Genomic DNA, 68777 nt, shown 5'->3' on the forward strand with positions numbered 1-68777 from the left:
TAAAAGAAGGATTATATTGTTATTGGTTCATAAGACCATTAAACAGAAAATGCATAGTAATAATTCTTGGATTGCAGCACTTCATTTTTTTTACTGTAGTATAATCAATGACTTATGGATGAGCCGTCTGTGATGTGACCGGCAGGTTTCCTAAACAGTGGCTCTCAAGCTCAGTGTGCTGGCTCCGGTCGTTACCATCTTGGCAGCGTCTGACTCCAGTTATTCCAACAATAGGCAAAAAGGTGCCGCATGAGTGGAGCTGAGGTGATTCATGCAAGCATTTCTGGGTTGTGGACTGTCTTGTGATGGTACTCACCTGTTAACTATGCTCTTAATTTTGCGTAACTTGAAGCTTCAGCGCAATTTAAATAGATGGCATATTCAAAAATTCACTCCCAACTTCAGTGTCTCTAATAGGGAATCTAGCTAAAGAATAAACCCATTTTTTGTACCATATGTACAATATGTCTGCTTCTGCTCTAAAATTAGGCATTTTAACAAAGAGGTCTGTGGGGACTGACTTGATTTTAGAACTGACCTTAAATCGACATTAGAGGAACTGCATTTTTTTGCACTTTCATAGTAGCCTAATTGTTTGACCAGTTAAGTGGCACTTTTAAACAGAAACAGCAGGATACCCAGAAGGCAACACAACAGAAATTAGGGTAAAGTTAGAACAAGAAGACAATTGCAAAATGCAATAAGTCAATATTAGTCACATGCAGGCCATATGGATCATTCAAGAATTGAAGGATATTTTATTATCCTACCAATCAAATTTTAAATAATCTATGCACAAGATACTAAATCATACCATTTTTGTATAAATTTATTTGTCCTGAAACCAAATCTTCAAAAAAATTTGGAGAAAAGAATGTTTGCACATATTTTTAAAAAGACCAAATAAGTTTCGAGTTCCCTCTAAAATGCCACTTTTCTCTTGTCCCGCCCACCTGATGACCAAATTGAATCTCAGACAAAACAGTTAAAATGAAACCTAAACCTCCTTTTTTTGGTATTATTATTTTTATTGTTGTCTCTTGTAATTATGGGAACATTTTTTAATCAACATAATATTTTAAATAACAATTATTATGCATGGAACATTTGTCCCCCAACAACCTTGTTAGCATAACCTTTTTAGCTGGTAGTAGAAGAAGAAAACAGTGAATCATACGATATCCTGGAATCAGCATCATCAAACAGTTTTCCTAAACAATAGGTGGAGCAAAGCTAGGTCCTCTCTTCTATTTTTCATATTTTCATAATATTCTCATCCTTGATTGAGTGTCTCACTCTACCTCATGCAACCCTGTAATGTACACTATCAAGATAAGACAAATCCTTTTTACTTTTTTCTTTACTTTTTTCCATCAGTCAGTTTGTCCTCTTGATCAGCAGTAACTGCTATATAAATATCCAGCTTTTATGCCTGAGAAAAAGCTAACATTAGCATGGATTAGCAACCCTGTTACTGTGATTAGAGCAGGGTTAGCAAACAACTAATAAAACATGGAATAAAAATGGTACCATTGATGTGTAAGCTGAGCTAATCAAGCCTTTGATAGATGAATATGTAGAATGTTGCAAAAGAAATGGGTAAATTTTCAAAAATTCTGAAGCCAAATGTCCCCCTATTCTGGAATGATCCACATAGCAGATTGAAAGCAACGTCTGTTGTGCCAAAATGCTTATTACACATAATAGAAATTAACCTGACTGACTGTTAAGATTAACAATGTACAATGTTATATACTCAAACAAATGACCAGATTAATTAATAAAATACAAGTTCAGACCCTACAATTGTATGCAATGAAAACCTAATTAATCCAAAGATCCCCCATTATTATGCTTATTGAAAACATGAACTCTAATGAGATTGTTTAAAATTCAATAAAGAACGAGTCAAAGGAGTCAAATGTATATATTGTTCTTTCACTCACAAAACTTTATGAAGGTTTATTGGAGAACATACACTGTGAAAAATAGTATGGGAAACTCATTACCATGACATGTCAGTCAGTGCCTTTGCCATTGTTTTTCCAACACACGAATGAAGAATTTCAAACAGAGGTGATTACAGTTATGCATGCTGTGGGATAAAGCCGTCTCTTCTTCAACCATTTGTGAAGTCATACAAGTGCTACATGTAATTCACATATAATTACACACTCCAACCTATCACAGCAACACAGACAGTTTCATGCAATTCGTCAAAATGATCAGAGTTTATCTACCGCATCAAACCAGATACTTAGCAGTAAGAGTGAAGCAGACCCAGGCAGATTCATTTCTCCAGGGCATGAGAAGACATTTTAGTTAGCATAACCGTAATAATTATTAAGTTATTTGCTATTTTGATTCCTCGTCTTCCTACGGAGGATTTTTTCCCTCTTTCCTCAACACTGGTATTAATTTCAGCTCCAATTCCCTGTTGTTTCCATGCACCCTTCAAAGTGGTCCAATAACCTGAGTCCTGTCCACAGAGGCTCCTCTGGGTTTCATTTCATTTGCACATGATTTAGGTGTCAATCATACTGCAAAAACTTCCTGACATGCAAAGAGCGTCTTGCCTGTGAGGATGAAGACTGGCTGACATTAAAGCTTCTGAACAGTCACTTTCTAATTTAACAGCTCTGATTCTATATGCAGCTATACCGTCCTGCACCACGGGAGACATTAAAGTGAAGGTGAAGATGAAGTCCTTCAAGATGCTATGATCCTGCAAGATGCTCTGATGCTTCATTGTAATGAAACCCACTGTGTGTGCCGGATAAACAGGGTTGGAGAGAGAAGGAAAACATCTTCACACAGCCACCAGTGTCTTTATTGAAGGGTAATTGTGTTCTGGATTCTATAATTCAACAAATAACTAAAGATGTTTATGTCCTTAGCATCTACTGCACAGATTTTTGTCAATAATTCTCACATTTTTTGATGATATTCTCTAATTAAAGTTTGCCAAATCAATGCTGAGCTAGCTATTTTTTTTTAAACCCCACCGGCAAACAACTTATCATATATTGATTTGATCTGTAGGTGAAAGTTCGGCGGCTGTGCTCGACATTTTACTAAAATGAATCTGTAAAAGACTAAACCCTGACTAACCTGTGAAACCCCTGTGCTCCCACAAGACACACACACACACAAAATCCACAATGAATAATACAAAAGAGGGAACTCTTCTGCTACTTTATCGTCCGTGTTCTCCCGTAATTCCATCTGGATGTGGCTCTAGAGATGAAGTTTCAACTCTGCGACAGACAAAGTTAAGCCACAGTGTGTGACAGTGACATTGACTGCAGGCTTACTCTTCCATAAAGTCGATAGATATGAACGTAAGAAAAGCAGCGCTACAGCTGAGACAGCAAAGTAAGAAGAAATCCAATGAGGATGTCTCTATACGAAGCATATTGATGTCTTGGAGTTAATCTCTGGCAGCTTGCCAGGAGGAAGTACCGGCTCTGAAACTAATGCACACCTGTGGGAATAAATCAATGTTGGCGATGACAGACGCTCATTTTTTCTGAGATTAAAATGAAGGAAAATAATACCATGACCGCTGAATCCCTAGTTACATCTCATTAGGCGCTGTCTCCTTTCAGATTTCTTTAAGCTGGGCCCTAAATGATTCAACAAACCTCCCAGTTGTTCTGTTTCAGCACAGACACACTCAGCTGGCTTATTGTTGCTAAATGATTCAGTCCTCAGTCCATACCAATTGCTTTGATTTACACTTTTAAACTAGCAGCATCATGCTTAGACAGGAAAGGGCAACACACGAAACAAGCAATCAGCAAAAACTGATAAGCTAGCTGTCTGTGCTGCTCTTCGGGTGAGACATGTCTCACATACATGAAAAGCCTTCTAATAAAAAGCCAAATAAATAAGATTTAATAAATCCCTCTAGTATGGTGAGTGGATGCTTAATATGATTTGTGTCCATGGCTGTTTTTGTTCATTAACTTCCCTGTGTTCTCTGTGGCAGAATGCTCATCTTATCACCTGCTGTATATCTTGCTGTGCCACTAACCTGATGTGAAGCCATTTATCACCTGACCGGGGCAACAACAGGTGAGGGTGCTAATAAAAAAAAGCACACCGGCAATGCATTTTGTGGATTAGAAGGCCAACATCGAATGACAGCAGAGGAGTTATGAAATCGTGTTATTGCTTCGGACAGTTAGATTAATATTTGTCCATCTATATTCCGGAGGGAAACATCAGAGACTGGAGATCGAGTAAGTGATGCAACGAAGGTGAAATATCTGGAGTTGCCCGGAGAGATGAATCATGACAGAGCAAACTGTTATTTTCTGAGAATGAAGATAAACTGAGCTTCATCGTTGATAGTGAGCCCCTAAAAGATGAATCTTTTTATTAGGACAGAATCATTACTCTGTTCACTTAAATATCTCGCTCACACTTGGTTCCAGTCACAGCTCTGATGTGTAGGATTAGGAAGAACATGTAGCAATGTGATTAGATTAAACTTATAATGTCGTCAACAATGCTTTAAAGTGAGGGAAAAAAATATCAGTACTGCCTTCATTCACATGCTCACTCATAAAAACTGTTACATTATTCATTTCTACAGTGAATAAAAGATACTGGGAGTTTTTCCTAATGGTCACAACATTTACTTAAAGCAAAGAGGCAACCATCTCAATTATAAGTAAAAATAGCTGTCTATGTGCTTTAGCATTGGCATCAGGATGAGTTTAGTTCTTTGCATTCCCAGATCAGACCTCCCTGGCACCCTAAGCAAAATTTTGCTTCGGGGCAGACTTAAAGAATATTTTCTAAGGAGTCTTAAGAGAAATTAATATTAACGCTGACATAAATATAAAATATAAACTGTTGAAAATAATAAAACATGACACCTCTGCTGCTAGTTCAATCCTCACAATATTATACAAGAGGTGGAACTAAACCTTGTGGGACGAGATAATCGCTGTTGTTTTAAATTGATCTGCACCTATGAGGACTGTCATCACAGCCACATACTGTCTGGAGCGGGTCCCCACAGAGGCGCTTCATTTCATGTCGTGCATATAAATGTGCGTTAGCTGCAGTTCATAAACATATTAATCAAGTGCAATCTCTCTTTTTGCAGGTAGAAAGTCACAGGAGCGCCCTGGAAGTGGCTTCAAGCAAACGAGACGCCGGCAGACCAAGAGATGCATGTTCAGAGACAGACAGCCTGGAGATGCACAGTGAGCCAACATATCAGCTCAACCTCACTGCTGTTTGCCCTCTGCAGCTTACGTACTGAGATGCATAGCTGTGCAAAAACCCCTGATGCTTCTACCTCCTGTAGTTTAGACTCGCTACTGACAGGGAAAAGCAGGTAAGTTTAAATAAGGCCAAGAGTGAATGAAACAGAGCCACATTTAAAACCTGTGACCGAACACAGATCTAATTTGTACTCGGTCCTGTTTATCACCTTATAATCAGATTCAAACCAGCATTCGTCTGCTCTTGTCTGTGTAACACCTGCTCTTCACACGTATCTCCTAAAAACTCTTGTCTTGTGCAGCCGGTTGTGATAAGAAGCCAGATAAACACTCTGATTCCTCCTGCTGGGCTGGTCTGGGGGTTTATTGACATGGACTTGGGGACAGGCTTTCAGAGCATTAGAACTGTCAGTCTGAACAACTCTGAAGCACTTATGACTTTAATGAACACCAGCACTCACTTGGACATCTCCATAATGACAATCATGATGTTGAAATGGCATTTAAAAATGGTTGCCTTTCCTCTCAGGCATTTACACAGGAGAGCTCGGACCTACTGCGGTGTCATGTATTGCTATGTTAAGTGACTGCTGTGTTTATGTATTCCCTGTTTTCCTCGTATTTCTACAAGGCTTTCAGCTAGCAAACTAATCATCACTTTATTTGCACCACTTAGCATACTTTAACAAAATAGCAGACAGCTTTATTTTTCAGTTGCTTATTAAAAATCAGAGGATGACAGCGATTCAACTCCTCCCCAAGGGCAAGGCTTCATTCTAGTCGTTTTTGCAGGTTAACTCTAAGAGCTTTCCTGACAATTGAGTGCCTCTCCCTATCAGTGTAAGCAGACAGCATCACTTCATATGTACAAGTTCAACCCTCAAGGTACGCAGGATGCACAAAAGGAAGAAATAACAATGTTTCCCTCTGATTTATATGGAAATCAACACGAAACCTGGACTTTGCAACATGAAATGAAAATGGAACTTTGTTGCTGATAGGAGGTTTCAATTACTTTTGTTTTGGTTAGGTGAGGCTGAATCGCACTTGGAAACCTTCCCTTTTCTTGTAACAAGGAGAAGAAAATGATGAAAGCTGGAAACATCCCCCACCTTGTTGCTTTATTTCTTCAGCTGTGTAGCTGTGTTCTCTGCGGAAGTTCCTAATAGAGCACCATGCCACTTCTCAAATGGGCGCTTCTTTTTCCATTTTCATGCAAAATGTCTTCAAAGGATGCACTTTCTAAAAAGAAGAAAGAAAAGAATAAACATCTTTTTTCTTATTTTCATCGAGTGAGCTTCTTAAATGGCACTTGGCATCCAGAACCAAATGTGTCTAGAAGATTAATGGCATTCAGCTAAACTTGGCTATTGTGACTTCAGAACAGACTTGTTTATTTAATCTTCAGAGCAAAAGATAATAAAGTAAGAGTCAACTGAATCATCTCCTGCAACCTTGGAGCTGTACTTTCAAGGCCAGCATAAACTTTGATGTGCCCTTTGAGATGTAATGCTTCATTCCCGAAAGGCTCCGCGCATTAGATCATTAGGGGATTTTGATAAATGCTTTCAGAAAGCAAATTTATAAGATATTATAAATATTAGCTTGTGTTACAGCAAAGGTCATGAACCAGACGTCCTTTCATCTTACTCGTAAATACACCGATCAGCAGCATTAAAACCTCCAATAAGACCCAAGCTTTCCCAGCAGAATGTTGCATTACCCTGAGAGGATCAATAATATTTACTTCATCTTACTTTCATGTGGATGTTGAACTGAAATGTACCACTCACCTAAAAATTCACCAAACGTCCTGATGGCTGTAGTCTCTTCCAGCAGGACAATTCGGCCTGCCACACTGCAAAAACCGCTCAGGAATAGCTTGAGGAACATGACAAAGAGTCAAAGACATTGACTCGACCTCCAAAATGATGTTTCACGCAGACATTGAAGATTTACACTGTGCAGGATGACATTTAGACAGAGCATGGCTGTTGCAATCATGCATCGATGTACTAAGCAGAATTGGATGCAGTGTTTAAAGATAGCACCTGATGCTTTCCCATTACAGTGGCTTACAGGTGCAGACCTGAAAAAACATTTGTCATGTTTCAGTGGACTTGCTTACACTTACACAATTGTTGGGCCCACAGAGGATGCATTTCAGCATCCTTTACCTGTCGAGATAGCTGACTTACTGTTGACGCTCTAAATTACATAATCACTTGTCTCTCCAAACTTCCACCTTCAAACTCAGATTATAAAGAGGGATTTTGCAATGTTTATGATGCTCCTTTTTTCAGTGATTGTGTGCTAAGATGTGTCATGTAATGAAATTTGCAGTAATTATTTGGTCAAAATGCCAAAACTGTAATTCAACACATTCTTGGCTGCTTACAATCTTTTAACCATTATGTATACCCCTGGTAATTATCCAGTAATAGTCACAGATTGTATGCAGGAAATGTATCTAGCTGGTTTAAGCGGCGGCCAGTGTACAAGGGTTGGTCCCCAACACAGTGGCCTTGGTTCAATTCCTCCATGGCCCTTTGCTGTATGTCTTGCCTCCTTTCCTGTCTGTCTCCATTGCACCTATCTAACAAAGGCCAAAAAGCTACTTTAAAAGAAAAAAAAAAGTTCCTTAAACCTGCATTCTTCCTAACAGCCAGCAGGGGGCGACTCCTCTGACTGCAAAAGGAACTCTGATTGTATCAAAGTCTAAGAGAAAATGATCCTGTTTTCTGCTTGATTGTTACCTCAGGAAATATTTTTCTCTCGGGTTTAAGCCCCCATTCGTTGTTTTAATAATGCATGTTTTTTATTCTGTAAATTAGAGTAGCATGTAGAGTACAATAGTTCACAAAGCAATGTATGTTGTAGAGCTGTCTTGTGATTGACATGTTGCTGCCAGATTGTAATTTCGTAATATTCTTCAGTTCTCAGTCAAATCCACCCCTCATGTGTTGAATCTGGTTTTAAAAGACAGACAGTTCCGAGACATCAAAACAGTAGTCGGTAACCAAATGGGTGACATCATGTTTACCGTGTCCATCTTTAATATGCAGTCTGTGGAAATAGCTTAGCTACTGTAGCTAGATGCATCAGGCTTCTTGAACTTTGAATTGTTCCCCCTTGCCAGTTAAGTATAAAGAATGAACAGAATCATGTATTTCTCTGCCCTAATATATGGTGCAGGCATTACTATGTCTGGCTAACGACTACCTACATCAGCAAACTACACATTACCATTTTAAAGGAACCCATTATTTTATGGGATTACAGGTTACAGTTTATTGGAGATGTGTAAAAGTGTTAATTAGACAGTCAGACAGTAAGCGCATCCATTGTTTAGTATTTATGGAAAGCCAGTCCTTCAGAGAGAGTTTCGATTGACGCTTGAAACGTCGTTTTTTTTTTTATTGGATCTGAGTAAGTTTACACTCCAGCACCACAGCCAAACGATTAAACTGTAACAAATCCATTATTCCTTATTCTAATTATGTACGCTAGCATCCAAAAGTGATTCTACTGGAATTAAGAAAAACTTCTAAGTTTGTACTTCAATTATAATGGCAGGTCTACTTAGGTTACCCAATTGCTGGTGAGATCCTGACTCCACCTTGGACATACAGCTGAACCTGCTATCATTGGAACAATGTATTAGCCATTTAGAGGACTTTCACCTTAAAAAAAAAAAAGAATTGCACAAAACTAAATTATTCATTTTGACAGGTGACTTTAGCAACACTATCACTGTAAAACGATGCATAATGCAGTACACAATGTAATTTGTTCTTAATGATACCTGATTGGAAACCAGTACAAATGATTAGGATGTATGACATTGCTGTCTGTATTGGTAATCTTTTTACACATGCCACTCTAAGCATGTGTGAATATAACTATACCTAACAACGTATAATTGTCTTACATTTGTGAAAATTTACAGTGCAGCTGGAGCGCTTTAAATCAGTTTAAATCAGACTGTTTTTTGGCCCATGATAAACAAGAATAACCCAACATCCTGTGAAAAACACTTCCAGGGAATCAATCTGATAATAGCTGGGGGGTTACAAGCAAAGCGATATGACAATTTCATCTGTTCTTCCATTCAACCTCGCAACCCGATAGAGAGCATTGTTGCTTCATCACACCAGACATGTCACGGGATGCCATGATAAGCAGCACAACTTATACTCGGGTGACATGGTAATTATCTACTAGGGCACCCCACAATTTTGTGAGGTCATTACTTCTATGGTGGGCAATTTTACAGCCTTTTTCAGGGTTGTGAAACACTCACAGAGTGAGAAATAGAGTGAAGGGACAATGAGAAAAGCAATGAGAGAAAGCAATCCAAAAGACAAAAATTAGCATTTGATTTTGACCATTCAGTGGCAGCAAAACACTCACTTCACTTCACTGAAGGGGCTGTGAAAGTCTCTCATAAAATGTATATTACATTAGGGCTTTGGGGAGATGAGAGGTGGGATTCCACAATACAATTAGAATTTATCGAAGAAAGTTTAGTGTCATCTGTTGATGTGTCAGCTAAGATAGGAGCCACATTTTGATACATGAACGTAAACAAGGTCTGGCAGCCGTTTCCTGTCACTTTTCCTTGACTTCAAGGAAATTACAGTCTCACAAAACTGCAGCACACACTCAGTTTAACTTCTGAGCTTCTACGGGAATTGACATCTATCACAGTGCCCTGAGCAATCAAATCTGGGCAGGTGACACAGAAATCAAATAATACAAAAATAAAAACAAAAAACGAAGCCTCAGAGTGGGTTAGGGTGAATTTAAACAGGGATTTCATGGTGGAAGTTTCAAGGCACCCTGGTTTTTAGACCTAATCCAGGATGAGGTAAATTTGAATTCAATTACAAGCACAATGGGAATATTGACAGATACAACCTAGTCATTACAGCGGGTCAACAGAATGACTTTTCTTGGGACTTTCCATTAATTTAGCTGAAATAGAACAGTGTGCAGCAGCCCGCCAACACCACATCTGGATCAATGGAAATGAAAAACAGAAAAGTGTTGATCGATCCTCTGATAAAATAAACTGCAAGGCCATGTTATGGTACAGAATGCATTCATTTAGGATTCCATGAACACTAATGCACCTTACATTTCTGGAAAATATTAAACCACGCCGTTTACTTGTGAGAGCATATGGAAATATAGAATCTTCCCAGAAACTACCAATTATGCAGATTTGCAAAGCCTTTTAACACAACTCTCAAGTAAACTACCAAACATACACTTAAATTCTACAACTTAATGGTCATTGACTTTGATTATACACCACTTAAATCATGTCAAGAAAGTAAATCAGAGACACAGATTGAGATTACTGATGATTACACAGCTTGCATATACAATGCTGTGACTGTCCTCCCTCCATATTCAAGTGAAGCAGACATTTAGCAGTCAGCAGAGGGAGGAGTTTGGGATGGTCAGAGTCAACAAATTCCTGTTCTTTGGTGTGGGAGATCACTGTTTGTTTCCTTATAACTCTTAATAATGGGTTTGTTTTCAACCAATCACTGAATTCCCAAACCTTAATCAAGTGAGTGGTATTGGAACCATGTCAACAACTGTACCCAAAATGTAACAAAGTAGTACTATCGAGCACTTCTTCAGCGAAAATCAATTTTTTTTGTAGATTCTTTATGTGTCCGTGTATTATTTTTCACATTATAGAAAACATATCACGTTTAAAAATAAGCAGTTAACACCATGGTTCAACCTTTCCTCAATGAAACCGTCATGTATTGGTGACAATCTCAAAAATATGAATTTGGACTTTGCAGGTTTATATGTAACAATCCTATCAGCTTGCAGGGCGAGGCTTGTTGAATCCATATTCTTCTTCAGTATCTGCTTCTGGCTTAAACATGTGTGGCTGAATTGCTCCAATATTGCAACTTGCCATTGTGTAGTGCAAATTTTACAGTGTTTACACAGAGTTGTACAGGACTGATGTGCTGGAGCTGCAGCAAGTGGGAAGGAGTGGGTGGGAATTGACTGATCTGCACATTGAAAAAAAGCATTTTTTTTTATCATGGAAAAATGTCTAAATATGCAACTCTGATTTAAAAAAGGATGAGTTTTTCAGGTTTTAATTGATGGTTAAAGACAGAGACACTTGGTTTAACACTAACCAAGCTGGAACCAGGTTGGAAGATTTTTTTTTTGTCCTTTTATGCTTGTTGTTGTGGTTAGTTGTTGCTATACTTGATATTACATGTTGTACTCTTTGCTTTTGTCATATTCAAGGACAGCGTCCCTTCTCTGCTTAAATGTGTTCGCCTTAGTGGTCCCAGTTCTAACATGACAATCCAATTATTTTGGGCTGTGGTTAAAAGTAGTCGTTGACATAGGTGAAGACCTTGGGTTTCCTTAGACAAACTCCTACTTTTACTAGAGTCTATTTTCCAGTAAAACAAATTAAATGTACAATTTGATCATTTGTTTTGCGGAAATCCATTTTTAATTTACTGAGAAATGACAAAAAAACTTAGCCTAGCCGTGCTAGACAACCCACGGCAACGAATTTAATTCTCTGCCAGGGTGGGTCTAGTTACCCTCCATAAGGCTCGAGGCTGGATTCTCCTAAAACTGGCCGGACCAATCACCATGAAGTGTAGAGTCAGAAGGCGGGCGTAACTAAGTGATGACAGAGGCGCGACGATTCTGACAGAAACAACCGGTGCACAATAAACAGTTTTCTTTCGACTCGGCTTTGGCCACAGCCCTTAAAGATTTGAAGCTAAAATTCAACTTGAAAGATAAACAAAGGACGGCACTGAAGTGTTTCATTGAGAAGAAAGACGTATTTGGACTTATGCCGACGGGATATGGCAAATCCTTAATATACCAATTGGCTCCGCTGGTTGGGAAGCTAATGGGACTTAGCCACAATCCGGCGCTCTTAAGAACTACGTCAGCCTATTCGTTGCACTGATTGGTTGTATACCTACCCAATTGCTGCAGAGTGATTTGAAATACAACCTTTTAGCCCGCCTCCCTCCCTTTCCAGCGTTCCTAGAACCTTGTGTCTTAAGAGCTGGGTCTAGCGCGGCTAGGCTAAAAAAAAATATCAATTTGAACAAGAAAGAAATAAATTTTAAAAAGAAGAAGGAAAAACATTAAAACATAACGTTTTCTATCTTGGTCTGCTTTCCATTTGGCACCTCTGCTCTGACCGTAGAAGAATCCAAAACACAGAACAGATCAGTCCAAAAGTCTGAAGCCAACGCAGAGCTGTTCTGAAATAGTCTGATATAACAACCGCTGGGGCACATCCAGTCTGTACTGTGTATCCTGTGACGGCCACTGAACACAGATAAAGATGCGTGTGGTCAAACATTCAAACATAAATACTGTGATCGGATGCTTCCATCTCTGTGAATAAGCGACCAGTTACCCAAACAGCCATGTGCTGTGTACAGCAAGGAAGAGCAGGAAGATCAAGGTTAACTGAGCTCTCTGCATGAGTGATTTTTGATTCAGTTAATACACGCTGATGGGAGGTTTTGATCTTTTTTGTTGGTGCTGTTGACATTGGTCAACTAATGTTTCTATACAGCTAAACTTTGCATTTCTTTCCATGAGAAGTATAACTGTGATGAAGTAGGAGACACCTCCAGTTTGATAGAATCACAAAAGAGCTTCACATAGACTTGGGTATTCATTTTATTGTTTGGTCAGGTTTAGGGAACAAAACTGCTTGGTTTGGTTCAGGAAAATATCATGGCTTCAATTAAAATGATTAAAGCATCTCCTCTATTTTCTTAATTACCAGGGTGACAAGGCCCTTTCTATATAGTATGCGATCGGTGGGCTGAAAAGGAGCTGCTGGAAAGCAATAAAATAAATGGCAAAGATATTTTGATTAGATGCTTATTTGTTATTTATCACAAACAAACGTAATACAAGAAAAAAGAAGGACACAGAGGACTGAATTGGAAGAGTTGGAAATACAGTGGGGATACATGTGCTTTCTCTGGGTGGCACTTGTAGCCTTCATCTCTTGGTTGGGAATCAACAAATCAGAAAAGGCAATAGTGAGGGCTCGTAAAACCCCAATCACATAGTCATTTTATATAGCTAAATCCGTAGATTAAAAGTGATAGCGAATCACATATATCTTTACTCTCCATTGGCAGTGGTTTTATGATGCTCTCGTGTCTCACAATTCAGCTTAAATGGATAAACTGCTTCATTTTCAAGCCAAAAAAGCAAATTGCAAAGCTGTATATTTCTAGAGGGTACGACCACGGTGATGCATTGCCCTCATTTTCTCGACATCGTTTTGAATCTCTTTTGTAATTAGTTAACTTACTGCTCTTATAGTGCAAATCAAAAGCTGTTGCAGGCTGTGTCAGAGGCCAGTCAGTGATGTTGCCATTCCCTGTGGCTGCTGATGGAGAATAATGAAATTAACAGATCACAGTTCACCTCCTAGTGTGTTTGTTTATGAGTGTGCATACAAATCCATGCTGCCTCAGATATGCTTCATTGTATGTGCACGGAGACTGGACTGAGTGTTTATCCATAAAAACGATCTCACATGAGTCCACCATCACGGACCATATTCCAAACATATTCCCTGTTATTGAAGGTAGAGAAACGATGGTGAGGAGATGGATATTATAGTGAACAGTATGAATCATCCCAGAGACTCAGTTCCTCTTTATTTAGATTGAAATACCAAAAAAAATAGTCTAAAGCTATCTAAGAGTCTCATGTTGAGAGCATAGATTTTCTTTTCTCCTTTTCACAGAGATACTGTTACCATATGTTTTCATCTTTGTCTTTTTTATGTTAGTTATTTAAAGCATGAACTATGGTTACAACCTCTAATAATTACTTTCATTGGAGGGGCAAGACATTATCACTGCTAACTCATCACATACAGATACTGTCAAGAGTCAGGCTCTCTTCTTTTTAATGCACTTGCTAGTTTCCAGGGTGCAGGACACTCACAACATCTCAGGTAGTAAGGTAGTACACTGATCAGCCCTAACTTTTATATCACTTGCCTAGTATTGTGCCAATCCCATTTGTGCCAGTCTGACCTAATACAGGCAGGACCTTTGGGAATGTCCTGTGGTGTCTGGTACTAGGATGATTTTAGTGAATTCTTTGGGTCTTGCTGGGTTGCAGGGTCAGGTGTCTGTGGGGTTTGCTCTGGCACATCCACTGGATACTCAATCAAATGGGTTTATCAGGTCAATGCCTTGGGCGTTTTGTTGTGTTCTTGAGTACAATTTGCGGTGTGATGGGTTGCTTTTGTCCTGCTGGAGAAGGTCAGTCAGGTTGGGTGGGATTTAAGTATACCCTTTCACAACATTAACCATGTTCAAGGGCAAACATCTCCCACCTGCAATGAGGAACTCCATCATTTTCTTGGTTACCACAGTGGACAAACCCTCGAAAATATGTTTCGATGCCTGAAAAGCAGTAGCAGACAACATTTTGCTCAGGTCTGTTCTTAGACGTTGAGGGAGTTCTAACAACTGAACCACCACAAACTAGAGGAGCCTTCAGTAGAGGGCAGAACCACACCCTCTACTGGCGAAAACCCTGTCCTGCCTTTTTCAAATGATGCAATATGTATCAATTTTGATCATCGTACGTATCTCCCTTCCTACTTGATCTGCTGACCTGTAACTCCACAACTGAGCAGGGGACCTTAGACTGATCTTCAGTGCCAAGTTTGATTATCCTGACTTCAGCACTTGCATAGATATTGGAACGGACATAGCCACATACATACATACATACATACATACATACTTACCCAGCCAGATACCGCACCGAATGCAGTAACCCCACTGACATTCGTCAGGCGTGGTTAATTATGGAGTAGAGGTACCAAGTGCACTGAAAGGTGACACCAAATGGTCCTGAAAAAGTGTCCATATGTGACCAATTACAAGTAAGACGACCCTAGACGTAGCATCTACAAGAAGAAGAGGCTACAGGTGTCTTTATTCTTTGAGCTTTTGGAAAATGAATTATGTGGGATCATTACCTGTCTCATTTTAAGAAGAATAATGTGATCAACTCTGCTTTTTACTACAGAAAGATGGAAGGACATTCTAGATCAATGGCCTCAATAACATACAACAGCAGATTTATACTGTTCTGGTTTTGTTGCTGCCAGAGAAGCAATGAAGCAATCTGAAACATCACAGCTTATCTGCATGCCAACAGTGAACAGTGTCCCTTCCTTTGCTACCAATTTGGATTACTTCTTCAAGTGTATGTATATGTACTTTTATTTTTAAGGCTTCATTATATAGGACAATGGAGAGAGAGACAGGAAGCATGGAGAGAAGAATGGGGGAAGGACCTGCAGCAAAGGACCATGAGCCGGATTCAAACCCATGACCCATGCGTCAAGGAATAGAGCCCCTGTTTATGGGTCGCTACTGGGGCACCCGAGTGTACATATGCTTTTATATCCACTTCTCGTTGAAGATGTATGTTAGAGTGTAACAGTTTTTGTTCTCATATGACCTATTTTCCAGAAAGCCCTAAGAGAAATAAAGACATCCTGCATATAACATGCTGCTAACTTTTGCAGAATTCGCACTCAGTGAAAGTAATAATCGGACGTTGTGTTGGCAATTCATACAAGTTATCATGGGGCTAGAAAGAACCAAAACAAGACAGATAATATTCAGAGGGAGAGTCACAGTTTCATGGTTGGAATAATAATAAATAGGCTGAGGTCACTGAATGGCCCAGGGAGCTGCTTCTTCATCAGATCATAAGAGATGTTCATTTTACCAGTCAAAACCATTTTAATGAAATGTACAATATTTAATTTTAATGAAAATGCACAGATATCCTCCTATGGGTTTCTTTTATAAAAAATACAAATGTTCTTCTTTCACAGAGACATACGTAACAGCAATATTTTACAGGGCCATCTTTAAAAGAATGGCTGCTATACTTTATAACCAGCTAACTTTACAGGGTAGCAAATATGCAATAGGCTGCTTTAAAGGTTTAAATACTTTTAAATAGGTTTTTAAATAGACAAAAAGCAAACACTGTAAGTAAGTCACAGATTTGCAACAAAACACAGCCATATATTATAGCAAATCACTGCAGACAAAATGTTGACATTCATGCAAAAGCTATCGAGAGTTTTCAGTTGGCAGACCCAATACTTAGCAAATAAGGCATACCAGTCTGATCAGCAGCAATGGAAAAGTGTAAAAAATGTATAGTATGTTTTCCAGTAAAGTATTAAGTCATTGGTGCCCATGCTCAATTCAGCCAAGAATCCAGCGCCACAAATTAGAAAAGTTCAAGTAATGGCAAGTAAAGATCCATTTCTGACAAAAGAAAACATGGTTAATTAGGAGGTCCTTGTATCACAAATGATGGTGCTTTAGTTGTGGTTGGTAAAGTTTCACGTTTAGGAGTCATCTTCAGTTTTGATGACATGAAACAGGGTGACATTAAATATTACCTGGTGTCCATTATTCCAGGCGTACAGTGCTCTCTCTCTGGCATTGTAGTCAAGCATGGAGATGTGAAAGTACTGGTTGTGGAAAGGAATGTCTATGTATTCGTAAGATGAAGTCTTGGTAGAGTAAGCGTAGTAAACCTTTGCTCCAGACAGGTGAGAGTTGGTGATGTAGAGCGTCCCACAGATCATGAAAGATTCGCCTGCATTCCTTTTGGAGTATTCGGTGGTCCAAGTCTTCAGGACCTGCAGGGTGTCGGGGTCGATCTGAGAGATGACGACATTTCCGGCGTTTTGATTGGTCGCGTACACAACCCACATTCCCAGTTCGTCAGCCATGACATCAATGTCAGAGTATCCCCCCCATGTATAGGGGTACATGTTGTGGAAGCCGGCAAACTCCAAAGCTCGCTGCGCCAGCACGCTGCCCGTCTCGAAGCTGTACTTGACAATAATGTTGCTCTGGTACTTGTTGTAGTAAAGCGATCCGTTGTAGACAATGTGATTGGTTCCCTCCCATTTAAATGGGAGGCTGTAGGTTCGAGAGACCACTCCTGCCACGAAGTCTTCCATCGTCTTGTACTCACGCACAATCTTGCTGTTGGTGTAACTGTCCATATACCAAACCTGTATCAGCGAGAAGGAAGAGAATCAACAGTTAGAATACAGTCTGCCAAACATATCAATCAACAAAATTTCTACTTAACTGTTTCAAAATGACCACATTTAATCACATTGTACAAGAATTTCATTCAGTATTAATAAAGTTCCATCTTATCTTCTCATCTTATCGTATCTTATCTATAAATTATCTAAAAATAGATCATTCTTGATATTATTGTATGTAAAAGCTGCAGTTTAAAGTTTGAAATCTGTCACATGTCAAATTGCTAAGATTAAAACCCACTCCATGAAAGTCAGTGCTTTCTTCAGTGGTTGTGATATTCTACCATCTCTGCGAACACAGATACAGCACACACTGCACAACCCTTGGAAAACAGCCCCCTGCTCTCATAACTCACCCTGTTGTTTCTGGTTGATGCTAGAGGATCAGTCATCCATGCCCCAAACCGGGTTCCAGATGTCTTTATTGTAACAGGTCCAGTGATTTTCATTAATTTCCCACACGCTGTTAATAAAGAAATGCAGCGATAAGATATGCTGTGGTGGTTTTTGTCTCTAACTAGATTTCTCAAGCCAATTTCATGCCTGTGCCACCAGAGAGTGTGCCCTGTGTGCATACTAAGATAGCACCAGCAGTGAACTGTTTTATTTAACTTGAAGCATAATGGTGCAAATGCTGTATGTAACCAAAGGCAACTCAGCTATCTCATGTCTACTATGTTATTTTCTTTAGGGCACTCGAAAGACAAAAAATATAAAAAGCTCTTTGTACATGCAGACCTCCTGTATCATAAAGAAAATCTTTAACTTCATGCTAATTGTATTGGCAAACTACAACAGATTTGCATTTAGCACAATTACCAAATGAAAATCAGTCCTAAAACAGAGAAAAAGCGTTAAAGTATGTTAATGTATTTTGGGGTTTTTCACTTTGTTGGCACAAAAAAAAAAGATCTGAGTGAAAGTCACAGTGTAATTGGAAACCTGGCCAGCTGACTAATTAATATCCTAACGACTACCCTGGAGAACTAGTGCTGTGATTTTAGATATTAAGGCCACAAGCAGCTTCCTTTCCAGCCTAGTATGAAGCAATTAGATACGGCATGTTACTCTCAGCTCCCATCTTTTAATGATTCTCAAACAATTTACTGTCAAAGGCAGTCAATACACTGCACAGCTGACAAGAGCAAAAACAACCGTGCTTCTTTTTTGTTTCTCTGGCATGAAATCTAGAGAAATCACATTGCCATTAACCACATTTTTTTTAAGGAAGCAAATGTTAGTGTGGGATGTAATGGCAAAAAAGCAAAAAAAGAAACCAAACAAACAAGAAAAAACATTAAGACATTTGAAGTAGACATCCAAAAGTAGCCTGGCAGGTTCCTTGAAATAAAGAAAAAGGACATTTTTTGCAGTCTAGCACACAAGACTGCTGAGCAATGCAGTGTACTTTTTTATTTACATTTCCCCACTGGTTACTTTACCCAGCAGTACAGTATGAGGGTAAAAACACTGTTACTATGACAACAATATGGCTTTGACAGTTTCTGGCACCATGCAAATATTATTCTTTTGCTATTTGCGCTAGTATTTATGTACTAGTAGTACTGCCAGTGCTATCTCTGATAAGACTGCAGCCAACACTCCACACTTACACATGCAGTTTCTATTAGCTTACTTGAGATAATATTAAAACGAATTGTGACTTATCCTTTCGTCTAGCTACTTGTACTGTGCACCACTCACTCAATTTGCCCATACAGCTGCGGAGTCTGCTGTCTAATCGCAGGACTCGCTGATAAAGCTCGTCGTAGTCATAGGCCCCGAGTTCTTCCTGGATGCCTGTCAGCACGGCAGACAGGTTCCTGATCTCCTCCTTGAACTGGGAGATGAGTGCAGCATCCATCTTGTACTGCTCCAGCACGGGGATCAACGGCTTCAGCTCGTCCATCTTGTCCTTAAGCTCCTGCACAAGCGAGAGCAGCAGCAGCAGCAGCAGAAATGGGGAACAGAGAGTGAAGTGGAAGAATGTGGACAGGTGTGACGGTCAGGAAAAGACAAAAATACAGATTGTTTGACTGAGTTTGACAAAGGACCAAACGATGCTTCAGTACACGTTAAATAGTTGTTCTAAAAAGAATGCACCCATGTATCTAGGAGACAGAAGGAAAGGGAACTGATTGGAAAATGTCCCTGAAATCCATTTTTGCTACAGTGTCTCATGGCACCACATTGGCACAAACAGCTTCAAATGACAGAAATCACTAACGCTGTTATAAGAAAAAGGTCTAGTCTTACTAAACACAAGAAAACAGACTATGTATGTACTCTTGTACAATATTCACAAGATATTCAAATTCATTGGTGGTCCACCATGGCTTTATTTCTGATCTTCTTTCTAAGTCGGTGGTTATTCAACACTCTTATTTTTCCATCTCATTCAGTGTCTGGCAACCTGCCACAACAGAGATATTCCTACTCCCATACCAGCTGTCCAGTGCAATCCACACAGGGAAGCTACGGCAGCAAAACAACCTCTGAAAGAATCAAAGAAGAAGGTGCTTTCTGAATTAGTTTCTGGATATTTTGCAGTGAATATGTTATATATTTCTATACATATAGTGAAATGTCAAAGAAGACTGTGGTGCACAGTTATTAGCAGAGGCCACTAATTTAGACCTCAAACAACAGAGATTTGAAGAGAAAATGCCATAATTAAATGTTTGCAGCTGAGGTAGACATGACAGAAAGACTGAGCTGCATAACACTTGAAAGTATGTTTATTATTTAAATAGCACTTATGAAGTCAGTGTCGCATTAAACAATAAAGATAAAACCTAAATGTGGTTGATGCCTTGAGCATTTGATTGCACCAGGTTCTTATTAAATAATGCTACAAAATACCTGGAAATTTCTGGCCATGACGGATTTCCTGTCATCCTCAATCTGTCTGAACTTGGTCCTCAGGCCCTTCATCTGGTTCTCCATCTTCATGACATACTGGAAATCCCTCTGAGTCCGTAGATTCAGCACCTCAATGGACTGAGACATGTTTTGCACCTAGAGTAAAACATACATAATCATGTGAAATGGAGTCCTCTGCACAAATTGGCCTTTTAGTACTATAGCATAGCATGGTATGGTTAATGCTGCAAGTGAACAGATGATGGCTTCCCTTCGCTCTTTCATTCCTTTCACGGCAACTAATTGAAAGGCACTTTGATGGGTTTTCCCCGGTGAGGCTGCCTGCGTGCCTGAATGTCTAACAGGCTGTTATTGAAAAAAAAAATGGCAAAGCCTAGCTTCAGCGTACCTGTGATGAATGCACATCCTCAAACAGCTAATATTAAGAGGAGGATTACACTCCTCATAAAAACAAAAATAAAACTTGTACAGACGCCATCAACATTCCTATCCTTTACCAAACAGTGTGTGTGCTTATGCATACTGCATGAGGGTGGTAAAACCCCCCTTTACATGTGCGTACCTTCTCTAGTAGCTGGCGGAGCTGTCTGCTCTTGGCATCTCTGGAACAGAGGCTCTGTTCTGGTGCCACCACTGTGCAGATGCAGCGCCCATCAGCATCCTGGGCTGAGCTGTACACCTGCCAGCCCTCCTTTGGGCCGATAGTCTACAAGTGCAAACACACACACACACACACACACACACACACACACACACACACACACACACACACACTAAAGTTAGACCCACATATTACATTATGTAAAGCGCTGCAGTCACGGATTTCATACTCATTAGTAATTCTACATACAGCGACAAAGAAACGCTGCCGCGAATACCCACTATGAAATAACCTTGACAGTGCTACTATTAGCACAGCTACACATCTTGGTCAAACAGGAATGAACTATTTTAACTTTGATATAATGATACAGTTTATAAATTGAACATGCTATACAGCGTGTAAAAGTGTGAGAGAAAATCTGTACCCCATGGCTAAATGTGGTTTTCATTTACTGTCTACAGTAATGAGGTTGCAATGAAACATAAATTCATCCGAGACAAATTCTGAAATGGCAATTTAACTATCCAAAATGCTTTTGTTTTTGATGTTGAATGTTTTTAAGCCCAACGCTAATAAACATGCAGCTTTTCTCTGTGACTAAACACACTAATTAGTTCCATCCCCAAATGAGTACGTACTTTATTGCCAACATTTAGGCATCTGGGCGGCTGGCAGTTTCTCCTTCTAAGTACATAGGATTACAGCTAAGAAAAAGTTGAAGGGGAAACTAAAGTTATACAGAAGGAATACTTTTGGAAAGAAGTTCAGAGAGTCAAGGCATCTCTCTGGTATGGATTATGAACAGAATTTATGGGCATATGGCTATCTTCTCTCGAAAATGCCTGGAGGGTGTCTGTCCCTCAGCTTTCAGATTCATAATAAATGATAGCTAACGTATTCAATAATACAAAAGGGAGCTCAGTTTCGTAGAATTTTCTGATGCTTAAAGGGAAAACAAGTCATTATCCATACTGTCTTACTAACTACACCCATTCATTTGCAGCTCACAACTGATCATGTTGGGTTGAATTCAGGACAAGCCATGTGGTTGCTATAGCAACTTTCAAGTCATTCTCACATCATGTATGTATCATAACTGCAGGAGACTTTCCATTTGAATTTCGTATATGGAGTCTTTGATTTCAGACAGAAACAGACACAATCAGGCTAATTTGTAGTTGCCAACTGTTGGCTGTCAGATTTTATCAACCAAGGTTAGGCAACTAATTCAGGTCTACCTGAAGCCCAGACCGCAGCTGATATTTCAATCTTGAACCGTTTAACAAAAAGAAGCCTGTTAAACCAAACCACTTGATGGCTTCATATGATGTCATGTTTAAAGACTGCAGTAGATTACATGAAAATAAGAATTCAAAATGTTATAGGCATGTGAGAGATTTTTATTTGATAAACAGTGGACAAATTGGTGGAAAAATACTACATAGTACTGCAATGTCAGGGTTGCCAACATCCCAGATCCAGGTCCCAGGGGGCTGGTTTGGTGGTAGCTGACTTAATAAACAGCCTACTACCAGAGCTTAGTTAATTGGCACTGTTAGTAATTTTGGCCAACTGACCATTTAATCCTTTGAAACCTGAATTTACAATTAAATAAAAAAACGTTTTATCTGCATTTTTGCTTTCCAAATGATGCTAAAATAAGTGGAGATTGTTAATTTATCTATTGTACATAGATACATAGATATATCATAATGATAATAACAGACATATAATAATTATGTCCCATTCCAACCGGTCCTATGAGAAACGAGTGCTTGCAAAAGGTTTCGAGGTACATATTGAATATGCACAAACCAGCATTGAGGGAATGGATACGCTAGCTTGGCTGCAGTCTGAATGAAAGCGGTATATTGCAAATTTGCTCCAATAGGATGACACAGCCTATGTGAGCAGGAAAAGTTCACTTCCATAAAGCTTTATGTACCACAACACAGTAGACCACAAATGCTCAGTTACTAATAACAAACCCTAATCTCCTGTCTATGTTGCTGACAAAGTCTTATTTTGTTCTTTGTGTAATAGTTATTTATCTGTCTACAGCTACAAGAATACATATTTTCATTAATACTAGGCTACCTGTTGCCATATTTTTGACGGTTACTTTGATGGTTAGAGAGGCCACACGCCATACATGGAAGCCTCAATGTGCATGATACAACAATCACTCCTGCAAATACTGTGGGACTCTGAATTTAAGCAGGAAAGTGGAAAAATCCACAATATTTTTTTTCCCTGTCTAGAGAAAACTAGATGTTAGAGTCTTACTGGCATGACAATAAAAAATATTTCCCAACAGCTGCGATGGAGCTCAACAGTCAACATGAGGACAGCACTGTGTAATAAATGGTTAACTGCAGCTTAAAAACTGTGACCCTGTGTGTGACAGCTCACCTGTCTGAAGTAAGGAAAAGTACAGATTGTGTTTTTTCAGTTTGACCCTGACCAATCCTGTCTGGCAACGAATATGAGTAATTAAAGAAGCTACTGCTGTTGTGTCCTGTTTTTTTAAGACTCTGAAGCTGTATGAAAGCTGCACATATTTAATGAGCTCAGAGGAGACACACTTACAAACGGCTGGAGGCAACAAACTAAACATCATCTCCTAAATTCTACAAAACGTAGATCAGATTTATTACTGGTGGGTCTCATTAAACCAACCTGTTACAGCCTTTTTCTTCAGCACGTCAAGTGGCACTCTTATAGGCACTTTAACTCAAAACAGTTGTGGAGGAGAAACTTAACACACAAAACATGGTTTGTCATTTTGAAGAGGTCTTCGTGCATGCAGCTAAAGCCACTCAAACTGCGCCTTTTCAGCTTTCTGTGATGTCTGTGGATCACAATAGATGCTGAAACGTGGGATAAGCCTGTGCAGAGAGAGCCGGTTCATCCTATAAAAAAGTTCTTTACATAAAGAAAGGGCTTTAGCATGAGACAAAACCTGAATGCAGGCAACCCTGTAACATTTTACTGTGAACCAAGTTTGTTTTTTACCTTTCTAACCCCACTGAGAATTTCTCTTTGGCTCTACAAGTAACACTAACGCTGCATTGAGCTGATACTGTAAGCAGCAAGCTAGTAAACACAACATGCTGACATATGCAGCTCACATTTCGAGCCAACATACTTACTGTGTAATCCATTCCTCACTCTTGTGCTCTTTATTGGTTTTGCTAAGGTCAAGATTCTCTCCAAGCTCCTTGTGTATAAAGAATCGCTCTTAATACAGCCTGTGCACACTCCAGCGCTGCTATAAGACTACGTTAGAAGTGTGTGCTTCTTTCAAAATAATGCACAACGTCTTGTCAATGAGAGAAGACTGTCCATTCTAATAACACAGTGCACTGAGAAGTAATTTCGGTAAAACTGTGAAAAAAATTTTCTCAGTCTTTAATAGGGCCTTGAACGTGCACTCTCTAGCAAAAGAGATACTTAGCTGACTCTTCAATGAACAAAACAAACACAAACAAGCAAGTCTGAAGATGCCTTTGTATGAATATGAATATTTATGGAGGGGTAAATCGTGTCTTCCATTAAAGTCAAAGTGACATATCAGAGGAGAAAGAGGTACATTTGGAGGAGAGGAGGGCTGTGCATAGACGAAAGTGTTGAAGAGGTGGTTATGAAGGTAAACAATAGCTGATGAAACAAAGGAAATAGGACAATGCTGACGACGAAGTACAGAGAAACACAAAGAGTGTGAGCATAAGACGATGAGTTGAGCGGTAAACAGGCAGGGCTCCAGCATGTACTGAGGAGAAAATGAAGAAAAACAGACAGAGAGTAAATAAAATAGGGCAGTACAATCCGTCTCACTGATGCTTTACTATTGATTATGAAATATTGATTGACTAAAAGTAATCGACTAAAGCATGAGAGCACAGACATAAAGGCATATAACCTGCTCTAAAGAGTAACTGTCAATGAATTTTAATATGCCATTGCAAAATCATACATAAACAAACAAGGTCCTTATTCAGCTTAACAATGTTACACTTCCCTTATGAAACTGTGCTGTTGATGAGACAAAAACGAATTTTTCAATATTTTCTGTCTCTCAGTGTGATAGATAGTGGAAGATCGTGCTCCAAGGCTACAATGGTTTCACAGAGCTGCACGCCAAAGTCTAGTCGTTAATCATCCTTACAAAACAGCATCCAGCAGCTCAAAGCTCTCCCCAGTCGCCCAGCAGAGTTTTGCTCTCTGCACAGGCATCACACACAGAACTGCATGAGTGGTCGCATACCGCATGGGCTGCACACACAAACATATAACCGGCTGCTAAGACGCATTTGTATTTCCTCTGTTGTTCTTCTTCTTCATCTCCCAGTCTTTCGGTTGCCAGGGATTGACTCATGGCTTTTTAAAGGCTGACATACAGTAGTCATCATATTTTTTTGAAGTAAAGCTGCCAACAGACAGTATTTTCTGCCAGTATTCCATATGTCGACTGTAGAAACCAGGAAACAACTTCAGGGTGTATCATTTGCCTATGAATGAAAACAAAAACTAATGTTCTGAGGCTTTATTAAAAAAGTGTATCGGAGATATTACCTAAGCTAAAGTAGACACAGCTGATCCTGTGACTATCCCCATATGACTCTGCAAGGAGAGAGGATTTGCAATAATCTCTCAGCTCTTAAACAATACACTTCACTACAAAATAAAACTCTCCAAAACCTCCCACTCTCAGACTGAATGCATTAAACCACAGAAAATATGCACACAGTGAAATGTTGAATGCACAATAAAACCAAGAGGTATAAAATTTACTTTAAGGTAAATAAAAGGTAAATCCTGTAGTAATGAAAGAACATTAATTTTAATCTAGAGTTTCAGAATTAGATTGCTTACAACAGATCTCACTTCCTGAGAGATTCAGACATATCTTTATGAAAGCAATGTACAGAGAACGGGTGTTTCAAACACATGCTACTGTATCAAACTAAGACGGGGTTTTGTGTCAAATCTAATAATGCCACTGAAATTGATTTCCACACATTTACCTGCCTTACTCTGGCTTCTTTCTGTGTCCCAAACCAGTCCCTCTCTGTTTATTATATTTCTTTCTGTATTGTTTTCACAGTAAGGATCTAAAACAAATACATACCGTTCTTTGGAATCATCTTGTGCTCTAAAATCTAGTAGCAAAGAAATAACACAATAATACTAACGCCTGTATTTCTACCTCATACATGTGTGTCATAAAATACACACACAGTCCTGAGAAAGGTCAGATTTTCTAGAATATAAGTGCTCATGTCTCCCAAGAGGGTTATAATATTGGTCTGTCACTTAAAAAACATTTCTTTTTAGATGATCTAAAGTGACTTACTGACTGCAGCCTCTAATATTAAATGATCATTGCTTCATTACTTTTATTGCTCCACACAAGTTCAGTCCCTCCTCTAGTCCTTGCTATTGCAGGACTTCTATCAGGTGACCAGACTGAACTCAAAGCTTTTCTGCCACAGTGAAGCCTAGCGAGTGACATTTATAGTATTGTGCTTTACAACTGTATCAGCCTTCAGGCCAACAAGAAATGACCAGATGACAGGAAAAGAAGCAGAGATATTATTAATATAATATGATTTGACATGGGCTGCACAGTAGCGTAGTGGTTAACACTTTCGCCTTGCAGCAAGAAGATCCCCCGGCCTGGGATCTTTCTGCATGGAGTTTGCATGTTCTCCCTGTGCATGCGTGGGTTTTCTCCAGGTACTCCGGCTTCCTCCCACAGTCCAAAAATATGCTGAGGTTAACTGATAACTCTAAATTGCCCGTAGGTGTGAATGTGAATGTGATTGTTTGTCTGTATATGTAGCCCTGTGACAGACTGGCGACCTGTCCAGGGTGTCTCCTGCCTTCGCCCGAGTCAGCTGGGATAGACTCCAGCACCCCCCGTGACCCTAGTGAGGATAAAGCGGTGTATGGAGAATGGACGGTGGATGGATGATTTGACATACTCATTTTTTTGCATTATCATGTAGCTTGCGTAAGGTTGGTTGTTTTCACTGCAGGACCAGTTTTAATGTAAGTGCTTGAATTAGCCTAATAAGTTACAAGGTAAAAAGGCTGAGATTTTTATTAAATGGTTTAAAAAACTTAGTTTTCTGGACAGCAGTTTGGATGATAGTGACTTAACAGTTTCAGGACAAAATATCTCATGGATGATGGATGGATGGATGGAGCAGATATCCATGGTGCACACTACGTGAATTCATCGTACTTTGGTGATGTTTTGACCTTTTCCCATCATGATGTTGACATCTGTGGTTTTGAGGGAAAAAACACTGCAATGAAATTCTGTGTTGATATTTACACCATTCTATAGATGATCTCTTAAGCTTTCCTTTAATGCATTTTTGTCTCTAGAACTGAGCATCTGAGGCTGCAGAATGTTTTATGAATTGCATTGGATCTAAAAAAACCCCAAACTATATCCCTGAATCTATCCATGTGTCATTAGGATTATTAAAATCGATGAAAATAATACGACATTGCAAATGAATTTTGGGCTAGTTCTGGGATATAGGAAGCGTTTTCAATAAAAAAAAAAAAAAGGATAACAGCAACACGGTGCAAGTAAGTCTTGAGGAGGTGGATGAAGACTTATTTCTTTTTGCTGTTGTGCCACTGCTTCATCTTCAAGCTCGGGTTGGTGCAGAAGTGGGCACTTTAACTAGTCAGCTACTCCAAAGTTGCCACTTCTCAAACATTTTTTTTTACAAGGCACAGTTAACATGGTTTGTCACAGTTCCAATTTGTCACAGTCTAAAAGTGCCCTTATAACACAACAGAAGCAGAAGCTATGAGACCAGGGTTGGTCAGTCTTCAGACCTGGATAAACCACTGGCAACATGCAGTCTAACATATGACAGCTTCATCAACATTGAAGCTCTTTCTTGTTTTTCTTTGGATTTTACTCCTATGAATAAAAATAACAAGGCTGAATGAGAACTAAGACTGCACTCATTTTGGTTTCTTTGATTTCCCTTCGAGAAAATCAGCCTACACACCTGTCTAAAAACCTTCTGGTGATCAGAGTCACTCAAATGTTTCATGATTTTTACTCTGAATTAAACTGAAAATGGTGATGTTATTGGGTGGAAATCTAAAGAATTCTGAGCTGGGGAAACCCCCTCAATGTTTGAAGATCTGACAATGTCTTTGATCGTGTTTAGAATCATTTCCCAGTTTTTATGTAGTGAACTAAACTTAATGTCCACTATTTTAAGGGCAGTTATGTATATGTAACCTCTTTAATATTCACTTTAAAAATTCCCCAAGGGAAAAATCAAGTCATGCTCATAGATTCTCATTTATTCAGGCCTTGGTAATCCAAAGACTTTCAGTAGAAGAAAAGTAGACTTGGTCAATGACACCACTTATCAGGTACTTAAGATTGAGATTCCTCCCCATAAAGTTTCACCACCATCAACACCCTGAGTCATCCATCACCTGGCACTTTCACAACCATCCACACCTCTGGATATGTGATTTTTGGGTCATAAACAGGCCATTAACCATGTGATTTGCAGTTTAAAATAAACACTTGTGTCTCTCCAGCAGTCAGAACTTAAGACTAAAGAAACCTCTTGGATGAAAGGCGAAATATCTTCAGCAGCCAAAAATGATGAAGTCCAGTCGCCCTCTGTTGAAGCTGTTATGATCACTTTCTTCTAAAAATGCAATGCAACATTTAACATATGTCAAAAAGTTACCATTGTACAAGTCAACAGATGAAGCGATAACGCAAAAATAATGATGATGAATTTACTGCTAAATATTGAGTGTTCACTATATGGGAAAAAGTGCATGACGGAAAAAGGGGTTGATTTCAGACAAACCTTAAGTCTTTGTTTTCCAAATTACTTTAACACTTAAATTAGCTTCTACAACTATTTGAACTGAAGGTCAGACAGAGTTGCTTGTCTCCTGCCTGTTTCGTTGACTCCACCGGTTTCATTAAGTGCAATTGCTGAATTTAAAACAGCACATCTATGTATTTTACTGGTCCTGGTAATACATATTTTAGATGATTAAAGATGTGCTCTTCTCTGTTGTCAATAAAATTATACAGTTCCATTAGAGTCACCGCTGCAGTTGCCTGTGTTATTCTCATCTCTGCTTTGTTTGCTCATAGCAGGCATCATGCTGTACAAATGTAGACCTGCCTTTCCTAATCATGGGTCACTCGGTAAAAACATGCAAAGTCAACAGTGCACCTACAGAGCGTAAACAGTAATGATAATGAATACCTGCCTGAGGATGATATGATTCATGTTCTTCTCAGCAGACAGCGATCTTGCCAATTACACACCTAACTGAACCTCTTTTCTGTTTGTTATTCTGCAATCAACATGTGTTTTACTTTTCCTGCACACTTAGTATTAACTGTGTCCTCATTAACCTTTCTGTTTGACTGAGGGAAAGACACAGGGGGCTGATGAGGGAGTGAAAGGGAATGGATAGGTTAATATAGGTAATATGGTGAGATTGAGTTAGTAGATGATGTCTGGGAGAGTTGGCCACAGTCATTAGATTCGAATCACTTCCTTTGTCCTCAGCCATAGCCATGAGCAATTTATGATTACAGTTCTGAAAACACTTCTGAAAGGGGAGGAATATTAGGCTGCTTGGCTTCATGCAATTCTTATATATTGGTTCCAATTAAAAGAATCTTTTCTTATCTTTTCTTATTTTCCATTAGATTTGAAATGACTTGCTTTTAATATAAATATTTCCCATGCCAGTATTTTTTCCCATATTTGCAGAACATTTCTGTGAAATCAAAGCACTTCTAATTTGATAAAAGATATTTTGCTCTCTTTTTTTATTGCTTTCCTGAATGCAAAACCCAGTTGGACTCTGGCAGAGGAATGATTCTGTTTGGTGCTAAGTAGATCTGTTTCAGCTGGCGCCAAGATTCCCAGCAAGTCCATATACTATAGCTGACTGTCTGCACTAAACGAATCTCCACCCCGCTGTGTATAGCCTTGGTCTCTTGATATAATTTCTTTAGCTGTTTTCATGATGGCTGATTCAATTTGCTATGCTGCAGCAGTCTGAGTCTGGCCTCCTCAGAGGACTACCACAGGTGAGATACTGGAGCTAAAAAATTAAAAGATTGTCGGCGGCGGGGGCAGAAATCAATCTGTTATAAACACAGCTTAGATAAATAGCATGAGTGGTACCCAACTCCCTCAGCAGTATCAGCTGGAGCTGCAGGGAGGCCACAAATAGTCTAATACTGATAAGCTGTCATTACTGTTTTGTCACTTTAGCGTAAAATATGGAGCTGTGACGGAAGTTCGGTCTCAGATGGCAGTTTCTCAAGTGTCTCCTGCATCTCCACAGCGCTACATGCTCACAGAACAATGGTGATAGCTTGGAAACAGCTCTCCCGGTCACATGCTTTTGCTTTAGTCTTTGTCATTACTGTATTAAATTGTCAGTTCTATCAGAGTTGGTAATCAAGTCCCCTTGTCCTCAACATTAGCAGGTTAACATTGGCATTTTGTGACATTAAAACTCTAATAAAAGCCTCCTTAACTCATTTAGAAACGAATCTAGGTAGCAGTGATGCCAATAAAGCCAACTTTCATATCACAATAATGCTGCCGTCCCTCCTGCCACTAGACAGAGACCGAAACAGATGCTATCTCTCCAGTCATCTATCAACCTGTCCAAACAAAAAGCCACCAGGGTATTGGCGGCAAGTGAAGTGGAATGCGCATGTCGGTACTGTAAGTGATGATCATACCGCTTAAATGAGTTAACATTTTAGCTCTAATGGCAGGGGAAGATGAACCTGCATGTGCAGCCAGCTCCGTAACCAGACTGATGCAGACGTCTAAGACGGCGGTGACAAATGGCAACACCCCTAAACACAGGAGCAAGAGCAGCACCGGCAGCAATAATCCTGAGACCAGAAAGGTCCCCGAAAGCCAGTGACAAAGAGGTGCTGCATACTATAGAGGGAAGGAGGGAGAGGGAGAAAAGACGGAGCCAAAAAAGAAAAGCCATCGTTTCTCTCAGATGTGACTCTGGTGAAAGGCATGCAGGGAGATTAATTTCCTAGAGGCGTGCCACATTCTTGCCTTTCCTGACCCCAGCGAAGAGGAGATTGAATAGATAATTCTGCAGGAGCTGGGCACATTCTGCCCTAGACAGTCTGTGAATGTCTCTGAATGAGCTACAGCATTATCTTGTTCACACCCTTGTGCTTCTTCTCCGGGGTGTGCCTTAATGAGTCTTCTGACTGAACAAGATGGCATGTCAGTCATAAGCACCACGGAGGATGATAATGAAACAGTCATCAAACATTATCGGTAAAGTAAAGCCAGTGGACAGCTCTGGGCCACACCGAATGGTACATGCAAGCACAAGCGGAATACTAAGCAGCTGTGACAGAGCTCAAACGTGAAGTTATTTCGAGGTACGCTGAGATAAAGCGAGGTCGGAGAAAGCCACGATGGGAATCTTCTATTTCAGGAGAAGTACGTCCACATTCAACAGTTCTGCTGCAGTAAATTAGTTGAATTAGCGTCGCCCAAATTAAAAAAACAGCACGATAAGAACGCGCATTTCATAAAATCTGAAGCACCCATTTGTTGAGTATTACTTTTACATGAGGAGGTCCTGTAATTGGAATCGTGTGAGTAATTCTCGTGCAGCAGTCTGCCAAAATAAGATGAAAAAATCAAATGTGTGTCATCAGCATGCACATGTGTTGGCAGCTTCCCAGTGAAAAGTGAGAGCATACTCATTAGTATTGCATAAGAAAGCTGAATTGTGGAAAAGGACATCGCTGCCACATTAATGTCACAGAACCTTCAGATTTAGACACGGTCACATTTCACAAAATGCTGCAACAAAGGATGTTCACCTGAAGATTTCTTGCTCTTTCGTGTCCTTTGACTCTCCTTTTTCTAATTATGCTCCACAGTGGTGTCAGAATGAAGATTGTCCACTACAAGCACCATCCTAAAAGCAAGAGGCCACGTATACCACCTAAATCCAGCGTTAAACTCTTAAATACCATCACATTAATATGTTCAGTGCATTTCAAGAGTCCTTTGAAGCTATATTGCAATTTATTTGCTGTAACTACTTTCCCTACACTTACCTCTTACCCTCTTACTTCAGTTAATGATTTCCTGTTTCTTAGAATGCCTTTCAGCAACTTAATGAGAATGTGCCTATAGTTGTTACTTTAAATAAAAGCAGAAAACATGGGCATGTAAAATACTTTGACTATACAGCAGAGAAGCTTGCTAGCTAAGTTCTAAACTCTTCCAGGTTATTCTAGGCTGCTGCTGATGAAGAAATTGTTAACATTTCATCTTGTGCACTTGTTTTATCGCTGTATTGCTGAATGCTCCTGCAAAATGAATGGTATAAGAAGAGAGTGCTCATTTTGTGGTTTTTGGAGAATCAACAGCAAAACTGATGTCTGCAGTTAAACTTTTAGACTTGTACTGATCTCTGTTTGACCACAGATGCACAGTCAGCTCAGCTGTTTGCTAAACCCAGATCCTGAACAGTGATCGTCCAATCGTAGCTGGCCAAACAGGCTATTGCCTTTAGTTTTAAATGCTCCATTCATGACTAATGCTTACACTGCGTAGTATCTATCTGGTCCTGGGAGATAACTATAGGTGTAACACAGAAGAGCTGGATACCAAACTACAAGATGCCACATTTATTCCAATGAAAGTTGTTTAGTGGCATATTTTGCCATTTTGGGCCTTTTAAACTCCTGTTGGCTCCCGAAACTACTGATTCTGACTTTCCTGTATCAAAATTCTACTATATTAACTAATTTCATGGAGGTATTCCCCATTTTGCAGCTGTTTCTCCTCCAATGTGTATGGATAATAGAGATGAAGCAAATAATTGATGAGTTGTCAACTACAAAACACTAATGGACAGTATTTACCATTTCTGACAGTTTATAGTTTTTCAGTTAATTGATAATTGAGAAAATAATCAACAAACAGATTAATCACAATGAAGTGAATTGTCAGTTGCAGCTCTAATGGGGAAAATGCTTTTTGGACAAGTAAGCATCACATGATGAGTGTGGAGTGTGTTCAGCAACCAGCCAACCATCAAACAGACCAAAACTATGAAAGCTAAGCAGTAATATTGAAATATGTTTGAATAAATCTGCAGTCTGATCCTACATTTTCCATCTATCCATTATCTATACACCGCTTAATCTCACCTCTGGGTTCCTCATTAGAGTTCCAGGGGGGCTGGGGTCTATCCCAGCTGACTTAGGGTGAAGGCAGGGCGTCCCTAGACAGGTTATCAGTCTATCACAGGGCTACACATAGAGACTAACAATCGCACTACAGACAATTTAGACCCACACATGCAAACTCCATGCAGAAAGATCCAGGAAGGAATCCAGGAAGGATTCTAACTAGAGATCTAGCTGCAAGGCGACGGTGCTAACCACCATCCACTTTGCAGCCTTGCAAATCTACTTTTTTTTCTATTTATAATACTATTAATAATAGGTTTACAACAAGTACAAGCCTGGTCCTTGACATCTTCCACAGATGTCATCAGGTTATGTTAAATTGAGTTACCTGCCTGGAAACATTGAAAAGCGAGCTGAAGTTTGTGTTTTTTAACAAACTAATTGGCTACATTGAGTGCTAACTGTTATCGGTGTTAACAGAAAATGCAGTGCCAACCCCATGATGCCTGAATTTATTTACAATTAAATAAGAAAAAACTTTTGCATGTTTTTGCTTTCTAACTAATGCTAAAATAAGTGGAGATTGTTCATTTGTCTATTACACATAGAACAGATATATAACAATAATAACAGATATATAACAATTAGGTCTCACTCTGACCGGTCCTCCCAGAAACCAGTGCTTGCAAAAGGTTCCGAGACATGCACTAAATATGCACAAGCCGGCTTTGGGGGAATGGATATGCTATCTTGGCTGCAGTCTGAATGAGAGTGGTATGATGCGAATTTGCGACGATAGGCATCAAGGGGTAAACAAAAAAAGCACTCAGAGAGCGCAGTACTCTGCCAAGGCTGCTCAGTCGTTGTATCACTTCCGAGGGATAAGTCGCAATAAGTCTGCAGTGGTCGATTTGTAGTAGGATTGTAATCATGTGATCATCAGCAGGCAGCTGACGTAGCATTCATTTGTTGTCATGGTTACAATGACGTGAAAATTTCATCCAAATCCGTTCGTCCATTTTTAATGTTGTGCACAGATGGAAGGACAGATTAACAGACACATAACTCTGCTCCATACCTTGGTGGAGTAACAATGAAAAGCAAAGAGTAACTGAGAGGAATGCAAAAATTCTAATTCTAATTAAAAGAAATGGAAGATGTGAAGTCTGTGTTTCATGGTATCCATTTTTCTTTACACTAATAAAGTTTTAGTTATCTCAAACTCAAAAAAGTATACTCTGCTTTAGTTTCTCTGCATCGGTCTAAATCTGCCTCTCCGTTTACACCCCCTAATAAGTTACATTACATTTTATCTGTGCTCGTAAGACATCAAACAGCATGGCCCCTAATAAAGTCTCTTGTTGCCTGAGTACACTATAAATTTATTGAGACCACAAATGTCTTCCATCCCTCTCAGGTCCAGCCTTTCAGCACTCATCCAGTGATATGCATCTGATCTGGAAACCGCTTGGGCTGTAATTACAGTAATCATAAGGGGAACAGGGAGAGGGCCATAACTATGCAGTTTCAACATCATGTCGCAACTCCTGTAATTACGCTGAGACTTATTATTAACTGAGCTGCATTCACCCAGAGGAACGAAAAGGAGCTCTAAGAAGGGGACGGCACTGTAAAGAGTCATAATCATCATATATAGAAATATGGCAATTTTAAGAATTTCATAATTACATGTATTAATATTAACTCAGTTTATGTGTCTGTTTTGGTGTGAATGGTGACGACTACAATGCAGGAAAGGGCAAAGCAACACAATGCCAAAACGGAAATTTGCTCAGAGGTGGTTGTCTGTCACTGCCACTACTTAGACGTCTTATTGCTAATCACCAGGCTGGATCCACTTCCCTGACAAACATAAGCTCAGCCGATCTCCTCACAAAACCTGCCTTCCCCACAGACCTCACAGCTCATACGTCTTAAAGCCCACATTCAAAGCGAGTGACAGAAAAGTCTTTGCAGCTTCACACAGGCTCGAACATCTTTAAGTCCAAGTAAAGTGCCGCATATTTACCCACCTGCCGGTAAAAACCACTCACATCTATCACCAGTGGACTTCCTTTCTTTATTTCCAGCCCATCATCCCTGACAACCCCCTCCTTGCTTGAAACATGCAGCATCCCGACTAATGACTTTGCTGGCAGTCTTGTGGCTAAACAGTTTGCTTTGTTTGTGTTGACACATAGTTAGAGGGTGTCATCTTTAATTTAGCCTCCCGGTGGAAATGGTTATGTGAAATATGAAACCTCCAGCATTTCTTGTTATTTTTTTTCACCGCTGAATTGCTGTGTGTGGAGGTGTTTGCCCATGCCATCTCTCATCTTTTAATATGGCATCTGTGCTCGACAAATTTCCCCGAGTCTATCATCCACACAAAACACTAATACACAGTGAAAAAAGGATTCCAAACAAGCAAGAAATGACATCAGCTCCTGGCAGACGACCACCTCAGCTCAACAAGATAACTTGAAAAGAAGCATTACTGTGTTCCGTATGATTAATGATGAAGAGTATCTGGCATTAATGAGAAGATGTAACGTTTTCTCAGCAGGATTTCCCCAACCTTTATTTAGTTATTAGCAAGTTTAACTTCATTGTTTTTTTTTAGTGTGAGCAAAATCTGATTGTGTGACCTTAAACCTTTTAACAGAAGCTGAGGCTGAAAACTGTTCCTCTCTGAATTGGCACACCGGGCATTTATATTACAAATGGGCTTTGTGTGTGAGTGTGAGTTCATGTGGGTGTGCGTACGCTTGCCTGCCACCTACTCACATTGGCTAACACAGAGGGCAAGTGCCTACACAAAGCTCCATCCCGCTGGTGTTGTAACTGAATCCCCAGGAGAAATTGTTCAGAAACATTCACATTATTCACACTCCAGTTTTGTTCAGTGCAGCCATGCACATTATTTGGTGTTTGCAAACACTGCAGAAGAATTCAAGAAGAATTAAAGTCTATGTATGCTCTGTGAAACGCAATAGGAGTTGACTTTTTCGCCGCTATTTGTAACAAAGCACACGTCAAAGTAATTATTTCTTTTATTGTGGCTTAAATATGTAAAAGCGCTTCTATCTACTGCTCAATTCATCCTAAACAAACACACTGGTTACAAATGCTAAGCCATAAGTGCCTCCATTTATTAATGTTTCTAGAACGAACATGCTCATCCCACCAGAGATACTATAGATGTGGACAAAAAAAGTCAGTTAAACACTGGCTACCACCTCATAAAACAGAGTTATATTGAAAAACGCATAAAGGATAGCTTACATAAAATCAGTGTGATTCAAAATAAAATCTAAGAATTGATTTTCAGATAAAATTGCCACTATTAGCTCTTGCTACTGAGGCAAGCTACGCCTGTTGAATTTAAAACAGCCACTTGAAGTCTGGCACCGGTCTGACGTCAGACTCCTGAAGTCTATTAAGTCTCTCTTTGCTCTTTAATCGATATGTCCTCCAGGTGCAGGATATAATGTTTAATCATAAAACACAAATTCCAGTCATCATTTTGATCATGATGAAGAAACACAGTGCCGTTAGCAGCCACTGTGTAATTACCCGGCTGGCACAGACCATAAGGGAAAACCACACTATGCAAATATTTCATTTTCTCACAAAGGCTCTTTGGGGATCTGTTGCGTACACTGCAGAGGTAATATCTGCCATACCAGATCATGGCACACCACCACAAAGGAAAATTTATACCATTAGCCCTAGCTTTAGCCTCTTTATCGACAATTCAGGTTGAAAAAGGTTATTTTAAAGTTGTTAAACTGAAAGTGCTGGGTAAAAATAAAAGAAAAAAAAAGACAGCACTAACACATAAACTTAAATGCCAAGAGGTTACAGCTGCCAGCCCTTACTAAAATGAACAAAGCCTTGTGTACAAGGTCTGACAGGCAGTGAGTGACAGCTTAATAATTCCAGCTTAGTGTAATACCATAAAAGGTTTGCCTTTCTAGATAATACACTGAAGCTGGAAGGCCTTTGGGACGGTGCTAGCAATTTATATGCAGCCCTTGATCAAGCAATATCTTATATTCCTCAATGGCAGAGGTGTATTCATTGATTTAATCACAAACAGACAAAGATAGACATTGAACTGAATGATATTCATCAGAGGAACCCAGAGGTGAGACTGAATAAACATTGCTAAAATATAATGCGAAGAATACAGACGTCTTTGTAACACAATAATGAAAACATGCAAACTGGGGAGAAATGAAAGGAACAAAAAAACACCATAAAGTGTCGCAGTGAGGCACAACGTTCCATCAGAGTAACTTCAGTGCTCTTTGGCATTGATTCTCCAAATCTCTGGAGCTCTACTGGAGGGATAAACACCGTTCTTCAAAACACATTCGCTCATTTGGTGCTTTGATGTTGCCGGTAGAGTGCACTGTCTGACATATTGGTCCAAAGTCTCCCAGAAGTGTTTAACTGGGTTGAGATCAGTGACAGTGAAGGTCATAGCATATGATTCACATCATTTTCACACTCATCAAAGCATTCAGTGACCCCTCGTGTCCTATGGATGGGGACACTGTCATCCTGGAAGAGAGCACTCCCATCAGGATAGAAACATTTCATCGTAGGATAAAGGTGATCACTGAGAACAATGTTGTATTGATTCACAGCGAGTGGGCTCAAACCAAGGCAACAAAACGCATCCTACAGCAGAACAGAGTCACCACATCCCTTCACTGTAGGGTTCCAGGATTCATGCCTGTAGTGTTCTCTTGGTGAACCCCACAGTTGCCCACTTGTGGAGAATATAGTGAAGGATGACTCATGAAAGCAAATCACTTTTTCCAGTATCTCTGTAGACCAGTGCCTATGCCTTATGCACCACTAAACTCTCAAAATGTTGGCTTGGCTGCAGCTGGGCCTGCTCGACATTTGTATAGATGCCAGGGAGCATGATTGGATGTTAACTGCTTAATTGTACAATACAGTGCACCTAGAAACATCTGCATTCGTGTTTCTTCACTTGCTTATTTAGGTTTTTCCTTAAATTTGCCACCTTTAATTTCCTTTCAGATCAAGGATGCATTTGACTGAGATGAGTGTTTTTATTGGTTAGTTGATTAACATAGAGAGTATTAAATTGCTTTTTTAGATACTGTATATAAAACTACCAAATACTCAAATAACGACATTTGAAATCCTATAAAGCAGAAAAAACAGTGGATCCTCATACTTGAGGAGCTGTAACCAGCACACAGTTGGTATTCTATCTTGGTGAAAGACATATAGGATAAACTGATTAACACATTTCTATTAGTTCAGTTTCTGTCAATGCACTAATTGATTAATCAATTGTTTCAGGACTAGTAGCGGATGAAGGATCTCAAGCTTATGAATAAAGCCCTACCCACCGTTGAGTGCACTCCTGTCAGCATCATTACACACTCTGCAGAAATAAAAGGTTTCAAAGACCGCATATGAATTGATGAGTGAAGATTTTCTCCATTTCTGTGGCAGAGCCAGAGATTCAGTGGAGTGAAGTTTCAGCACCAGGGAGTGGACAGCTCCACACCCTCATCACCAGATGACCCTGCACCCTGAGCAACACCTTCATTTATCCATTACTCATGAGGGACCTGTGATGGACTTTGGTTATTCCATCTTTACTGTCGCACAAAAGTACAAATCACTGCACATGCACGTTCAATTTCTGTCGGGTTTGCTTAAGGTTAAACACAAAGACAAACCAAAAATCCTGACAGAAACACAGGATTAAATTCAGAAAAAACGGTAGATAGTCGTCTGTGTGGGAGACATAGCCATGTCTCTCCTTAATTATTGGCTTTATGTGGCACAAATGGAAGGTGTGTTTAAGGCTCAAGCATCAGCATCTATTCGACAGAAGGATCGATAGCCTGTGGTGGGATGCATGTGTTGCTTTATGTACTCGCTCTCACTGCTGTGTTATAAACCATCCAGCTTACAAACAAAAGGACATCCACAAGTGGTCGAAATGGGAGAATAACAAAAGGTGATTATTCAGAAAAGAAATTGCTGTGTTTCAGCAGAAACCAGAATGTGCTGCACACAATGAAACTGAATGCCATTCAGGGAGAGGAGTTGAAAAAATGTGCTTACTGTAGAACTGATGCAATATTCCTATCTTATTTTTATACAGAGATGAAGCACAAAACTGCAATAACAATGTGGAAGTTTTGTGTGTTTTTACTCTCACAGATAAGAAATAAACAGCACTAAAACACAGTCTATAAAAAAGGGGTTATTTGTAAATTCGTCATAATCTACTAACAGGGAACTACATTTATGCATCAGGGCTGCAGGCACAGCCTTCATTACTATTCAAAGTTAAAATTAATTGTCATGGAAATCAGCGCAGCCAGGCGCATTAAACCTACACCGAAGTGTTGCACCTCCTGTACATTAAACAGCTCCATAGATCTTGTCTGAAAGCACATTTGCATCACTGTTGGTCAACAAGGCAACATTAAATTGCAGGACTTCTGAGTGAAGTTTGGCACAGCTCCGTAGAGGAAACTGGTGTGTTCTGGTGCGAGGATGACAGTATAGAAACTAGATTCTGCGCGTCCTCCAAGCTCAGCGCAATGGCTGTTAATGGCAATAATGACATCCTCGGTCTAAAACAAGTGACAGAAAAGCGAGCAGGAGATGATATGAAAGAACGAACTCACCATGGAGGGGTATAATCCGAAGATGGTGAGGGAAAGAACGGGGTACAGGACACTCAACAGGACCCGCATACTGACGGGCTCCGGGCAGTCACTTTTCTCCAACGTGTAGTCCTTTAACATGGAGCTCCTGTCCTTCTGCTCACCTCACCTTGGGTGTTTTTCTTTTCCTTTTTTTTTATTTTTTTTTATTGCTGTGGAACCGCAGAGAGAGCGCTCTGACGGCGACACAGCGACCACACGTTCACCGGCATCACACCCACCGCTGCCCGGTGCTCCGACTGAAGGCAGCGCCGAGGAAAAAAAGTTTGGAGCGAAGGGGGGGAAATATTCAAATGTCTCAGTTCCAGCAGACTGCAGGGGAGGCGCACCGAGGATGTGACATCACTTCATCTATCTATCTATCTATCTATCTATCTATCTATCTATCTATCTATCTATCTATCTATCTATCTATCTATCTATCTATCTATCTATCTATCTGATCACATTTTACACATGTAATGAGACAAAAACCACTCACAGCACTGAGTCAGTTAATCAAAATTTTAAAGTGATTTGTCAATTTCCTTATAATAATAACTCAACTAAATGTACATGAAATTGCCACATTAGCTCATACTTTACATTAAGGATTCATGAAATGACAACTACACTGCCAGGGAAAATAAAGGAGAACAGAAAATGGAAAAAGCAATAAAAATAATCAAATAATGAGGAGGAGTGGTGTCAAAGCCAGAGGGAAAATGTACTACACAGTGAAGAGAGTAAATAGAAGAAAAGGTACCGCCCATGTCCACTGCCTGGAGATTTTAGTAGCAGTAAAACTGCAAATTTGCAAAACCAGAAGATCGCCGTTTCAGTTTACGTTGATTCAACTTGTTATCAAATCATTTCTACTATTTGATTTCTATGCAGGCATGCTTGTCAGGAACAGTTTAAGTGAAAAAATATCAGATTAGTTTGGCAGAGCGTTATGAAAGAGATTTACCAAACACTGTCTCACTGCAGCTGAAGTATCTGGAAATCTATGTGGATGTAGCTCCATATAGATCAGGGTATTAAGATTCTAAAAACCTTCTGATTTCCCACTAAAATGCTTTGCTCTTGTTGAGTTCAGTGTCCACATCTTAGCATCACTCATTCAAGAGTCCATTTGTAAGCTTATTGTCTTGTGACAGTTTGACATTTAGTTTCCACTTAAGACGTTGTGCATGAATAGTTGGAGAGAAAAAACAGTATAGCCAATTATTGAAAGAAACTAATCATCTAGATTCCATTAGAGCAAGAAAACATGTATTTTTTAGTTTGTATCTGCAAACAAATAGTTTGTGAAATGTCATCACAGCTGGCATTCACTCACTTCAAAATGTCAATAATTATGTTGTATTGGGCATTGTGTGAAGTGTTCCTCTAAAAAAGAACACTAAAACCTCAACACAGATAAAAGGATAAGGTTCCTCAGACAGGACAGAAGCCGAGGGAGTCGGTCCTTCGTGACTCTCATTCAGAGCTCCAGCCGAGAAGGATTTATTTACAAGGTTGATGGTTGGTTTCTGCACAGCTCCGTGTTATCATTCATACGGTTTCATGAATATCTCATGCCTGAGATATTCATGAAACTGTTCATCAGTGGAGCAGCCATGGGAGACGAGATGCCGGTGCAGGACACTGTGATGATGCCGCCTCGAGAAACGTGTTGTAGTTCCATGAGATGCAGGGCTGCAGTCAGCTGAGGTCTTGACAGTCTGGTCATCTGCTCTGTGTTGGGGGGGGGGGGGGGGGGCGTCTAATGCTTTCAATCAGATTCAATTCAGACAGTTGGCATGATATGTGACTAGGCCTGTAGTGCAGTAGTTAGAGAATGATGCACATGCTTCCTTCCTGCTTGCTAACATTTAATTTAGTGACTCGTCTTTGAGGTAAATGGAGGAGGCAGTCTGAGTCTCCCCACAGCTGCACACAGAGACTGGGTGGCTTGCAGCTTCAGACTCATTTTGGAAGGAGGAATTTTGTAGAATTTTCAACATCTTCAAGCTTCTCCATGATGAGCTGAAAAGCAGTAGTGAGATTCTAGACTTCAGGCTTAGTAGAAACCTTTTTAATGTGTGAATGCTCCAGGTAACCACCAAGTCTCAGCAGTGCAGCATGCTGATGACAACCTAGACTGAGGTGGACATGACTGTGGGGGTCCAGCCCCCACTACATCTGTCTGCACCAAAAAACATCAACTAATTACAATAGTTCCCTTTTTAAAAACACCATAACGTCTGAAGGCTGCAACACGCCCCTCCATCTGTATACCAGAGTTTACAAAGCTGGATAAATCTCTACTCTTTTACACACATGTGGAGTCTGGACCATATATAGCTGCCGCCTAGATTGGCTGCAACGCTCACATACAAGAAGCCTACAATGAATCCTGGAGATCACAGAGCGTGACTGCATGTCCATTTCCAAGAAGTCTTGGGCAAACTGTAAACTGGAGGCCACAGTCACTGAACACCAACTGTGCTGACTTTTACAGGGCTTTCAGGATGTCTCAAGATCACCTGCTGGGACATGTCCTCTTGATTTGGACCACTGATCTGCAAAGGGTAAATAAAAAAACAGTCAAAGACATCCTAAACATAAAGGCTTTGACAGTCTTTAAAGAACACATTGTCTTTGAGGAGGACATCATCATCGTATGCAGTGGACTTCTATATGCAATCCAGACAGTCTAGCTTATTCTATTATTTTCAATTTTTTCTTCTCATTTTGTTTGTCTTTCCTTTTTCCTTTCTGCCTTGCATATTGATTGTCTTTCCCTTCTCTTTTCAACAGCTTTATTTCTCTCTTTATGCTTTTCAAGACTTGCTTAAACAGATGAGACTACCAGCTCACCGTTAAGAATACTATTTACTCCAACTGTGGTTTGGAAGCTTGTGAGCTCTGTTTTCACGGCTGTGAATCTGTTGAGCTTTCATATACAGCTGCTACACATTTATCACTTCCTGTGTTAGGTCTGTAGCTCCTTATATTCTGTGACACCTCCTTCAAAATGCAAAGCACTTTCAGTGAAAGGTCAGTAGCTCCGTGGGTGCTTTTTCTACTTTGTAGATCCTTGTGAGGATGTTGACTCTCTGCTTCATGCCTTAGGAATAACAAGAAATGCTCACATTTGAAAGTAATAAACCAATGGAAGGTTGTACAGAGGGTCACCAGTATCAACTGTGTGAGGATTTGAATACTGTTTGATAAAAAAAAAACTAAGCTGTAAAGCAACCTCCAGGTCTAAAAACTGAAGCCAAAGCAGAGGTGCCAAAAACTGCAGTTCCCTGATTGGCCCCTTGAGCCTGACACCAAAAGTGAGTCAATCCCCATAGACCCTCATGTCAAAATTTCCAACTTTACAGCACAAATACACACTACCCTTTAAAAGTTTGGGGACACTTAGAAATGTACTTCTTCTTTTTTTAAAGAAGAGCACTTCTTTTAATGAAGATAACATTAAATGAATCAGAAATCCAGTCTAGATATTGTTTATGTGGTAAATGACTATCCTAGATGGAAACAGCTGATTTTTAATGGAATATCTCCATAGGGGTACAGAGGAACATTTCCAGCAACCATCACTCCTGTGTTCTAATGCTACATTGTGTTAGCTAATGGTGTTGAAAGGCTCATTGATGATTAGAAAACCCTTGTGCAGTTATGTTAGCACATGGATAAAAGTGTGAGGTTTCATGGAAAACATGAAGTTGTCTGACCCCAAATTTTTAAACAGCTGTGTATATGTTTACAGCCTGGGATCAAAACAATATTGGTCTCTATATCTCATTTATGACATCTGTACAATGGCTGAATTGTTACATAACTCACCCATTTAAATTGTATTAAAGGTGAGATTTTGTACAGTTACTGGCTTGGTCTCTTTGAGTGAGAGACGGGAACTGTCATGGGACAGTCCATTACCTGGAGACATTTGAGACTTTTTTGCCAATATTTTGATTAGATGAAGTTAGACAAGGTCAGGCTTCCTATGGCTGATGTTGAAGAAGGTTCATCCATCCTTATGCAGTATATCTGTACAATAAAACTGACATGCGTCTACCTATATTGTATGCAGAAGATACCATAGCACTATTTTATGAGGGATTCATTTTGTTTTTTCAGAAGAGCAGCTGGTCAATCAGAACAGTGTGGAGTCATCAAAAGTTGAATTTTAAAGAGACTGAAGCCAAATGGCCTGTTTCAGGTTGAGGCTGTACAGAATCACAATCTAGTGTGAGGAAAGTCATAAATGAGAAGTTTTTAAGATTGGTAATAATGAAAGCATATGCCAGTCCCAGAAGAAAAATGAAGACCTGGAAATATGCATAATATTTTGACAGCAACTATGCATGCTCAAACACACACTGACAGTAGCTTATGGCTGTAGTACTATTCTTGTTGGATCTGCAAGATAGAATCTTAAAAATGAACATTTTTTCATATGTAAGAGGCTAGTCTATCTCTTCTTATAACTCATTACTTATGGAAGCACTTTCTTAACGTCTACCTTTGTGTCAGAGTGGTTGAAATGTAGTAGAGATGCCGGGTTGACAACATTAAAATGTATTCAGATGACATAGTTGCTGGTATGATGCATGGTGGCATGGCTTACTGGGACCCTTTATGGGGCTTACCCAGCCAAATTGGAGGAAAAGGTCTCTCAAAAAAATAAGCACGAGAAAAGTCCTCCTTAACCCCTTAAGCCCTTGGCTAATCTATAAAATTTCCACCTGAAAAAGCATCTGCAGATTTTGTCAGTACCGGCTGATAAACTTTAAGGCCAAAATGAACAACCTTGGGCTGTGTGGATAAGAGACACTTGAGAGACTTTTGAAGCATAAGAATTGTGTTTTTATCCTTATCAGTAGGTCAGGGTGAGATCTGAACAACTTCATGAAATTGCCATTGGCATTTTTACCTTTATCTGTTGCTATTGAACCTCTTATACGAAGAAAAAAAAACTTCAGCTATTGATGTGTGTTGCATTTTTATAACTGATTTGCCCTGGTCTAGGTGAAGTGACCAGAAGAGTAAAAGCTGTCTATTGGTGGAACGTTGGCCTCACATGGAACACTCAACCAGGGTCTAGTTCCAGTTACATGCACAATCTTTAATAACTTAGGGAAACTTAGGCTATATTGTTTCTAAATAGATTAGATTAGATTAGATTAGATTCCTGCTTTTGTTGCATTTTCCCATTCATCTCCATTCCAGGTCCACAGCTTTAGATCTATTATTTTGGTTCAGATATCATATGTTTTGAGCAGTCTGCTGTTTTAGGTGACCTGCTGTGTTCGGGCTGCAACACTGCGTTCCCTCCACGGCAGATAGACGTTTCCTGTCATAGTTTAAAGCAACAGGGAATGAAGCTTCTTTTCAGTACACCACTTTAAGCACTGCCTTCCAAGGAGCTGCACAGAGGCATTCTCTCATTTTTTAGAGGAGCGAACACTGAGACCGAAAAGGAATCATGCTTGCAGCCATGTTTGCATCTTAATTAAACAAGTGTGGAGTCTATTTTTTTTCTTTTGCGTGAAATCGTTAAAGAAATTAAATCCTATCTGTAAAGTAGATTAGGATAGGAAAAAAAACAATCCAGGAGTGATGCAGAGCCTATTCACACCAGGATAATGGAGTCTTAATGGAGCAGGTTTTAATAGAGCTAGTTCAGACAGTTTAGTTAGGAGTAATTAAAATTAAACAGACCTGCTAGTGCTAGGACACCAATGGGATCATTTCTATAATCTTTGAGAAGATCGTGTTTGGAGACTGGAGAATGTTCTGTTTGTCATGTCTAATGCTGGTAACAAATATCTTAATTATAAAGCTTCTGCATTATTCACAAGTCCAAGAGGGGCCATTTAATGGGCAGTAGTATTTGTTTTGCTAACTCAAAGGGTTTGTTTCATCTCTTGTCCTGTACACCTTTTAACAGCTCACGCTCTCTTTCCTTGTCATCTGCCTTCTTTTCCTGTGTTTTTGAGAGCGATCCGTCTATTTTGGACATCAAAAACTGTCTGGTAAATGCAGGAGAACTATAGTCTATAATATATCAGCTGTGTAAGTGATGAATAATACGCCACCAGATTCTTTTCACACATGTTGAAATGTTTGTACGTGTGTGTACTTACCAGATTACCAGATGTGAGCATGTGGTTAAAGGTTAATGCATCACTGAGGAATAAACATGGTTGTGTGTTTTGTCTGTGTGTGTGTGTGTGTGTGTGAATGTAGCATGTTCATCTGCATTAATTTTCCCCAGAGGGCATCTAATGAGAAGTCTGGGGAGTTGTCTGGGGAGAGGAATATGTCATGAGGTGGTGAGTCAGCGTCTTGGTAAACAAAATTTACCAATACCAGACACAGTGTTGTCTTCGGAGAGCTTTGATCCAAATTGAGGGCTCTGATCCAAAGACTCATTTCTAATGTAATTTATCATCTAGAGTGAGAACACCAAAGTTGAATGGAAGCATGAGCAATATGGTTGTTGTCAACACACTTTCATTTGAGCACATTTTCACTCCAACACTTGTCTGTCTTAATGAGCTGTGTGACAAAATAGATCTGCATTTAGCCTGCTCAAGGTGAGGCTGCTAACATCAGCTTCCAGTAGCAGACACACTAAAGCATGACACAATCAGAGAAATGCTACTTAAGCTGCTCGATCTGAGGCACTGATGCCAACTATAAAAAATTATGTGTATTTGTAGTTATTTTATAGCAAAACTGAAGCTGCACCAGAACCTTCTATGACACAAGATTCACTACAGGAAGTTATCACAATCAGTAACAAGAAAAGCTCTCAGAGAGTGCGGTACTCCCCCAAGGCTGTTCATTCCCCTATACGGCATTGTCAGAATTGCAGCATTTGTTTATTAGTTATTGATGATCAGAAATCACAACATAGAATGTGACCATTTAATATAGAGGTACCCACAAACAACATGACCTTGCAGTGACCACAGACGTTTGTTGTTCACGTGTACGTTATGTACGTATACCAAATCACGTGACTTAAATATGTAGTGGGCAGCGGGAATTGATGGGACTCGAAAACACCCCCACAATTTAATCAAGTTTTCCCTTGTATCATTTTTGATGGAAAAGTCCACAGTGGTCCATTTGTATTGGGATCCCAATCATGTGATTGTCAGCAAGCAGCAGACATAGTGTTCACTTGTTGTCATAGTTACAGTGACTCTGTGCTGCTATCTCGCAATGATGCAAAAATCTTTAACAAATCCATGAATCCAGATTATAAGCCGCATCACTGCCAAAATCTAATCACTTGGTCCTTGTGTTATTTCTGAACTTGCCTGAAAATGTTGTTGAAATCCGTTAGTCCGTCTTTGAGTAATGTTGCTAACAGACAGACAGATGGACAGACAAACCAACGGCAATCGTCACATAACTCTGCCGCACTCTTTGACTGAGTAATTACTGTAGTAAGTATGGATGTCTTGGGATGAATTAAAAACACTGTACAATCAAATAATAGCACATGGGAAGTAACATCATGCATTTGTCTTAATAGTATGTACCAACATCCATCCATCATCTATACACCACTAAATCCTCATTAGGGTCGCGGGGGGCTGGAGTCTATCCCAGCTAACTTAGGGCGAAGGCAGGGGACACCTGGACAGGTCACCAGTCTATCACAGGACTACATATAGAGAAACCAAAAGACAACACTCACATTCACACCTACGGACTATTTAGAATCACCAATTAACTTCAGCATGTTTTTAGACTGAGGAAGGAAGCAGGAGAACCAGGAGAAAATCCACGCATGCACAGGGAGAACATGCAAACTCCATGCAGAAAGATCCCAAGAAGGCCGGGGCACGAACCAGGGATCTTCTAGCTGTCAGGTGAAGGTGCTAACCACCAATACACTGTGCAGCCCGGTACTAACATCACATAGCAAAATATTGTCAAACTGCACTGTGTTGCAGTGGTTAGCAAATTCACAGATGCCGGTTCTGGATCCAAACCTGCAGCTCAGTTGCACCCTTTTTATGTGGGGGTGGTGGGGAAATGGCGAGTACTGAGGAGGCAGGAAAGGTAGTCCAGATGAGGGACAGAGCCCGGGAGCAAGGGAAACAGGCGAGATAATCCAGAGTGAGAGCTGAGTCCAGATAGCAGCGTGCTTGTGGTGATGAGCAGTGTGTATCCAGCATGAAGCATGTGGTATGGGGCACAAAGCATGAAACAATGATCCAGCAGTGGGAGCAGAGGAGAGCCAGGCTTTTATGCTGCGCTGATTGTGGATTTGCGCTGATTGTGGATTTGCGCTGGCTGTGCTTCCAGCACAGCTGCTCATCCTTAGCCTGACGAGCCGGAGCACAGGAGCAGGAGGGGGCGTGACTGTTATAGTTAATAGAAGGATGGACTATAATGTGTCACACAGTTTAAAACTTTAAGTTGTTGTCAATTATTTGCTGTTTGCACATGAATTTAGAGTGTAACATTCAATCATGCTTTAATCTGTCACAGAGAAGACACATGTAAAAGTCATGTACAACCATGCTGATAATAACAGACATTATCAAACTGTAATTTTTGTTTTCAAGTAAGAAACTTAAACTAAGATACATCACCCTAATGCCCACAAGCCAAGAATTACAATGGTAAGCAACATGATTATGTGGTGCGAACATCTTTAAAACACAGTAATTCAAAATTCCCCTATAGAACCCCATCACATTCAAATCTTTCCTTGTCCAAGCACTATAAAGATTCAACCCATGTGTGTATGTTTCATGAGGAATCATGAAATAAATATTTTTAAATAAATCTAGCTTATTATACTGCAGCAGTAAAAAAATATGTGAAGAAATGTTACTTCAAATCAAACAAATTGCATGTAAGCAATTGATTTGCTGGAATTTGTCCAGGTCAGAGAGCCGCCACAGACAAAGTGTCCGAACAATTCCACCAAAATCTTGAGAAAAACTATCCTGACAATATATTTTGACAATGAAAAAGGATTCAATAAGGGAAAACACAAAAGACCTAGACACAAACAGACGTGAGCACAGACTCCTTAAAGACGTGAGCAAAAATAGAAATGGAAAAGGGACCCTTACTTGTATTGGAGGGCTATGAATGTATGCACACACAACCAGAAATACACACCTTCAAATATGAACTGTTAAAAGGCCAGTCTAGCTTGCTAGACATGTAAACACACACACACAGGCATAGTATATGTTGACATCAGAAAAACATGTCCCTCTGGACATTATGGCCAAAATGAACGGTTCCTTAAAGGGGAATTTCATTTTTTTACTGGAGCTATGTCGAAAATTCATTTCTCCATCACTCACATGTATGAAATGACATATGAAAACAGACCCCAGGTTGAAAAAAAACGAAGTTCCCCTTTAAGGAGGCTCCCTGGTGAAAAAGTCTGGGCACCAAAAAAACACCCTGAGGAGCTCTTGAACTTTGAGGTGGTTTAATTTGAGGTTTGTACTGGAGTTGCCCAAGTGGCTTTTGTTGACATGAAGCATAGCAATAACTGTCACACACACATGTGCAGTTATTGCGTAAAGGGCAACACAGTGCTTTTCTTTGAGTAATGTAATTATATTTTCACTTTACAAGCATATGCCACACTCACAAGTAGCATGTATGGAAATTCTATGTGCTCATATTGTACAGCTGTGAGTCATTAATGATAAAAGGGTCAGGTTTTCAGATTTCAATCATGCTTTTTGAATGAATGTTTATGTATACAGTATATAATACTGCATGTATGTTCTAACACTTCACCAGGAGAAGGATTTGCTGTTACTAAAAGTGCTCCTACTACACATTTATTTCAGTTTCTTGAGTCTCTCTCTTCTGCTTCTACCATAAAAGATGGACCCACACACATTAGTTTGCCAGCCATAGCTCTGAGGAAAATATACGCATATGTGTCATGTTTTTCATGTCAGAGCTTGACAGTGTTGACACACCAATAACCAATTTTTATTAAAATTGTTCCATTACTTCGAACTCTATTTCCCTGTTCTCCGGTTCTTTGTCTTCTTTGCATTTTGCTCCAGAATTGCCTTCCCGTCCTTTTGCTGTACTCATCTAAAAACCTTATATGCTGTTGCTGTGCCATTCTTCCACCATCATTCCCTCTGCTGTTATTCCTTTTTCATTCGCTCCCTTGCTCTTTTCTGGCATTAGTTGCTCAGCAACATCAAGTGGTATTTGTTGGTACAAAAAAAACATAGTGAGGAGGAAAAGGCACATTCAGTCTGAGAGGTCTTTTGTCATTCTGCAAACCTGGTGGGTTGAAAAGCACAGACTTTTCACTGGACCTTGAGTTAAGCTTCCATTTAGCAATTAAATTATAATTTCCAAAAAAGAGAGAAAAACTTATTAATCATACCCTGTGGAGTTTTTGACCATGTGTGGTGCACTAATGCTGATATTTGACAGGCAGTTGCTCTTGAATTACCTTTATTCTATTGTGGAGGGACTTATGAACACATCATAGGTACAGGAGAGTTTCTGATGCCAGTAATGGGAAGCAGTTTGTGGCAGTAGTGTGCTATAAAAGGTTGTAAAGTGTTACTACAGAGAAGTAACAAAAAAAAAGGGGTGTCTCCAAAAAACTTCAAAACCAGAAAAGATTACACTAAATGTTTTATGTGAAACGTGGGTGTGTAAGGCTAAATAGACACGCATAAATGTGTGCTTTTAAAATCCGGCTTATTAGAACATCTCAGGTTGGGAAATGAGCTGCAATTACAGGATGTCGCCAAACAGTGCCACTTTGGGCTGTCTGGGTGTTGTTTCCAAATGTTGCATCTTCCAACATTAATCAGTGGCTCCGTGCAGCACATACCTCTCTCCAGGATCATTAACAGCCCTGAGCAACACACACATATTGCACGAGGACTGTCGTGGCGGAACCCACACAGAAAGGTACCGCACTGCCACTGTCAACACTTAAAAAGCTGTGGAAAGAGTCCGCAATGTCTGCTGCTGTTAGAATATCAGCTATTAGAGACTCAGCATCATACCTGCGTCCACACAAAGCTAACAAGACAGTCAGGGAAACGCCAGTCAAGCATCTGTGCATGGTCCTAAAAGACTGCGTAGGCCACAATAATCAGAATTATCTGTGTGGGGGGAGCCATGGGTCCTTTGATGATACGTATGGAACTGTTTTTTTCATTTCATAGGTGAAAAGGTAGGTGTATAATAAATGATTACTGCATTCTATTCCGTTGCTCTGGATTCAGGGTCCTATTATAGTGCGTTCTGGGCACAGTGAGTCATTCATTTTATTTAAGATGCTGCTATGAGGGACATTCATCTCAACATTTTGGTTTTCTGTGAAACCATAAAGCTGATCCCCATCATGCTGTGCATAGCTTGACTTGAGAGAAGTTAGTTATCCTTCATGATCACTGGGGGAAATAAAAGAGGCTCCTCGACATGGCGGTACTTCTTCAGATGAAGCTCGAGAAGTTTCAACAACAACACATTGATCCCAGTGTGCACAGCTAATTACAATGTACAGTGTACCAATTAGTTTATACTTATATAATTGGCTCTTGAATGCTGGAAGACGAGTGGCCCCTTGAGGACCACTCCTCCTCTGTTTGAACCAAATATAAATCTCTTATTATCCTCCATAATAAAAATATGCCTTTGCTTATAAGTCACATTTGATATTTAAGAAAGTTAAGGTCTGATTGGGAAGTATAATGCATTCTGCTATTGCATCTGGCACTTACAAGATTATGCTAATTTAGCCAAAGGATTAGGGCAATTAACTGAAAACCAATTCAGAAGGAAATATGTATTGGTGCTCTTTTCTACTTTAAGCTACTGTAATGAATTTCTGTGGGTGTCTGTGAAGAAATGCAGCATCCTTCCTCTGGAGTTCCTTGAAATAAAGACCTAAACAGTGAAGCAATGTGCATAAATTACCGTCTTGTAAAAGGAAGTATGCATATGAAAAGAGAAGCATTGCATTATGTAGACCCAGAACTGCAATAATGCATGATTAAATTGTCTCTAAATGTTACCAGGCAGTAAATTAGTTACCTAAATTTTACAATTTACTGCTGATTAATCTTATTTGTATCATTTTGTCCCAAAATTCAAGATCAGTGATCATAAGCTGAACCTTCTCCTAGCAGCCTGTTTGGTTTAACGTCATTCAAAGACATTTGTATAATCTGCATCCAACCATCCAAACTGGTCTCCGCCCACCAGTATGAAGTCCATAAAAAGGACTGGGACAGCATATTGAGTCCCAGAGGCATTGTGGTTTGAATTAAACCACCAGGAAAACTAATTAAAAAAACAAATATGTCAATAAAATATAAGCTCACAACCAACTACAGCTGTCAAAATACCAAAGAGGTGTATCATCGTATCTTTCAGGGAGCTAAACTCTGCCTCTCTGTTTGGAACAATGAACAACCCTTAAAGTTGCAAGATGACAAAAGAACAAGAAGCTTTACAAAGATATTTGTCTGGGCTCATGCCTGTAGTCTTAGACCCTTAGGTTTAATATCACACCTACATAAGAGCACCCTGATTCATCTGATGACAAGGATGAATCATTGCTCTGATTTGCTCACTGATTGGCTCAACAGTGGCTCTGCATGATTCATAAAGGTCTGAATCCTTGCAGCAAATAGAAGAGCCTTGTCTTCTTTCAATCTTGTCCTTCCTCTGCCCACTTGTCTCTCAGTGACAATATTATTTCCTCTGTTGGACATGAATTACTGTATGCTGCCGAGGTGTACGGACAAGCAATCTCACTACATTCCTGCATGACTGAGAAGTCTTGGGGAAATGTCAGCTTGCTGATGCTGAACCACAGCCGAATCACAGCGCTTGTGCATGCTAAAATTCAGCAAAAAGTTCAGATTATTGAAAATACAAACATTTTCTGATCAAAGCTACAATATTTTTGACCGTCAGTGTTTCTGGTAGATGGCACTGCAGCTGTCCAACTGTAATGTACAGTGATTTGGCATCCAATTCCTGCTGGTCATGCAAACGGTGAGAAAGCAATCTCAGAAACATCTGCATCCAGTAAAGGAAGAGTGGAGGACATCACACCATTAAAGAAATTCATTCATTCACTCATTCATTCGTCTGCAATATCAGCAACATGGCACGCCTAATCAAAAACTGGATGAAACAAGTTTAGACCTGTTCTAGTAACTGTGCTTCAGTTGCTGGTTTTGTCAGACAGAAAGTAATAAAACGGCAGAGAAACATTTTGCATCACAGTGGCTCCTGGATTACATACATGAACACAGATTCACACTTCAAATCCTAAGGTTAACAAAGGCTACATGTTTCAGTTTTTTTTTTTGAAGATTAGGGGCATAATTGTTGTAAGTAAGATCAAGATTGTTCAAATAGTTACTCTCAATCTAATCTAATCTAATCTAATCTAACAATACATCTTATATTATATGTTCTTGTTCTGTTGTCATAGGTGTTTGATAGCAAGTTTGAGTCCATTAAATAGATGACAATAGTATATCGACCACCTGTTTTCCAGGTTTCATACATTCCTTCTATATTCTTGTCAAGAAGGGTCTGAAATAGCACAGACCACAACACAATGTACTCAGTCTATCAGCAATGCCTTCTTCATCTGGTAGAGGATTGTGAGAGGCAGCTGTCTGTCCAAGTTACACAAAGAGACTGACAACCAAGCGTGTTCACACACGGCTACAATCAGTTCAGAATCAACAATTACCCTACTAACATGGACTTTGTGTGGACTGTAAGCCAAGCCAGAGCATGCAAACACCACACACAAAGGCCCATCTGACCAGCAGGTTTGGACGCAGAACCTTCTCCCTGTGAGGTGCACCACTGTGCTGCCAACATAATGATGTAATTATCAGAAAACAGACCAGAAAGCATGTTCGGATTCACACCTATTGCAAATTTAGAATAAGCAATTCACTTAGGAACGTGGACTTTGTGTGCTGTGAGCCAGAGCAGGTGCAGAAAACCCACACAGGAGCACAGGGAGAACATGCAGACACCACACACAAAGAACCAGCTGAACAGTAGGTTTTGACCTCCAGTGTTGTCTCTGTGAGATGCTAACCAGTGCACCACCGTGCTGTCCTACATTATAGTGTTGTAAAACAGTGGTCCCCAACCACTGAGCGATACTGGGCCATAAGTCATTTGGTACCGGGAGCACAGAGAGAATAAAAACGGTTTATTGTATATTTTATTTCTAGTGAAGTCTGCAGGGTGTTTATTTTGAAAAAGGAGTACATCATCTTCCCGTCGCTTCCGTCTGTGCTTGTTTCCCGCACTTGATGTTAAAGAAAGCCTTCAGTTTGCCAAAATTAATATAAAACAAACGTTTCTGGAGAGCTTCTTTTAACAGAGGGAGAGGCTTGATGTGAAAAAGTAAATATTTTGCAACAAGTCATTTCTTTTGTTTCGGACTCTTTTTTTTTAAAGATCATTATTACTCAGAGTAATGTGACAATCAGTGTCTGTCTGTCTGTCTGTGCGCAACATTACTCAAAAACAGGCATATGAATATATATATATATGATATTTTCAGGGAAGGCCAGAAATTACACAAGGACCAAGTGATTATTTTTATTTTTATTATGTTTCTGAGTCCCATCAATTCCCGCCGTGCGCTACATATTTAGGTCACGCGATTAAGTATCGTACATAGTGTACACATGCAAAACACACACTTGTGCTCACTGCAAGATAATTTTTTATGTAAGACTTCATCCGTGGGCTGCACTGTGTTGTAGTGGTTAGCACTTTCGCCTTGCAGCAAGAAGATCCCCGGTTCAAATCCCGGCCTGGGCCTGGGATCTTTCTGCATGGAGTTTGCATGTTCTCCCTGTGCATGCGTGGGTTTTCTCCGGGTATTCCGCCTTCTCCCACAGTCCAAAAATATGCTGAGGTTAATTGATTACTCTAAATTGCCCGTAGGTGTGAATGTGAGTGTGATTGTGTGTCTGTGTAGCCCTGTGACAGACTGGCGACCTGTCCAGGGTGTCCCCTGCCTTCGCCTGAGTCAGCTGGGATAGACTCCAGCACCCCCCACGACCCTAGTGAGGGTGAGTATAGAGAATGGATGGATGGACTTCATCCCTCAGAAATCACAGGACTGAGCAGCCTTGGTGGAGTACTGCGCTCTCTGAGGGCTTTTCTTGTCTGTTATGTGCACGATAGTCGGGCCATATAAAATAATATAAAATAATATAAAATTGCCCTGCTTGAATCCGGTCCGTGGTACAAAAAAGATTGGAGACTGCTGTCGTAATAGACAGATTACTGTGCAACCTGGCAAGTTTAATCTTACCAAATCATCGGAATTGCATGCATCTTTGAGCTTTGGGAAGGAACCAGAGTAACCGCAGAAAACTCACAGATTTCATAGGAAATTAGCACAATGGCAGAAAGACAGCAGCTGACCCAGAACCTTCTCGCTGTGGGGCAACAGTAGGAACCACTGCTCCACTGAGACACTTCTAAACCCAGCCTGAACACAGAGAAAAGTATCATGAGTGCATACAGTGTTCTGTTACTGTTGCGAAACATGCATTTAGAAAATATGAGCAGTGAAGCATTTTGCTTTTGGGCCCTGCATATAAGATGAGTTGCTAAATGCTCCAAGTCTTATCTTACATGGTGTCTTATCATATTTATACCTTTGGGATTAAGTAGCTCTACATTGCGATACAAGAAAAACACAGTTTTGTGGAAACGATTGTGTCACTGTGTTCTACAAAAATCAGATTGGAAACCTTAAGACAGCAAAATAAACAGTGAAATAAGTCTTGTTTTGATCGTGTTGTGATTAGCCGATGGCCCTTCCCCTCCACTCTGTGACGTCCTGCCCTTCACTGCAGCTTTGTACAGGACACTGACTCACCATCATCACCCCTCCCACCACATCTCTGCTCCTTTTCACAGTACCCTGGCAAACATACAATGCAAACTCGGTACTGGAGAATAGCTGCGGCAGTACCTGTCATGTCTTCATTATCTGAAAGCTTTTAGCCCACACTTTTTTTTTTTACTGTGTGCATGTGTGAATAAGGTGAGGATCAGTTCATTTGTTCAAATGCCCCGAGTAGAGGAGTGCTGTAACTCCTCTGACCAAGCCACACAGATGTAAAATTATCCCAGAAATGTGTCATTAAAATGTCAGCCCGGCTGGCTCATGGTCAAATGCTCAATAATAGTCAATTTATCTCTCCGCAGTTGAAGCTTTCAGTTCACTGCCATCCCAGAGTGTTTTAATTTCCAGTCTCAATGGGAAAATGCCTCCCTAGTTTTTCAAATTTAAATGCAGAAATATTCTCTGCTGCTGTCTGTGGTCTTCATTTACGGGGATTTATTGTCGATAAATACAGTTATAGTCAGAGGTAAAAGGTTCTACCTCTCTTTACAACCATCTTTAATCAACTTAAGCTGAGGTGATGAGGCTGTTAAATGAAATTCGCAATGTGTGAGGAAGGTTGATGTGTTCACTTTTGAACTTACAGATGGTTGTAAAACATGAAGAGATTCTCCCAGCGTTCAAAATAAGGAACCAAAATGTTTCCGTATTCCACCACATTAGTGCCGTCCACATTCAAGGCTGAGTTTTTTTTCTTTCTTTCTGTCACACCACAAACAGAGCACTGTGCTGCATGTCCTGGATAAATTGTTGGTTGTGTGAAGGAGCGAAGCTGAATGAGGACAATAGATGAGATTACATCATTTCATTTAATTATGCTTTGTGGGCATTTCAAATCAGAAAAACAACCTGCGAGAGGTATTGTTTCTGTGGCAGCATTACCGACTTTTACAATGCAGCTCAAAAAGTACAACAGCAGACTGACTGCGCATATGTAGCTCTGGAAGAAATTATCTACTGCAAAATTAACATCTTGTCAGGTTTTACTATGTGTTTGAGAAGAATGAACTATTCTTTCATAAACTACTGATAATATTTCTCCTGAATTCCAAATAAAATGATTGTCATTTATAAAGAAATTACTAGTTTTTAGATAATAATCACTGGCTAAAATAACAAAAAATGTCGTCAGAGCTCGAATGAAGCAAAGCAAACATGTTCATAAAATTTTTTTTTGGTAAAAAAATGCTATTGTTTGTAGTAGAGTAGTAGTTTGTAGTAGAGTATGTCCAAAATCAACAGTTGGTGGAATAGCTGGTTTTCAATCACAGCTTGCATGCGTCTTGGCATCCAGTCTTTCATACTGATGTCGGGTGACTTTATGCTTCCACTGGCAAGCAGCTTGGCTTTGTTTGATGACTCGTGACCATCCATCGTCTTCTTGATCATATTCCAGATGGCATTAACAAGGTTCAGGTCTGGAGATTGCGCTGGCCATGACAGCATCTTGATCTGCTGCTCCTGTGTGGCAAGGATCATTAACATGCTGGAAAAACTGAACCTCACAGTTGGGCAACGTTGTCAAAGCAGAAGGAGGCAAGTTTTTATCCAGGGTAACAGCATTCGAGGCCTGATTCATGTGTCCTTCACAGAGAGGAAACTGTCTGATTCCAGCCTTGCTGAAACATCTTCAGATTATCACTGATCCTTCACCAGATTTCTCAGTGGGAATGAAACGCTGTGGCGAGAAAGCCTCTCCAGGTCTCAGTCTAATCATTAAACGACCACATGTTGGGCAAAGCTGAAAACTGGATTGATCAGAGAGATGATTTTACTCCAGTTCTCTAAAGTGGAATCCTTGTAGTTCTTGCCAATCTCACAGTGTCTCCTTTTTGCCACTTTTTAATGAAGAGCATTTTTCTAGCTTTGCACAACTTCAACCATCCCAGTAGGAGCCTGATTCAAATCGTCCTTGCTGTGCACTTTTTGTCAGTCGTTCACTTGATGTCACCCTGTGGTTATTATGTGACTTTACAATGAGTTAGTGGTCACACCGGTCAGTGGAGAGGCGTTTTTGCCTTCAGCTGGCCTTCAGCTTTATTTATTTATAATGTGCTGTTTGACCTTGTTCTCATGAAGCATTGTGAATAAGATTTTAAGGATGAAAGCAACCAGATGCTTTCTGTAGCCAGAATGGAGGCATTCTTTTTCCTTACTAAAAGCATTTCTTTTCAACTGTTTTGGCAAGGTTAGTAATGTTTTTTCATTCAAATTACTGTTGAGGTGCTTTTTGCTCCTGTTGCCGTACAATGTTCCCTACTATAAAAGGACATCGATGACCACAGTGGGTGGTTTTTATACAGCTGCCAAACATGTAGAGATGCTGACTTAGGACGAATTTGGAGACTGCATGGGATACAGGCCACATTGTGCTGCATCTGAAGGCTGTTTCAACCCTAAAATTAAACCACTGGTGTGTGACATCATCCGTTTTCAACTCAAATAAGGGATTTAGCTCAAAAAAATATTCCATTACCTGGTCAAGAAGTGCACTACATCTGGTTTGTGTAAATCTATAGTATGGATTTTAGTGCATGTCAGATGATTGTGGACTAATTCCACAGCTGCTGTATTGATTATGTTTGCAATTCAGCATTGGATTTGAAGGTCATCAGGTCAGCAGATCACTAAAAATAAAAATTAGAATCACTGGAACCAGGAATGGTAATACAACAATTTACAACAGTACTGGAAATATAAAGGAGCAGACTATGGAAGGACAGCAGCACTTTGGTGGCGTAAAACTTATTTCTACATGAAAATGTCAGACTTGCAGGTAGACTAAGGCCATAGAGGAGATGTGGGGTAAATATCAAATCCATCAGAGGACGGTGGGTATGTGTGACCTTGTATAGAACATTTCTAAATGTGAAAACTAAGGAGTGTCATTTTAGGAGGAAACAATGGATGAAATGTGCTCCTTTTGATTATGTTTGGCTCTCCCTTATTCCAGAGCCACCCAGACCTTTAGTAAAGCACTCCAGTAGTCCATCAAGCATTGTGAACAAATTAAAATAATTCATTAAAATCCTAATTTAAAAAGAAGTGATTAATATCAGAAAAAATGTGTTTTTAATATGAAAAAGTAATTATCATGCAATAGTCCCTCAGACAGATAAATTATTAGATAGTAAATCACTAATACTGATGCATCAGTGCACAAATAGCATACTGGTGAAGGTAAACTGCATTTATTTTATATACTGTAGCTGAGTCCAGTGTTCCAGCCTACAGGTTGGTCAGTTCCAGACTCATGAACTGAAACTGAGGGGGCGTGAAATGATAAGTGGGGTATGAGAGAAACAGCAAAGTTCAGCTACACGGACTTGTCTTCTTTTTGACTCTTGTCTGATCGTTACTTTGATGGTGAAATATAATGAATGTGATGATTTTGTCTCTTTCAGTCTCCAACTGTTGTTCACGTAGAAGCAAACATTCAAAAGTTCTCAAAGGGCAATCTCTGTTTAGTGAAATAGCAACAACACAGACCGAGATGTGGTATGAATTTCCAAGATGCTGCTTTTTTGTACGGTCAAAATGATAATAAATGATTTATATGGTTTATATTTCTTCAATAAAGGTTTAATCTATCTATCTATCTATCTATCTATCTATCTATCTATCTATCTATCTATCTATCTATCTATCTATCTATCTATCTATCTATCTGTCTGTCTGTCTGTCTGTCTGTCTGTCTGTCTGTCTGTCTGTCTGTCTGTCTGTCTGTCTGTCTGTCTATCTATCTATCTATCTATCTATCTATCTATCTATCTATCTATCTATCTATCTATCTATCTATCTATCTATCTATCTATCTATCTATCTGTCTGTCTGTCTGTCTGTCTGTCTGTCTGTCTGTCTATCTGTCTATCTGTCTGTCTGTCTGTCTGTCTGTCTGTCTGTCTATCTATCTATCTATCTGTCTATCACAATGGACTGCAGTTCATTTGCATCTTATATGCGTTTTAAGGAAATGCTTTAAACAACAGATAATGCAAGTAACATAGTATGAGACTAACAAGTAATGGGGTTTTAAAGAGTCACATGACCACAATATGAGCAGAACCTAAAGCTGAAAAACTATGATAGTAACACGTAAGACATAAGTTTGCATTTTCTAATTAAATCCTGGTTTCCAGTGTGAAGAAAAAGCAGAGAGAATAGGGCGTCCCAGTAGCTCAACTGGTTGACTGTGCAACCCATAAACAGGTGCTAAAGAACCTGATGCAGTGGTCATAGGTTAGAGTCTGACATAGCCATTTGCTGCATGTCGTTGCCCCACTCTTCTCCCCACGGTTCCCGTCTCTCTCTCTCCACTGTCCGACATAATAAAGCCTGAAAAAGGCCTAAAAAAAAGGAGATAGAACAATAAAAAGGAAATACAATATCAAACACAGAGTAACTGACCAACCAACTAACCCAGCACTTTCAGAGAATTAATAATTCACTGGGTCACTTCTGCAGCTGCTCACACAGAAGCAGGCCGCAGCTGCCTTTACTCACTATTTTTGACCTGTACTACATTCTCACTATGGAGGTGTCAGTTTAACCAATCAGTATTATTCAATTAGTGCATGAGATTTACTTTAAGCAGCAGTTTTAGCAGGATGCAGCTTCACTTCATCCCTATTCCAGATGATTAATTAAATATGAACATGGAGGCCTATTCCCTCCCAGTAGTGCCCCTTCATCCTCCTCTACTTTCATTTCACAAAGATCTATTCTCACTCTTTCAAGTAAAGGAATGGCTTTTGAAAGGTCTACCTGTTAAATGTTTTAACAGGTGCTGCCAAGATCTATTCTGCCCTGTCTTCCCCACCCTGAGAGATTTGCCTCCCTTGTCCTTGGCTGGTAAACACAATCTTCACGCTTGTCCCTTACCTGCTATTTAAGAGCGCATCGGCTCACTACTTCCCAGGAGATGTACTAAAATTTATTGGTAAGGAGGTCAGAGAGCCTGTTGTCCTGCTCGAGATTCATGGCCACGCACGGGCTATGATATCCCCGTGCACAGGATGAGAGAGTGCAGAACAGGGCTCATCTGAACTTATTCAAATGAGTGTGTCTTTGAAGCATTGCATGGGGTGAGCTTTGTTACGGGTCCCAGAGGATCTGCTGTTGACAGTCTCTCAGGTTTTCTAACGAGGGGAGCCTTGGCATGTGCCTTAGGGCTTATTCACAATCACTTGGTGCGCCTCTCTGATCACTCCCTCCGCTTCTTTATCTCCCCTTTTAATTATGACCTTGGAGTCCTCTTGAGGACTTTAAAAGGCAAACAGACTGAAATACGCTAGCTACTGGTTCAGGGCTGCCACAGGAGTGACATTTTGTCCACTGAATCATTAATGGCGGCCTGAGGTTTTCCTCCAAGGAAGCTCTGAGAGTGACTGATACATGGAGTCCACTCTGACTGCTACAATGGATTCAGAAAACTCCTACATGCTTCTGTCTTGGCAGCTATTATCTATCACATGATTACCACTGCAGGCAGTGAGATATTAATATTACTACCTGATGATTTACCGCAGGAAGAGATGATACCACTGATTAACAATCAGGGAGGCATTATTGTTGAAGTTTAATAACAGGAATGCCTGAGGATTTTGAATGAAAGGAATAGGCCAGCATCTTGGGAAATACACACATTTGCTCTGTTGCCAAAAGTTGGAGGAGAAGATCAATACCGCTCTCATTCATCTCTTAGACGTGAAGCTCCAGCTAGAAGACTGGACAAAGAGAGAAAAATTCAACTTGGCTCAGTCTGAAGGAGGCACAATCCACCTAGCAGCACCTGTGAAGTTCATCAGAAAACATTTTGTTTCTCAGCGGCTTATTGTGTTGTGTTGTTTGCATGTCCATCTAGAAAAATGGTCTGACAAATATGAAGCTACTGTCAATGGATAGCTTTACTTAGCACAAGTCAGAGAGCAACAGCTGATTGTGAAAACAATTTTGTATACAATGCTCATCATCATTGTTAGGTTAAATCACATACTGTGTATGCAGATGTGCATCACAGGTATTGACATTAAACACTGGTTTGCATTGGCCTACAACATCTTTTCTGGTTGGAGCCTGGACCTTTCAAATACAAGAAGCAGCATGAAACCTGATTAGAGCACACAGCTAACCTGCACAGCATCATTAGTATGTTAGGAAATGGACCAGGTACATTGTACATGTTTTTCATTGGAGTTGCATATTAAGACGCCAAAATGCAAACTGTGACAAAATAAACACATTTACTTACAAAAACTGAATATTGGAATCACTTGAAAACTGATCAATACAAGCTAATGAGAATCAAAACAATGGCAGATGTACTACATACTCTAACCAGCAGATGTTGGAATAATTATAATCACTAAACAATGTCACAACTGAATTACAATAATGTTCATGTGACTCATTTTCACCTCTGAATCACTCCTGATCTGCCTAGTCTAAACAGTTTACCAGTCATTCCACACCAGGTATTTAAGGTCATTTAATCCAATCACAGCTCCAAGCATTCCTAGTTTCACTCCCAGCTCATCATTTCTTGCTGCTTGGCCTTTGGTGTCTCATTTGAAAGCAATGGGTACCTTTCATCATAATTTTCCAACATGCGAAGTAGCCCAAAAGACCTGTAAGAATCTGCAAACGTCTGGAACAAATGCAATGAGTGCATATCCAAATGTACTCTGCTGATGTCGTCACTGTGGCTCCTTTACAGATAATGAGAAGTTGGTCTTCTAACATGTACCTTATGTTGTAAAAAGGTATATTCTAACGTAAATCACATTTTTCTGCCACCAAGCATGGGGCCTAAGCAAGTTCAACCTCTTTATGAGCCTCTTTTAAACTGGAAAAACTTACATGTCCTCCTCGCTGGTGGCACTGATGCAAAAGAACACCTTGTGCATGTCTTTGAGATGTAGGCAGCTGTGACAAAAATGCAATATTTGACACGTTGGAAATGAGAACAGGATGCTCTTCAAGGCCTAATATCTGCTGGACAAAATGACCACCAGCACACTGATCAGATGGAGTAAAATGATTGAATTAAATTATAACAACTTGTGGAAAAAACGGATTTAAAAAGCATTTCATGAAAGACACATTTTTCTGAATGTGAGTTTCTTGGAGCCATGAATCTAGCAACTCTCAGTGGTATTGAACTTCAAGGTATCTCCTCACTGGCTGCATGCATTTTCAGCCTTGACTGTTGCTGCTTAGACAAGCTGTTGCCCCCTTCTGTCTTCTTCATACTAAAATATGTTAACTTTTGTCCTAGCTGGGCTTTCATTTGTGTCACACATTAGCATGGCAGGCACTGATCCGGTCCCTCAACAAGGAATGTCAGACTATTTCTTTAATGGTTCTGCTTTGTCCGTATAGTTACTTAGAGTGAAGTGTTCTGAATACACTAAAAGGCCAAGCTTAGAGAAAAAGACATAAAAGCAAATACCTGCCACAGCATTTAGTGTTATTCGCCCACCTGTAACGGGTTTATTTTATGAACAAAGAGTGCGGGTCATGCAACATCCTACACACAGGACTGATCTTCAAAACGCAGATTTAACTAAATGAACAAAATTACTGCCTCTTCCCTGTCCAGGATAAACAACATCAACACAACAAAAACAGTTCACTCGGAACGATGACAAACAGGCCTGAGGTGACTAATGAAATCTGCGCCGCTAATTGACACATGTCAACAGCATTTGTTGCTTTTTATGTACACAATCCCCAGGTACCATTACACAAATGGTGTCTCGTACATATATTAACACAACTGTGCAAATTACCGATGTGCAAAATACCCCTTGATTGTTGATAATTATTCTCAGTAGGAAGCACAGCAGTCCTTATTTCACTTTTTCAAAACTGATACACACTCACAGCATACCTGAATTCTATTTTTGCTTCCTCATGTTCATTCATGTTTAGCAAAAGCTTCACAGTGTTTTGACTTATTGCATATCAGCTGCCTGAGTAACTGAGCAGGAATTTGTTTTAGCAAAAAAAAAAAGAAAAAAAAAAAAACTTAAATCCCTGAAAATCCCAAAAACCTGACAGACTTTTATCCACCTTTTTGCTGCTGATGCCTCCAGAATGTGATGAGAATATTTAGACGTCAGGGCTGGATGGTTTCTTTGACATTTTATTTTACATTTCATTTTTCTCTTAGCAGGAGGTGTTTAACTTGTTTGGAATAAGCAGTTTTTTTATTTGGGGTTGGGTGATTAAAGCTGAGCTTGTACATAGCCTTGACAGAGCCTGAAAAGCTGAAATTCTCTAAAGTTCCATAGAATCTATGACTTGTACACATGCAATCGCTAGTTGTTATGAAAGTAATTTCAGCTCTCTGCCTCCCTGCAGCAGCTGATCAGCCCTTTCATGTCCTCCAGAGAATACAGTCAATGGGACTGCTGGTGAATCAGAAAAATAGCTCAGAGCTTATTACATCCATACACAAAGTTGTCTAGGTCTGGATGTGATGATGAAAGGTTGGAGTCAAAAGGGAAGATCATTCCCTTGTGTTTCCAGCCAGTTGTTGTATTGTGTAGATTTCCCAGGTCTTTTTTTGTGGACTGTGTGGAGCAGAGAGCCAGGATGGTGCTTTAAAATGATTGCCACTCAGTTCCTATTTGTGCTGACCGAGCACTCTGCCTGCATGTTTAATACACTGCTTTGGGTTGGTGAGTCATATAGGAATGGTGAAAACGAAGAGTACATCTGGCAATAACCCATCTGTCGCGTAGTGATGCTCCCAGTTGTATATGTTCTACAGTAAATGTGAAGAGGAAGCTATCTCTGAAGTATATAAGGACAGTTTGAAGTTTGGATGGGAGAGACAAACTGTAAATCAGGACATGTGAAGTTGTTTTTTATTTATTAGGACCTGAGCACTGACAGTGTGTAGGACCCTATTTTGGGATGCAAGGAATTATTTTTTGTCCAATGCAATCTTATTTTTGAGGCCTAAACATGCACAAAAACTGATGCAAATTTGCAAAAACATCAGAACTGGAAAAAAATGTGATATTTTGTGGGATTTGTGTATGTGTGTTTCAAAATGGCTCCATAGCACCCCCTGCAAAATTTGAAACATGTACTACTGGCAACACATTTCACCTGTGTTTACCAAATTGAATAAGTGGCACATCAGAAGAAACAAAAAAAGTCTCTTGGAGCCATACCCTTAACCCAACAGGAAGTCAGCCATTTTGAATTAACTATGTGATTTTTTGTTGCTTTTGCTCATCTTCAGGGGGGATAACTCCTAAAGACCTTAAATTTGGCCAATATATACAACAGGCTTTAATGATGAAAAGTTATTAAAACCTTCCACATCGATTAAAGGGCGTGGCCATGACAGCCCCCTGAGCATTGACGCTTCACCTTGAAAGAGGAAGTGCTGTCTAACTACTCTGTACATGCTCCAATCTGCCTCAAGCTTTACATGTTTGATCAGAATCCTGTCTAGATCACATCCATATGCCAATCTGGCCCAACTTCTCTAGGCTGGATGAGAGTCCAGGTCTGAAGACATGAACTTTCCAAAAGGAAGTCATAGACAGGGTGCCATTAATTGGTAACAGGAAGTTGTAGACATTATATTTGCACATACCATTGCAAGAAAATTTGTGACATAATCCTTATCTAAGCTTCAACACTTTGACTTTTCTGTCACATCCCTACATACACTACATCTGCTTGCAGCTTTAATTTTTTCATTATTTTCAAGTTTGAGGAATGACAATGGGTTAGTTTCAAAGTTAGCCAGCTTTAATTCCATGCGGGTGGGAGAATAAAACCACTCATTGTGCTGTCTCAAAAATCAACCTGTTTTCTGATATTTTCAGGCTCTGGGCCAGCAGCGGTTTAAGTTGGCATGGGTCCAGATTACCACCAGAGAATTTAGTTTGCATTAAAGCTGGAGAGCCTCCCCTCTGCTGGTTTACCTGAGCTGAACCAGAGCTGCTGTTGCTGTTGGCGAAGCAGAGCTCACCTTTATGACTGTGACAGCTCAGCCTTCAGAAAGCATTCAATTAAAGCCCTTTTAACTAAATTGCATTTATTTGTGGAGCATCATGAAGAACATTATTCTTGTTATACTTGAAAACAAAATTATGATAATTGAGTAATACAAAACATGTTGTGACTCAGTAAGCCATCAAGCCCCAACATTAAGCCCTCCAGGCTGTATGTATTAGCTGCTGACATTTAGGCTCTTTTCAGCTTCTCTTTATCACTAATTGCAAATAGCCAAAATGACTTCTCGCAAAGGTGACATTAAAATACTGGAATGGTAATAACATTATAAAATATACAATTGCGAGTCGCTCTGTAGTTAGTGGGATGCGGTGGAGAAGTGAATTTTCAGCAATCAGATAGTGATTTCACCACTGCAGTGGCTTCAAACAGTGAAGTTCTTGGCTGAAGAATGTGAATTATTAGCCCACTTTCACCAGCAAAAACTCCCAAACCTGCTCAACAAAGGACTCTGAAATTATACCCACAAATTAAACAGCAGAGAGCACTACAGCATGTTATGACTGTAGACTGTTTTCAAAAGTCGTCCTGTACATGACCTGGTTCATTGGCCCTGTTCCACCCAGACTGAAACAACCCCAGATGGTCACTGATCCACCCTCATGTTTCACTGTAGGAGCAGACAGTCTGGTTTGTAGGTTTCTCCAGGTTTCCTCCTAACCAGTAAGCTGGCTGGAGTGGGCTTCAAGTGAAAACTAGATTCATCACTGAAGAGAACTTTAGCCCAATCATCAACAGTCCAATCCTTCCCTTTGCCTTTCTTTGATGAAGGGCTTCTTCCTGCCCTGTGTGACTTCATACCAGCTTCAAGAAGTCGGTTTCAAACTGTCCGTGCAGAACAAATCACATTTCTCCACAGCGCCCACTCATTTTTAAGGTCTGTGGAGGTCTAAGATGATTTCTGACACAGGAACTGATGAGTGCCTGGTCAAGACATTTCCTGCCGTGACCAGCTAGTAGTTTGGTAGGACCATGTTTGGCTTTTTATTTTCTTGGTGTAATGAACGGCTGTCTTGGAGATCTTCAGTTTTTCCGCTACCTGTCTCTCACTCATGCCAATTGCCAGCAATGCCAAGATGGCTGCCTTTGTGGCTTCACATAATTCTTTAGTTTTAGGCATTATGTGAGAGCTGACAGCTTGAGTTGTGCTACGGCTTGAATGTCCGGGGGGGGGGGGGGGGGGGGGGGGTCTACAGCCAGCCATAGACGCAGTCATACAACCACAGTATGCATCATATTGAGCATCCTGTCATGCAATAATTACATGTTTGGAATGATATGCAGTTTCATAAAAACATGACTCAGACCAGAGCTGTAGTCCAATGTATTGTTGTTGTGCTGCTGTGGTTGAGGTTTAATAGAATAGCTGCCTACAAATACCTTTTGGAGTGTTTGTCTCACCAACCCACAACTGACCCAGAGGGTGTTTGTGTGGTTTGATGCAAATCCTTAAATTCAGGCCAAATAAATGAATATACACAGATCAATGACAAAAAAACAAAAAACAAAATATAGCCAAATAGCATTGTCATAGCATTAGATACCGCATGGCAAGATGTGCAATATGTAGATTCTCCTAGGTGCTAATGATACAGTTCAACCACAAGCACAAAACACTAAAATTCAAAATATTGAGCCATTTTTTGTTGTTGTTGTTGCAACAACCCAAATATGAAGAATTAAAAAAAATAACTGAGAGACAATTTGTTTTTAATATTTATGAAGTAGTCAACAGAACAAATAATCATATTTTCTATTTGATTCATTCTGATAGCATGAATTGATTGTGAATTAGAAGGTGACATTATTGGTTTGCCATGCTAATCTGTAAACTAAGATGCCTCACTTGATCATTGTGTTTGCAGGCTGGTTTAGGTCAAAGCTTAGAAGTTCAGCCTCACAGAGGTTCTTCGCATTGCTTTACATGCTTGTTTCTACACTGCTCAGTCTATAAAAAGTCACACTCTAATATTTTGTTGGACGGTCTTTAGCTTTGAGTATGACACTAATTCACTGTGGCATCGTATCAATAAGCTTCTGTAAAGTCACAGCATTTATTTCTGTCCAGAGATGCATCCATTTTCTACCAAGATCTTCTATTGATGATGGGAGAGTCAGACTCCAAAGTCTTCTCCACAACATCTCAAAGATTCTCAGAGGTCTGGAGTCTGTGGAGGACAATCCATGTGTGAAAATGACATCTAATGCTCCCTGATCCACTCTTTCTCAATGTGAGCCCCATAAATCCTGGCATTGTCATCTTGGAACATTTCCATGCCATCAGGGAAGAAAAACCCCACTGATGTAAAGACCTGGTCATTCAGTATATTCAGGTATCAGCTGACCTCATTCTTTGGGAACATAACGGTGCTGAACCTGACCAACCCCAGATCATAACCCTAACTCCCACAGGCTGGTAGGCACTAGACATGATGAGTGCATCACTTCATCTGCCTCTCTTCTTACCCTGATGCCTCCATCATTTTGGAACAGGGTAAATCTGGACTCATCAGACCACATGACCTTCTTTTATTGCTCCAGAGTCCAATCTTTATGCTACCTAGCAAATTGAAGCCTTTTTTTTCTGATTGGTCTTGCTGATCAGTGGTTTTCATAGAGCTACACATCTGTTTAGTCCCAATGCCTTGATTTCCCTTCGTGTTGTGTGTGTGTGGAAATGCTCTTATTGTCACTATTAAACATTTCCTATGATCATCTGAGAGTTTATTCCGACCACATTTGTTCCTCAAAGATGATGGTTCACCACTATCCTTCAGGTTTTAATGATGCATGGATTTCAGTAGTTTCAGAAATCTTAGTTGTTTTCTTTGCTTGATGCAGGCCAATAATTTGACCCTTCTGAAACAAATTAACATCCTTTCTATGACCAAAGGATTTGTCTTCTGACATGATTGTTTAGGAAATGAGAAGCTC

At 39.9% G+C, this 68777-nt stretch overlaps 1 protein-coding gene across 1 annotated transcript; it reads right to left on the reverse strand.

The window, feature by feature from the left end:
- Positions 1 to 16045: 16045 nt before the first annotated feature.
- olfm3a (olfactomedin 3a) lies at positions 16046 to 40159 on the reverse strand. The gene is made up of 6 exons (XM_022200256.2): positions 39827 to 40159; positions 20855 to 20998; positions 20272 to 20427; positions 19114 to 19333; positions 17766 to 17872; positions 16046 to 17370 (listed from the first exon to the last, which is right to left on the reverse strand). The coding sequence occupies exons 1-6, from the start codon at positions 39944 to 39946 to the stop codon at positions 16693 to 16695; spliced, it is 1425 nt and encodes a 474-aa protein (XP_022055948.1). The 5' UTR covers positions 39947 to 40159; the 3' UTR covers positions 16046 to 16692.
- Positions 40160 to 68777: the final 28618 nt, after the last annotated feature.

This window comes from Acanthochromis polyacanthus, chromosome 20, assembly GCF_021347895.1.
Source record: "Acanthochromis polyacanthus isolate Apoly-LR-REF ecotype Palm Island chromosome 20, KAUST_Apoly_ChrSc, whole genome shotgun sequence".
Classification (NCBI taxonomy): Eukaryota; Metazoa; Chordata; class Actinopteri; family Pomacentridae; genus Acanthochromis; species Acanthochromis polyacanthus.

Bases quoted from the DNA above. Each gene is read 5' to 3' on its own strand.
- olfm3a (XM_022200256.2), bottom strand. From the start codon at position 39,946: ATGTTAAAGGACTACACGTTGGAGAAAAGTGACTGCCCGGAGCCCGTC. The intron at 19,334-20,271 runs GTATTTTGTAGC...TCGCTTGTGCAG, and splicing joins TCATGGCCAGAAATTTCCAG to GAGCTTAAGGACAAGATGGA. The intron at 17,873-19,113 runs GTGAGTGGTGCA...CTTTATTAACAG, and splicing joins CAGCTGTATGGGCAAATTGA to CGTGTGGGAAATTAATGAAA.